The sequence below is a fragment of the Garra rufa genome, chromosome 1 (genome assembly GCF_049309525.1).
Source record: "Garra rufa chromosome 1, GarRuf1.0, whole genome shotgun sequence".
In the NCBI taxonomy this organism is placed as follows: Eukaryota; Metazoa; Chordata; class Actinopteri; order Cypriniformes; family Cyprinidae; genus Garra; species Garra rufa.
This window is the reverse complement of record NC_133361.1, coordinates 90,906,611-90,969,075: the sequence shown is the minus strand read 5'-3', so window position 1 is coordinate 90,969,075 and position 62,465 is coordinate 90,906,611. Positions and strand designations below refer to the sequence as shown.

The 62,465-nt window shown below is 41.1% G+C and overlaps 1 protein-coding gene across 1 annotated transcript; it reads left to right on the top strand.

Annotated features, from left to right (window-relative positions):
* The first annotated feature begins 3,659 nt into the window (after window positions 1-3,659).
* On the top strand, window positions 3,660-24,869 carry LOC141326096 (uncharacterized). Its single transcript, XM_073834797.1, has 4 exons — window positions 3,660-3,950; window positions 6,112-6,207; window positions 6,678-6,826; window positions 22,860-24,869. Exons 3-4 carry the CDS (start codon window positions 6,742-6,744, stop codon window positions 23,948-23,950), a joined length of 1,176 nt encoding a protein of 391 aa, XP_073690898.1. The 5' UTR covers window positions 3,660-3,950; window positions 6,112-6,207; window positions 6,678-6,741; the 3' UTR covers window positions 23,951-24,869.
* Window positions 24,870-62,465: the final 37,596 nt, after the last annotated feature.

Below are 62,465 nucleotides of genomic sequence, written 5' to 3'. Positions count from 1 at the left end.
CACTTTAATTTGGACACTCGTAACATCTATAAACATATTCATTTCTGTAGAGCTGGACATTTTAATAAGGATCAAATGATTTAGTTTAGCTTGAGAATGAAAACCAACCTGTTTGTTCCTCAGTGTCTTCTTGTTTGATGCGAACTGTTTCTTGTATCCAGAAATCTTCACTGTCCTCATCAACAAAAGCCATCTTGACAGCGTCGAGTCGATTTCAGCGAGTTCTCCAGAAGTTTTTCTGTTTTTGGCAGAAAGAAAAAGAAACACAAACTAAACCTCTGGGTGCGTTTTTAAATCGCTCCCTTTTTCAGTAGTCAGCACACTGGAGTCAGTCAGAGAAATATAGAGAGATAAAAACAAACTAGCACTCAAATGAATAGAAAACACCAAATATAGAATTAATATTTCTATGTATGTTTTATGTTTACATATTTGCACGTTATATTTGATTACACTTTGATAAAATCATTTGTTGTCCTTACACATGCTAGTTCTCATTTTGAGCAGCAGGTTTCATCAGGAGATTCATAACAGTGAATCATTTTGAGAATGAATTTAGTTGTATTTTACACCTCATGAGCCATGTTTTTCTTACAGGTTTCTTAAATTATACATACTTAATGACAGCCTTCAAATGCTCCCTTGAATTGAGAAGCAGCTCTCTTTCTCTATCACTACTTTACTTTGCCAATGGTAGAACTAGTGTTTATGATAAACTGATTCGCGATAGAGGAAGTGAAAGAGATGCACAAAATAACCTTCGTTTTTATCACTGGGTAAAACATATTAACGTTTTATTCGATAATGATTAATTACACAATTTTATATTAAATTGTCTAAATGAGTTGTGACGGCTTTAAACGACAAACGACTTTAAATGATCAAAAACAACAAACCTTTCTTCTGCTGGACTGCAGTCCGTCGTCTTCTTCTTTTAATTTTATGGTGGGTTGCGAACCAACTTCAGAGGTGCATAGCGCCACCTACTGTGATGGAGTGCGAAGAGAATGCTCTAACTTCTTCCATATCCAATAATATAACCCCCAATTCTTAATAAATTGAATGACTGCATTTATTTGTTTCCTTGAATTTGGACCCTCACCATCAATTTGTTACAGTGAATTCCTGGTAAGTCCAACAAAGAAACAACAGAAAACACCTCCTTATCAAAAAGTGTTTTTCATTCTAAATTATACTTCTTATTCCAAGAAAATATGTCCATATTCACATAAGCCAGAAATATGCTTTTCTACAATATACAAAAAATTATTTAACCCACAATGCCCCAACCTCAGTCTACATTTTAACTGAGTCTCTATGGGATGGACAAGTACAAAAACATTTGTTTGTAACTTTAGATTGAACAGAAACATGTGTCTATCCTTGATTTCCTTTTTTCATCCCTGGTGAAAAAACCAGCTAAAACCAGCCTAGGCTGGTTGGCTGGTTTTAGCTGGTCAACCAGCCTGGTTTTAGCTGGTCATAGCTGGTCGCCAGGCTGGTTTTAGAGGGGTTTTGGCCATTTTTCCAGCCTGGCCAGGCTGGTCTTAGCTGGTCAGGCTGGAAAACCACCAGCTAAAACCAGCTACTTCCAGCTTAAACCAGCTAATACCAGCCAACCAGCCTAGGCTGGTTTTAGCTGTTTTTTTTCAGCAGGGATCCTCTCTGCCATTCCTTTAGTAAACTTGATTATGACTTTTCAGCATCTTTAATTGGTAAAAACCATGTCAACATATTCAGCTGTTACTCCTCATCTTCACTTTTAACAGTGAACAGTTCAGATAATAAATACAAGATAGAAACTCAATCTCTAGAAGTGCATTCATTAAAAAGTATAATTGTGTCATATTAGTGTTATGATTTCAGTGAAGTTAAAGAAAATACCCGCAATATCCAGTTAGACCTGTAGTTAACTCTGAAGAGAAGATCAGGAGACTGAGTGAATCTTCATCAGATCTTGATTGAGCTGGTACTGTGTGACGCTGCAGTCATCCAGACTCACTAAAGCACTCAATCACTGTAGTTTTAGACAGATTTCAGGATCGTCATTAGAAGATAAAATATGCAAAGGATGTGAGCAGTTACAGGAAATGCCCAGATTTTCAGCGACTCTAATCCAATCAGCAGAACTATAGACTCATTATCACAGAGATCAGGGAAAGTCTCACCTTCAGCCTCTGCATTCATATTTAACTCAGATATTGATCAGAAACAAAGACACCAATTAAAGAAATGAGGCAGAAACATCAACAGCCAATAAAGACAAAAGATGACACTTACCATCATTTCACATTCATATTCACACACTTCTAAAGCTAAATATATTCATTTAAAAATTAAATGCCATGTATCTTTTCTGCTGAGTTTCTAATGCTTTTTTTTGCAAAACATTTTTTTTTTTTTTTTGCAGTATTTATTCCGTAGACACATCTGTTTTAAATAACTATCAGCCTAATTCTGTGGTGGAAAATTTCAGTCAGGTTTTAAGTCTATTCATAGCACTGAGTTTACAGAAGATTTGTCATTTTCAGTGTGGATCTGTTATTAATGACTTTTGTTTGTAAATACATTTGCAGCAACTGAAAACTAAGATCTTAATATGTAACTTTTTATATTGATATCATATTTTAGCACAGAGTATGCACATTTAAAAAAAAGATAATCTGTGGAAATGTAAATGATATGTCATTCACAATAAATAAACCTTTGTAGTGGTAAATAGAAACTGCGACACATTTATTTTTTTGTTCTCATTTGCCTCAATAGCAAAAGAAAAATAAAATCCCTGACAGTGTTTCAGTAACTTTCCGAAAGAGGAATAAATAAATTACTACACAAACAAACAAAATAACAAGATATTGATTGCAATAGTCAAAAGAGTGATCGACCATTTGTCATCACAGCCTCTTTGTAACAGTTACACAGCAGCATTAACTAGTTTTATGTGAATTTAATGAATAGGTATAAAAACATAAAACAAAGTGTTATAAATGTACACACAAATTGAGAATAATATTAATAGATTTGCGATGCTAGTCACTTTAGAAAAGCATCATCATATGAGTATGAAATTCTATTCTATATACAACATTTCTATGACATATTTGTGATTCTAGAGAGAAGTGCACCAATGGGACTTTTATTTTGCTCTGGTGATGTGACGTCATAAAGCTGCACCGAGCTCCTCATCTGTTGTGATTCACCTGAAGAAAGGTTTGTGGTTTTGAAGTTTTTAAACCAATGGACATCTATTAAAGCGTTTTTTACAAGCTATGTAAAATAAATCATCATTATGAAATATAACGTTGTAATGCTTTAGAGTTTCTGAAGACGTTAGCCTGTAGTAACAGAGAAGGTACGTTTCGCTCTCTATATCATGAATCAATCGTGTGATGATAAGAAGTGATGAGAGAAATTGAGAATCCGATTCATTTGAATCAAATCATTTGTGAAATGATTCAGTGATTCGATTCAGCGGCACGCGGACTACAAACGACAACAACAAACACAAACGAGTGAATCACAACCGAGAATGATTTCATGAAAGTGTAATATATTAGATATGATCTACAAATAATCGAATACTAAATATAAATCAAAATAGCCTGCCTAAATATGAACCTTCTGTGTAATTCGTATATATTTTGTAAATTGTTATAGGCTACTGATGTCTATTAACTCTCTGACTGTCTTACTAGTGCACTGAATACTGAACTAGGAGCTGATTGAGACGCATCCAGAGATTTAGTTTCCATTGATTTTTCTTTCTATTAATTATTCTCATCTTAAACAGGACAAAGTGTTCAAACACACAGAAAAACTCCTGGAGAATCAACAGAGATCCATGTCACACACTGTTATAAAGATGCCGTTTATTAAAGAGGAGAATGAAGACATGAAGATTGAAGAAACATTTAGAGTCAAACATGAAGATACTGAGGAACAAACAGGTTGGTTTTTATTCTCTAAGATGAATTCACTACAGAAATAGATATGAATTATCAGGGCTCTCAAGTTTTGGAAAAAGTTTGGAGTGAGATTTTATCTGTTAGGGTAGGAGCCACTCTAATATTTGCAGCAGCGGCCCCTCGGCCCCACGCAATTCTCTCCAGTTTTTGGTAAAAGTTCAACTATCTATTGTTCATAATTAACCAGCACAAAATAAAACATATAACAACTGGTAGATCTGATAAGTCAAATTCATAAAAATAAAATGTTTTAAATATTTCAAAAATATGCGTATCAAAAGTAAAAAAAAGAATTTGGCCCCAAACGAGCAAACTAAACATCAGTGCTCAATGCACATACTGTAAACATACAGGAGGATTGCAAAACTTGCTCATCGCATGTATGTCAATCTGTGTGTGTGTTTGTGAAAGAGAGAGGGTACATATTTCAGCTTACTAATGTCATTTTGTATTTCAAGTGTTTATTGCACACTTTGATGCCTTGATGACAGCGGTAGGGGCTTGAACTTAGCTAGAGTAATTAGTTACGTGTAACTGAATTATGTAATTTAATTAAAAATGACATTTAACTAATCTGTTACAGTTACTGAGAAATAACAAATATAGTTAAATTACAGTTACTTTTAAAAATGTTTACAATTACAAAGTGGGTTACATGTAAATATTTTGATTGATTTATTTCCCAAATCGCATTGACTGCTTTAAAATAGAGACACCAATGTTTCAGGAGTTAAACAGAGGTGCTAAAGATTTTGTGGTGGCTGTGCTTTAAAATTAAATTATTAAAATCTTAATTCAAGTGATGAAGGATTTTGTAAAATTGACAGTAATTACTGTAAGGTAAACCTGTCTGCTTAAAAAGTTTTTAAAAGTATTATCAGCTGAAAACATTCCTTAGAAATTTAGTAATCAAATGTAATGTTACATTACCTCTAAAGCAATTGAAATAGTTACATTACTTTTAAATTACATTTTAAATAGGGAAATTTAATCTTTAGCCTATTACAGCCCATTTCCAAAATAACCTTCCCAACAATGTTGATACATTTGTGTTTTGAAATATATAAAACAATTTATTTTATTTGGATGAATTTGTCCGTCTTTTTAGCAGATTTACCAATTGTCTTGTCTTTTCCTTAATTTCAGGCCCACAATTGGTTAAAGCTGTTGAAGAACTAATAATTTTGCACAAATTTAGCTATAATCCCCAACATCAGTTCTCACTATCTTTGATCACAGGCAAGTGATTTTAAAGTGATAGCGGGACAAGTTATCCCTTACTTTTCAGCGTGAGAAATACAAGGTTTGGCGTCAGAGCGTGTGAACTGGTTGAAATGCGTATATCTCACACTGAATGCGTGAGACTTGAGAGCACTGTCTTAAAATGTCATTGCCATTGCTTTGTCTCAGATGCATACCAGTAATGTGTTTTTTCCCTTGCATTTTATAAAAGCTGTTTAAATAGCCTAATTTAACTAAGGTCTAGTCCTGATTTAAGCTAAGCCCTGTCTGCGAATCAGGGTCTATATTTTTTGAAGTTACCACAAAGTTTTTTGTTGTTGGATTTTTAAAAAATAATAATTAGCTTTACCTGAATTCAATGTTATTTTCTTGTTCAAATAGTGTAGGGCAAAAATAAACACATTTGTATGTAAACTGAAGGATGTTTACTTTGAGTGGCTTATTGTTTTAAAACCATGTTAATTACAGTCATGCATGTTCTCTGATGGAAAAAAGTAAAAAGCATGATTGATTTGATAAATTTTCTATGTTAATTCAATGTTAAATAAGTGATTTAATTTAAGTTGAAGAAATGTTGATTTAATGACCATCTTGATCGATTTTTCATCATTGAAATAACATTTCAGGGTGCAAAACTGATGAAAAAACAATGTTACATTTCAACATTGATTCAATGATAATATGATTGATGCATTAGCATTGATTCAATGTTGATTCAGTGTTGGTCTGCTATCTGGGAAGGTATAAAAACAGTATAGTGTTATAAATTAAAAAAATACATTAACAAATAGAGATAAGTATTCCTAGATGTATGATGTTAATAACTTTAGACAAGCATCATCATATGGGTACGACATTCAATTCTTTAATCAACATTTCTATGATGTATTTGTGATTCTAGAGAGCAGTGCAGCATTGGACTTTTATTTTGCTCTGGTGATGTGACGTCATAAAGATGCGCTGAGCTCCACATCTGTTGTGAGTCGCCTGAAGAAAGGTTTGTGGTTTTAAAGTTTTTGAATCAATGCTAACTGTTACATTAGTGAAATAATTTACAAGCTATGTAAAATAAATAAATGCACAATTGTTAAATATAACGTTGAAATGCTTTATTTAGTGTTAGTTAAAGCGTTAGCCTTTAGTATCAGGGAATGTGCGTCTCATTTCGCTCTCTATTTCATGAATCAATCGTGTGATGAGAGAAACTGAGAATCCGAATCATTTGAATCAAATCATTTATGAAATGATTCAGTGATTCGATTCAGTGGCACGCGGACTACAAACGACAATAACAAACACAAACCGAGAATGATTTCATTAAAGTGTAATATATTAGATATGAACAAATAATCGAATACAAAATATAAATCAAAAGTAGCCTACCTAAATATGAACCTTCTGTGTAATTTGAATATATTTTATAAATTTTATATATTAAGTCTATTAACTCTCTGACTGTCCTACTAGTGCACTGACTACTGAAAAACTCCTGGAGAATCAACAGAGATCCATGTGACACACTATTATAAATATGGAGTTTATGAAAGAGGAGAGTGAAGACATGAAGATTGAAGAAACTTTCAGGGTCAAACATGAAGATACTGAGGAACAAACAGGTTGGTTTTTATTCTCAAAGCTGAAATTAAAGATATTAATGAATAATGTGTGTAGACATCATGCATTTGGTTCAGTTGTAACAATAATATGGAATTAGCCTAAACAATATATATATATATATATAATGAAATGTGAATAATCATATTTGGCTACTGCATGCTATCTACAAAAAATGACAAAAAGTCTGACAATAAAAATAAGCATGAACAAGTTACATTTAGTTGTAATTATGTGAGGTGTAAGATTGTAATGTATAAGTTGTACACTTATAAAAATATAAAAAAGGAGGGAATAAGGGGGGAAAATAGGAAAAAGGGAAAGAAGGAACAAAATATATAAAATAAATAAATAGATAAAGAGAACAAATTAAGAAAATAATTCAAATAATAGCAATATAATTAAGTAAATAAATTAATAATAAAAAAAATAAATGACTGTTCAGGAGCATCAGAGAGGAGCAGTACTCTTATAAAGTACTGTAAAGAAGGTTCTGTATTTTATCATGAGAACGGTATAAACCAGTGGTTCTCAAACTGATGGAGGGGTACGTGAACAAAATGCTGAGCTTTGGCATTTGTTTATTTCTACTCCAACTTAAAGTAACATTAAAATAAGTATTTCTGACAGGCAAAATGCCACTTTTAGTATAAAAACATACATTTGAGTAAACAACGTTAAGTTACCTCAATTTTTGAATGCCCACGGATTGTGCTGCTTTAGCAAATCATGCTCCTGTTCATTGTGTCTTTAAAGTAGATTTGAAGCACTTAATAGCATGAAGAACATATGTCTACAGACTGTACAGAGCGATTGATTTAAGAAACTCTTCGATACAGAAACATATGTTGTGACTTACTGTTGTTCGTCTTTAAAATATGAGCAAGAGTGCAATTTTCTCTGAATATTCAAATTTTTCAATTGTTTGTTTTATAAGTTAAACAAAAAGGTAATATTAAGTGAACATTTTACATTTTAAATGTAGCCTTTTACATTTTAAACACAACACTGTCAATATTGTCAGATTTTACAACAAAGCAATAATAGATCCAACGAAATCCACAACAGAACTGTGTGAGTCTCCTAGAAACGGCAGCATTTCATTAGTGAACGAATCTGCAGCTTTCAAATTTTCAATGATATTTTTATTTAGTCTGCATGTAATGCCTGATAAAGCTACCAGTCTCGGATGGAGCATTGTTCTCTTGATCTGAGAGCTAAGGACTTTTCTCCATGAGCTCTTTGCACAGTCATATCAGTTTATTTGGCCTTTCCCCCCTTCCCTGTTAGGCTGCTCCTGTCTCTTCACTCTAGAGCAATGTCAGTCCTCGCGCCCTCCTGCTCTGCATATGTTGTACGTATCTCTTTTCACGTACAGCAATTGTTCTGTTTGACCATGAAGTTCCCTGCTAATTGGACATCAGATATCCCGCCATGATTCTAGTTCGAAGTGAGTGTATATGTTCCATTCAAAGAGCATTAAAGAGTGCGAAACGTGAATTTAAATTTTATATTTATTTACAGAGGTATATGATGTCACATTTTACAGTTTTGTCTGTGTGAAGACGCTGCAGGCACCGGCACAGCGCAAATCCATGAATAAACGTTCCGAAGTGAAGTAAACTTTACCAGATTTCCCGTGGTCAGGGAGTAGAGAGCAATGAACACTGTGTAGGGATCATGTCAATCGGAACACAGTTCATGCACATAGCTCTCTTCTAACGAGCTGGTGATCTGAAGCAGGTGTGTTAACTAAGAGAAACATGTAAAATATAATAATAATAATAAAAAACTTGCAGGGGGGGGGGGACGGACGACAAACTCCGGTCCTGGAGAGCCAGCGTCCTGCAGAATTCAGCTCCAACCCTAATTAAATTTTACCTGCCTGTAGCTTTCTAGTAACCCTTAAGACGTTGATTATTTTTTTCAGGTGTGTTTGATTAGGGTTGAAGCAAAACTCTGTGGGGCCACAGGCTCTCCAGGGCAGATGTTCACCCCCTGCTCTGGAGGGTCTCCAATTAGCACACCGCTCCCAAGGAAAACATCTGGGTCCCCCTCTCATCTATGAGAATTAAGTCCTCTGCTCCATGGAACTTCGTGAGGCAACCATACCAGGTGTATTATTCTTCTGTATGCAAGCTTCTCCCTGGGGCTCCAATCATGTGACTGCCTTTATGGTTGTCAGTTGGCAGTGTCTCCCAACCTTAACTCAATTTATGTTATGTTATGTCATGTCAAGCTCTGGGGGCTGTTTCAAAAAGACTAAGAAGCTGGGATTAAAGTCCAAAACCTGACTTGAGATAAAATAACAAATCAGTCTGGGTTAAAGTGGTTCCATAAATGACCATTTAGGCCCAATCCCAATTCTATTTTCTACCCCTTCGCCTACCCTTCGCCCCTTCCCCTTGTCCCTTGAAACAAAGTGTAAAGGGGAAGGGCTCAAATATTTCCCCTAAGAAATGGGACACCACTACAACACTGTTATACGTCATCATAGGTTGTCGCTAGTTCCTAATGTTACGTCAGAGGACATGCGCAGATGTTTATCACTCATTCCAAGATGTCAAAATGTTGTCATGTTGCAAAAAGTACAAATGTACGGTGTACGCTACGCACCGTTCATTCACATGTGGCCGTAAGCAAAACAAACAACGCATTACCACATGCGTGGCAAATTGCTAATCAGCGTAGTGGTGCCTAGAGAAGTATATATGCTTCATTTGTGAATATCGTTTTGAACTTTCTATTTAAACGCATTCGTTTTCTGGATCCTTGGACTAAAATGTTTACAGGGGTTCACTGGTTTAAGAAATTTCTGATCGTAAAAATCAGCTTCTTTTTATTTGTAAGGTATCGTTTTTATTATTATGTACTGATTTAAATTACTGGTGCGGTGAGCGGGCACAGGTGCATTAGGCGCAATCATCAAATACATTTCAAAGCATCACTGCCATGATTTTGGCGAATGCAAGACACTGAATAATGCGCATCAGAGGGGATTAAAAAGTGGAAGTGTGTATACACCGTATACGTTACCTGCGTACACCATCCACTACACCACCGTTGTAAATTGCCGTGCCACTGGTCTTTCATGTTTCTAACATGCAGTCAAGTGTATATGACATAAAAATATCTTTTGTAATATCGTGCAATCAGTGCTATCTGCTAGCAAACTTTAGCGATTTTTTTGCAAACGTTTATTTACAAAACAACACCATAAACACAAACACAAGATTGAAGGTAATATACATATAATGAAACATTGTCATGAAAATCCTTATTAAAGGCAAAAATTACTTATATTTACGAGTCCGCTTGCTCGAGTGAGCAGCCATGTTGGAAATTTCTCTTAGCCCTTCGTTTGAAGTGAGGTCCTGAAAAATCTTCGTTTGGAGGGCTATCTGGCCCTTCCCCTTACCCCTACCCCTCCAACCAAAAGAGAAATGAGACACCCCTACCCCTTCACGTGAACGCGCCAAACGGAGGGGTAGGGCTAAGTGTAGGGGTAAGGGGTAGAATTGGGATTGAGCCTTAAGGTCACACAATCTCACTAATGTGATCCTGGTTCAGTCAGTGAAGGCAATTTGATGTGCACGCTTGTTCTTAAGCAGTCCTTAATGTTGATTATGGATCTATTTGTGTTGTTTTTGAGATGTTGTGTTTTCCTGAGGGCATATTCTTCATCTGTAAATGTTAGAAAGTCATGCAAACATATCAAGTTTACTGTAAGGAGTGGACGAGTTTTACAAAAGGAAACCAGCGATGCTGCATGATAAACAGACTGAGTAAAATATTGTAGTAGCTCAATAATTCTGGGAAAAGTAGACATTTTGCTAAAATATTTGTTGTTGGACATTAACTGTGACACATGTACAATTATAATCCTTAATGTAAGTGTATTTTTATAATAGCAGTAAATGGAAATAAAATGTAAGCTGACTAATACTGTAATGAAGCGAAGACGAGGCAAGACGAAGTGAGGATCTAAGTGCAGGAGTTTATTGAAAATCCAAAAAAAATATTAATCTGAAACAGAGAAAACCAGGACAGAAAGCAACCATTAGACATTTAACAACTGACAAGGCACAGAGGAAACACAAGGACTAGTTATACAAAGGGCTGAGGTAATGAGCTAATTGGTACGAGGGGTAACTAATGAGGGAGTAGGTGTGGTGAAGGAGCAACTGTGGTTTGACTTGGCTTTGAAGGAGCAGCTGTGACTTGGCTTGACTTTACTGGAGCAGCAGCGACTTCACGTTATTCAGGAGGTTCTGCTGTGTCTTGATATGACTCTGGAAGTGCTGTTGTGTCTTGACTCAGGAAGTGAAGCGGTGTCTTGTCTCAGGAAGTGAGGCTGTGTCTATACCTGACTCAGAAAGTGAGGCTGTGTCTAGACCTGACTCGGGAAGTGAGGCTGTGTCTAGACCTGACTCAGGAAGTGAGGCTTTGTCTTGACCTGACACAGGAAGTGAGGCTGTGTCTTGACCTGACACAGGAAGCGAGGCTGTGTCTTGACATGACTCAGGAAGTGAGGCTGTGTCTTGACCTGACTCAGGAAGTGAGGCTGTGTCTTGACCTGACTCAGGAAGTGAGGCTGTGTCTTTACCTGACTCAGGAAGTGAGGCTGAGTCTTGACCTGACTCAGGAGGTGAGGCTGTGTCTTGACCTGACTCAAGAGGTGAGGCTGTGTCTTGACCTGACTCAGGAAGTGCTGCTTAACTTAGGAACCTAAACCGTTACATGACTCAACTTAGCAGGAACAGCAGCTGTGACGTTACCTGATTTTGCAGGAACAGCAGCTGTGACGTGACGTGACTTGACTTTGCAGGAACAGCAGCTGTGACGTTACCTGATTTTGCAGGAACAGCAGCTGTGACGTGACGTGACTTGACTTTGCAGGAACAGCAGCTGTGACGTGACTTGACCTTTCAGGAACAGCAGCTGTGACGTGACTAGACTTTGCAGGAACAGCAGCTGTGACGTGTGACATTAGCGGGCGCTGGCTTGGCAGACGTGACGCTAGCGGGCGCTGGCTTGGCAGACGTGAAGCTAGCATAAAAGGATGGCTGTGTAAAAGGAACTCTTCCACATAACATTCGACAGGTCGGCCATTCTGAAATATGGCGCAAAGGGCCCTTAGAGGGTTGCACAAAACTCCTGCTAGATCCATTTTTTGGTCTGTTGTTCTGTAACAAAGCGAAGACGAGGCAAGATGAAGTGAGGATCTAAGTGCAGGAGTTTATTGAAAATCCAAAAAAACAACAACTAATAATCCGAAACAGAAAAAATCAGACCAGGACAGAGAGCAACCATTTCAGACATTTAACAACTGGCAAGGCACAGGGGAAACACAAGGACTATTTCTACAAAGGGCTAAGGTAATGAGCTAATAGGTAACCGGGCTAACTAATGAGGGAGTGGGTGTGGTTCAATGAATATCCATGACCAGGGGTGTCGCTGGGAATTCTGGGCCCCGTGCACTGACTCAGCTAAGCGGCCCCCCTAAAAAAAAAATTACGTTCTAACTAAAAATGGTTGTGTAACCCCCTCTCACTCTGGTCCTACTTGCACCCGCTCTGAGCGGGTCTCCGGCATGGGAGGCGGATGCACTAACAAGGAGGCTAAAGAGTGCAATCTCTAGCATCGGTCGCTAGTGTGTCTCTTGAGATCGGATTAGGGACTCTGCTTCCGGCTTTGCTACTGTTCGGACGCTTTTGCTTACTGCTCCGCGCTTTTCTCCCTGTTTATGAACTTTTCTCATATTTTTCTAAGATTTTAACTTCAGCATATCAACACAGTGCACAGTGAATCCCCAAATGTGACTGAACATGGATCGTATCAACCTGCTGCTAACATCGCTACAAACAGGCGTGCAAGTTCGAGCAGACAGTGCTCCATCTCCATTATCAGAAATATAAGTAGCAAAACTACAACTAGATGCTGCATTCCTCAAGCAACCATCTCTGATGTGAACAAGGAACTTCGGAATATTCTAATGAAACACAAGACTGCAAATCGAATCATCATCCATGTGGGAAAGAACGATATTCTGAAAGAGCAGTCAGAACTCCTAAAGAAGGATTTTGGTGAACTCATTGAAACACTTCGAAGACTTGAAATTCAGTCGTTCATCAGTGGACCACTCCCAGCAAGGGGAACTAACATGTTTTCACGGTTGCTTGGACTGAATACCTGGCTACAATGAACCTGCAGTCTAAAACAAGTCAACTTTATTGACAACTTCAACCTTTTCTGGGGCCATAGACAACTGTTCAAACTGGACGGCCTCCACCCAAACAAACTTGGTGCGAGAGTGCTAAAGGACAATATCTATTTTTCACTCCAGCATCCATCAGTGGAATGTGCCAGTCTACCCAACATGAATGGCACACACACACTTGGACAGTGTATGCGTGACGACAGGACATCTTATCAGCTTCAGAGTCATCATGTGGTCAACACAACCCACAAGGACACTGACAACGCCACACAGCCACAACAAGCACTGCTTATGGACACTTTCCTGCCCACTGAGCTCATCACAGACAGACTGTGACGTACTGTCACAGCTCCAAGACTCAGCACCGAAGGACGACTTTCTGGTAAACAGCCAGGGAAGCCAGGACAACAAAATTTTTCAGCCACTGGAAACATCAGAGCCAGAGCTCCATTCACCAGACTCATTATCCCTTTCTCCAGCATCTCCACTTCTAAGCTTCTCACAGAAAATGGAGGAACTGGTATATTCTGGAAGTTATCAACTAAAAAACGGCGGGCACCACAACCACCAAAACCTGTGGGTCCAGCTCGCCCTCCTCCTCCTGTGAGAGCTCTCTGGCTGCTGCCACAACGCCAGGGCCCAAACCCTCCTGCATCTGCTGTGAGTGAACCAAAAACAACTGATAACAGCTCTCAGTGATATGTGTCGGGTCCCCGCTATGATAACAGCAACACTCAGCAATGTTTACAGAACAAGCGGGAACCCAGTGTGCCTGTAGTTTTCCCTATTTCTGTTTTAATATGTGAAAGAAAGTTTAAGGCCATCCCAAGCCGTACGGTTGACCCATCTAATCTGAGGCCTATCCTGCATCAAACTAAGATTGCTCTAGAGACAAAAAGTAATACCATCAAGCTAGCATTTTTAAACATTCGCTCAGTAAAAAATAAATCACATCTGATCAATGATTTGATAACCACAAACAACCTGGATTTTATGTTTCTAAATGAAACATGGCTAGAAGACAGCTGCAGCGCAACAATCCTCAATGAAGCAGCCCCTCCTAACTTTACTTTCATGAGTGTCTGCAGAGCTGTTAGAAGAGGTGGTAGTGTAGCTGGTCTTTTTAAAGATGTCTATCAATGCAAGCAAGTGTCATTTGGTCAGTACATGTCTTTTCAATATCTAGGGGTTATGCTGAAAGGGGCTCCACTCATTCTATTTATCATTGTTTACAGGCCACCAAAATACTGTCCAGTCTTTGTTGATGAGTTCACAGAACTGCTATCAATGATTTGTTCAGAGTTTGACTGTTTTGCTATTGCAGGGGATTTTAATGTTCACATAGAAACTGCAGAAATCAAAACCACAAAAGAAATTATAACGGTTTTGAACACTTTTGACCTGATTCAGCATGTGCATGGTCCTACACACAATCGTGGACACACTCTTGATTTACTCATCAGTAAGGGTCTAAACATTTCATCCACTGTTATCAAGGATGTAGCACTTTCTGATCACTTCTGTGTTTTCTTTGATATTGATCACTGCTCCTAATGAATCTAGATCTGTCTCTGTCAGAAAGAGATGCATTAACGATAACATAGGGCTGGACAATATATCGAACGATATTGTGCGGCGCATTTAGTCAATGAAGCCGGTACTTTGATTAGTAGTAAATCTCCATCACGTGCGTTCCGCTCATTCAATAAATGCACAACTGAACAGATGAGTTTTGAGTCTGTATTTAAATGTGGCTAATGTATTAGCATATCTGATCTCTTCTGGAAGCTGATTCCAACTGCGGCCGCCCGCTAAAAGCGGATTCCCCTTTTAGCTTAAACTCTATAGGACACCAGGCGACCATGATCAGGTTTGGATACTATGATATGAGATCTAGCATACATGCTTTACATATTGACATGTTTTGGTGTTACCTATTGTGGCATTGTGGCATTAAACTGGGGTTAACTATTATTTCTTTGTTTTCCAACCTTGTGCCCAACAGCACTGAAAGAGGAGAGAGAAGATCTGAATGAAACTGAAGAGAAAGATCAGTTTGAGAATCTTCATGATTTCATAACTGGAGAAAAATCATTTTGTTCCTTACAGTCAGAAAATAATTCTAGACAAAAAAGAGCTCAAAAGACAAGAACTAGGAGTTTTTTCACTTGCTTACAGTGTGGAAAGAGTTTCAATGAACAAGGATTTAAAGTCCACAAGAAAATTCACACTGGAAAGAGGCGTTTATGGAAAGAGTTTCAGTACTAAAAGAAACCTTGAAAGTCACATGAGAATTCACACAGGAGATAATAGTCCCTTTTACAAGGCTTTATCGCCCTTATCTTACATCAACTTAACACCTGTTGTAAAGTAACTCAATTTCGAACATGGTATCTTCAATTGTTCATTTTTATTTATTTTTTTTCCCCACCATGGCAGCTCAAATGACGTATCCGTTCTCTTTTGTTCAGTTTATATGTCCATCGTCAAGGATATATCCACAAAGACATCTTACCAATGTTTCTAAACTTTATGATGGAATATTTCAGTTTCATTCGTTCATTCCGTCGGAGCTTGTGTTGTCTCTTTGAAATCCACGCAGTTTCTCCCGATTCTTAGCTCAATGTGCTTCCTTACTCTTCTTTGATATCGCAACGACTACTTCCCAGGATCTCTGTTCAGGGTTCATACACATTTTTACTAGTAAAATTCCATGACTTTTCCATGACTTTAAGTAAATATTCATGACTTAATGTTTCATGAAATGTATCAGGGCTCGAAATTAACTTTTTTACTTGGTAGCACTGGTGCTCCCAACTTCAAAAAATTAGGAGCATCCCAAAAAAATTAGGAGCACCCAATTTCTTTTTAGTTATGTGCCATTCTTCATGGCGGATTCTGATTAGCACACGTACATCTCAGAGATGTCTATTTGACGTCTGCATTTACATCTGCAAGACATCTACAAGACGTAGTTTGCTCATCTTCAATATGTCTATTGGACGTTTCCTATCAGATGTCAAATAGACCTCTATTAGATGTTTGTGATTCAGAATGTGTGTAAAACTGACATCTTACTGACATCTGCCAGACGTTTGTACACAGCAGATACTTTCCAGATCAAGAGATCTTTAACAGACATCTTGCAGATGTACGTGTGCTTTGTGCGTTGTACAGTATATTGACACGGAGGCGCCAGAATTGTATCTGACAGAATGTGCGCTGTAGCACGAAATATACTATATTTCTACAAAAGCAGATTGTGGAGACCTTTTAATTGTCCACAATAAAAAAAAATAGTCATACTTCACACCCCTAATTGCCATGCAGTTTGTGCAACGCCGGTACAGGGTTTGGTTGAGAGAAAGAAAAAAAACATCCAGTTCCAAGTTAAGCGGAGCGCAGTGTCAGTGACAGGGAGTGATTGACGGCTCAGGGCTCGCAAAGTGTTAAAATCTCTGGTAGCCCTTTGGGCAGGTACTCATCAGATTTTGGGAGCCCGAATAACTAGCCCAAATAAAAAATACCTTTTTTTTTTTAATTTAGAAAATCAGATAGTTTACATTTTAATCAAAAATGTTTATATAAAAAAAAAAGATATAAGATTATTTTATATATATATTACGTAATTGTTTAGATTTTTAAAAGGCATATTAACTTTTTTCACATTTACACCTCTATGTGTCTGCTGCATAAAAACATGGATTGATAATTGCAATAATTTGACCATAAAGAGCTGAAAAAAAAATTATTGGAAATAAAAAATTATTCTGTCACTAGGGGACGCTTTAGGAGCGCTGAAATATTATTTTCCCTAGTAACTGCTGTATACAACTCAGCATTAACGCTGTTTTGTCAGACAAGAAAGGAACATGCAACACGTTTCTGAAGACAGTCTGTTCCCTTCAGATACATTCATCTATAGACATCCGTGCAGCGTTTTGACTTTGAAACATGCAGTGCACATATTTATTCAATGACATCATTGCCTTTTTGAAGATTTATCCAACCCTATCGCGGTCGTCTTTCCGTCCCCAACTGTAAGACCTCTTAAAATTATAATCAAGACTTTTCTTTTACTATTTTAAATATTTATAACTTTTTATGGCCTTACATTTTATACAAAACTGCGAGTCACCGTTACCCCCCGTGACCGATCGTGCGCTCGTTAACTGAAATTTAAACAAAATTATCAGCAATATTCTAATATACAGAGATGGTGAAACAAATTTCCATGACTTTTCCAAAACTTTGTGGGTTAATTTAATTTTCCAAAACTTTTCCAGGCCTGGAAATTGCCATTTTAAAATTCCATGACTTTTCCAGGTTTTTCATGAACGTACGAACCCTGTCTGTTTCACTTTTCCAGAAGGCCCTATTCTGGCTGCCTCTTCGCTACTCAGGAGTCCCTTTTTTTTTTTTTTTAAATCTTTCGAAGCTTCCATTGGAGTGTTGTATATAACCGGTCCATTTTCCAGAAAGACTTTCAGTTTCGCTGGCGGTGGTGTTTGGAAATAAATACCTTTCACTTTCAGAATTTTCCTGATCGGTGCAAATGTCCTTCTTTTCTGTTGGATCTCAGGTGGATAGTCTTGGTCAAAGAAGATCCTTTTTCCATTCCAGTGCACTTCCTTCTTCCTCCATGCAGAACGAAGGACCAAGTCCTTCGTCCTATACTCCAGGAAAAATACAACTACCGATCTAGGGTATGCATCGGCGGGTGGTTTGGGCTTGAGTGCTCTGTGACATCGCTGAGAGACAGCTCCGTTTTGATAATCGATTCCACCAAACCCTGGCCGTTATTACCTTCGCTTCCTTTTGGGATTCCAAAAATCCGGATTATTATTTCTACGTGAGCGTGTTTCAAGATCTAGCAATCTCTCTTGTAAGTATTCTTGAATTTGGATGCTCTGGCCGAGTATCTCTTTGGACTCGGCTGCATTTTTTTCTCTAATTCTGCCACTCTTTGCTCCGCTTCATTGATCCTCTCTGCCGTGACGTTTAGGTCTGTGACAAGCCCGTTCAGTTTTTGATTGACGTCTTGCTTGAAACTGCTCAGCTCCTCTTTCACATCTTTTGTAAAAGAATCTTGGAAGGCCGTTAGTTCAGCCTTGTTATCCACCCTGAACGCTTTAATGTCTGGAGGTTGCATGTACCTTTGACTCTAGTATGAGGAAGCTTTTATGACCAAAGTCATTAAATATCAACCACTCTTAAATAATATTTCAGAGATAGGTTATCGATGTCGTCTGTTTGTTTTCATATTTGGCAGCTTGGGACATGTACACAGGCTGGTTGTAAAAGGGCTTCAACAACTTAGGATGCCCAAAAAGAGGGCTAAACGGCTAGCAAAATATTGTGCCTTGTCTGCTATTATAGGCAGTTGCCAGATAGGAGACGGTGTTATTTATACCCATAACAATAGGGGATATGCTTAATGTTGTAAAGATATGATATATGCCATTGTTCCACAATTTTTTTTACATGTTTTTAACTGCATCTGCGTCAGGAAGGGTATCCGGTGTAAAACTTGCCAAATTGGCTGTGTGGATCACTCCGCTGTGGCGACCCCTGATTAGAAGGGAGTAAGCCGAGAGAGAAAGAAGTGTAACCTTCCACTTTTATTATTGGCTAAAATCTCTTAATAAAGTCAGATAGAATTTTTGTTTGATGAATTTTCATCTTGTCCTCTTTTCAATTTTTCCTCGTCTTTCTCTAAATTTGTTGAATTTTATCACCTAGAAGACAAAAATGGCAATAATTGAGGTCCATGGCAATGGCAACTTTATTTATATAGCACTATTTCTTACAGCCAGAGTTGACCAATGTGCTTTACAATAAAAACTAAAAACAGCAGAGGCACAATAATGATAAATACATAAAAAAGGTTATAAAACCACAAGAAAAATAAAACACATTTAACAAAAACATAGGACAAAGATATAAAGTGCTTCAACCAGAATTAAATGCCTTATCGAACAGATAGGTTTTTAGTTTAGACTTAAAAATAGCCACAGAAGAGGCCATTCTAATAAAAATCGGAAGACCATTCCAGAGTCTTGGGGCAATAGAGGCAAAAGCGCGATCGCCCCTGCACTTCAGCTTTGTCTTTGGAATGGACAAAAGTCTCTGGTTAGAGGACCGGAGGGATATGGTTACACTGTGCTCAGCGAGTAATTCTGAAATATATGGTGGAGCAATACCATGAAGTGATTTATAGACTATGAGTAAAATTTTAAAATCTACTCTGTAACGCACAGGGAGCCAGTGTAGGGACAGTAGAACTGGAGTAATATGATCCCGTTTATGAACCCCTGTCAAAAGTCTAGCTGCAGCATTCTGAACCAGTTGTAATCGGGATAAAGCTGTTTGACTAATCCCAACATAAAGTGAGTTACAGTAATCTAATCTTGTAGTAATGAAAGCATGAATTACCTTCTCAAAGTTTTTAAATGAAAGAAAGGACTTTACTTTAGTTAGAAGACGCAGCTGAAAAAAGGATGATTTGACCACAGAATTTATCTGTCTATCAAACCTCAGATGTTCATCAAACACCACACCCAAATTTTTTACATATTGTTTAAAACATGGGGATAACCCACCAAGGTTTGGATTTGGAACATTTAAAGAATCTGAGGGTTTAAAAACAATAATTTCAGTTTTGTCCTCATTAAAGTTCAGACAATTTAGTGACAACCAAGCCTTTACATCTGTTAAACAAGCAAGGATAGTATTTAATCCATCTGAATGCCGGTTTATTGGCAGATAGACTTGCGTATCATTAGCGTATGAATGGAAAGACAGCCCATATTTTCTAAAAATGGAACCAAGAGGAAGCATATATGTGAAAATCTGGAATCTGAGGGTGCAAAAAAATCGAAATACTGAGAAAATCACCTTTAAAGTTCTCCAAATTAAGTTCTTAACAATGCATATTTCTAATCAAAAATTAAATTTTGAAATATTTATAGTAGGAATTTTACAAAAAATCATCTTGGAACATGATCTTTACTTAATTTACTAATGATTTTTGGCATAAAAGAAAAATCAATAATTTTAACCCATACAATGTATTTTTGGCTATTGCTACAAATATACCCCAGCGACTTAAGACTGGTTTTGTGGTCCAGGGTCACATATAAAGAAAAAAGAATAGGAGCCAAAATGGATCCTTGAGGAACCCCACAAGGTAACATAGCACTTCTAGAAGAAGACTCTCCTTTCTTCACTGAGAAAGTTCTATTAGTAAGATAGGATTTAAACCACTCCAATGCACTGCCTGTAATACCTACATAACATTCCAATCGATCAAGAAGGACAGCATGGTCAATAGTGTCAAAAGCGGCAGTAAGATCTAAAAGCACAAGAACTGCGTAGTTGCCTGAATCACATGTTAAAAGAATATCATTAAAAACCTTCAATAAAGCAGTCTCTGTAGAATGATATTTTCTGAATCCAGACTGAAAAACTTCAAAAAGCATCTTGTCCGCTAAAAAGGTTTGCAATTGTTCAAAAACAGTTTTCTCCATAATCTTTGTAAGGAACGACAAGTTGGAGATGGGCCTATAATTTGATAAAATGGTGGGATCCATGCCCTGTTTTTTAAGCAGTGGACGAACTTTTGCATGTTTTAGCAAATCAGGTACAGTTCCAGTTTCTAAACAACGATTTATCAGACACAAAAGATGTGGACCCACCACATCCAATACTTGTTTAAGAAAATACGGGGGAACCACATCTGTTGAAGAGCCAGATGGCTTAAGATGTTCCACTAATTCTATAAGATACGATTCAGTAATGGGAGTAAAATTACTTAAAACAGCAGTACAACTAATGGGAATCGTAGGGTCAGACAGAACAGTATTTACCCCCATTCGTAAAGCATTTCTATTGTTTACAAAAAACTTGAGAAAATCATCACATGATAGTGAAGACACTTCAGTATAAGAGCAAGGAGAAGGACTAATAGTAGCATTGATAATGTTAAAAAGTATTTTTGGTTTATGGCAGTTCTTATTTATAATTTCAGTGAAATACCTTGATTTTGCTGTTTTTACAGCTTTCTGATAGCGGAATAACGAGTCTCTAAACATTTGCAAGGAAACCTGGAGTCTATCCTTTTTCCATTTTCGCTCACATCTTCTACAGATTTGCCTAAGTCATCTAACTAAGATCTCAATTTATGATGAAGTGTCTTTAGGGGTGCCACTTAATCTAAAACATTGTCCACAGGTGGAATTAAACCGAAAAAGAAGCTCTTCAGCACTTATATCACAGTTTAAAACATCCATTTGTAAAGACACCTCACTAAAAGATGAGGAAAAAGCTTCCCTCGTACTTGGAGTAATAAGCCGAGACCGGCGAGCAGAACAAATCGGCTTAAATACATAAGACATAGATAAAAACGTAAACATAACAGTCTTATTATCAGAGAAACCATTTTCACACACCTCTAAATCACAAAGAGAAAACCCATAAGTTAACACTAAATCTAGTGTATGACCATGCTGATGAGTAGGTACATTGACCTGACGAGTTAAATCAAAAGCTTTTAAAAGATTAAGAAATTCCTTTGCTAGAGAATCAGCAGCACAACAAACGTGAACATTGAAATCTCCTAAAATTAGGAGTTGCTCATATTTCGGTATAACATCCCCCAAAAAGTCTGCAAAGTCCATTAAAATGTCCTTATTATATTTTGGGGGTCGATAGATCAGTGCAACCAAAAAAGGCTCACACAGCTTCACTACAAACAGCTGCAATTCAAAACTATTATAATTTTTTGACACAACGGGACGACAAGAAAACATCTTTATATATGGAGGCCAAACCTCGACCTTGCACTGTTAAACGTGGAGAATTAAAGAACAAGCAGTTTGAGGGAAGCAATTCAGAAAAGGAACTTAAATCCCCAGTAGTGAGCCAAGTTTCAGTCAGAAAGAGAAAGTCCAATTTACTAGCAGAGAAATAATCATTGATGATAAAAGTTTTATTTCCTACTGATCTGACGTTGATCAAAGCCATCCTAAGCTGAACCGGGTGATCAGAAGAAACCGGAGATTGATTTGCCCGAGGTAACGGGCGAAGGTGGTCCGTACACACTCCTCCACGACCAGGCCGAGGTGAGCGGAGTATAGGGAGAGGTGCCGATGAGATGGGAAATACAGGAGTAATCCATCCGTACACTGGTTCCAGCGAGCGCCAACGGATAAAGCGATTCCCGTCCAAACCTTCCACGTGGATCCCCAGTTGAAATTGAGACTCCCGATGGAGTCGCTGGGCAAGCTTTAGCCTAACCGCTAGGCCACCCCCGTCTTCTGCATCGGCCAGTGGCGTAGATAGCCAGGTATCGACATCAATAGGGGAGGAGGGGCATACTGAGAACGGATCACCGCTTGATTCAGTAGCTTAATTGAGATTTCTTCCAGATTTGAAAGAGTCAGTCGATCATAGGTTAAAACTGATGAAGCACATTGCGTTAAACATAACATAAAAAGATTAAAACAGACAAATGCAGAGACAGACGGCAAGCCACCCACAACGGCGCCATCTTTGCCATCAAGATAGAATACAACAAACAAGGGTCAGTCTATATATAGATCAGTCTATATATAGATTTCCTAGATTATCTTTTTTTCTTTTTTCTTTTTTTTTTTTTGTATAACAGCCAGCTTAAACTCTGGCCAGGATCAGGTTTGGACACCCTGTTATAGGATCTAACATACATGCATTACATATCTACATATTTTGATGTTAATTGCTTTGTGGCATTAAACTGGGGTTAACTTTTTTTTCTCTTTGTTTTTCCACCTTAGGCCTTACAGCGCTGAAAGAGGAGAGAGAAGTACTGAATGAAACTGAAGAGAAAGATCAGTTTGAGAATCTTCATGATTTCATAACTGGAGAATATTCTGAAAAGACTTGTGAACAAAAAAGAGCTCAAAAGACAGAAACCAGGAGTTATTTCACGTGCTTTAAATGTGGAAAAAGTTTCCATCAACAAGAAGACCTTAAAGTCCACACTGGAGAGAAGCCTTTCATCTGCAAACAGTGTGGGAAAAGTTTCAAAAGAAAGCTAAAACTTAGCTTGCCAACCTGCCAACAGTGTGGAAAGAGTTTTAACCGACGAGGAAACCTTGACAGGCACATGAAGATTCACAATAGAGGGATAGAGGGAGTCAATCAAAGTGGAAGCCTTGACGTCCACCAGAATATTCACACAACAGAGAGCCTTTTTACCTGCCAACAGTGTGGAAAGAGTTTCAGTCAAAAAGCAAGCCTTAATAGGCACATGAATGTTCACACTGGAGAGAAACCTTACACATGCAAACAGTGTGGAAAGAGTTTCAGTCAAAAAGCAAGCCTTAATATGCACATGAGAGTTCACACTGGAGAGAAACCTTACACATGCAAACAGTGTGGAAAGAGTTTCAGTCAAAAAGCAAGCCTTGAAATGCACATGAGAGTTCACACTGGAGAGAAACCTTACACATGCAAACAATGTGGAAAGAGTTTCAGTCAAAAAGCAAGCCTTGAAATGCACATGAATGTTCACACTGGAGAGAAGCCTCACACATGCAAACAATGTGGAAAGCGATTCAATCAAAAAGCAAGCCTTGAAATGCACATGAGAGTTCACACTGGAGAGAAGCCTTACACATGCTGTCAGTGTGGAAAGAGTTTTGGTACAAAAGGAAGCATTGACAAGCACATGAATGTTCACATTGTAGAGAAGCCTCACTCATGCGAACAGTGTGGAAAGAGATTTAGTCTACAAGGAAACCTTGTTAGGCACATAAAAAAAATTCACAATAGAGAGAAGTCTAAAGATCCCCTCAGTGTGGAAAGTGTTTCAACTAAAATGTATAAAACAGACAATTCCGGTTCTTTATTTCTGATTGGTTGAGCCACATTTGAAGCTTAACATTTGAAGACATAAATACATTTATTAGAATTTAATTTTATCTTTTCATCTTTTTTATCTTTTTTTTATCTACTTTTTTCCCTGGTATCTATGTTTAACAAATATTTTATGTTTAGTTTTATGTTTTACCTTGATGTACATTGTTCATTGTTGCATAACCTACATTAGTGCAAAAAATCGTGAGGAACTAATATGACTGATGAAACAAAAGACATTAACAAGTTTGATTTAGATTTTTTTCATTTCAAGAGTATTTTAATTTTGTCTTACTTTCATAAGTACAATTGAATTACATTGAATTAGTTTTTTTTTTTTTTATATTAGATTACAATCATTACAGGCTTTCACCAATTTAGTTCATTAACCATATGAATTATTGAGGAATGGTGTGGGCAATGAAACTAACACTGGCCAATATAGTGTTGAAGGTTTCATGGCTATATTTGCGCAGCCTGGTGGCTAATCTTCACTGGTTGAGTGTGAAGATTGACTGTTCATCCAATGGTTCAAACATTGTAACCAGAAGGTGGTGCGATGTATCAGGAAGATAATGCACCAATACACACCACAAGATTGGTGAAAGAGTGGTTTGATAAACATAAAAGTAATATTTTTCATCAAAATGCTGTATAGGCAGCAAAAGGAGGCCCAACGCCATACTAATTGTGGTATAAAACCAGGTGTTTGAGTTTCATTGTCCAACCCCTGTACATTCACTGTTGAACTCCTGAAGGCTGAGCCTTAAACTATTTTTTATTTTAATTTTATTTTTTTTATTATTACATTAATTTAAATAATAGTCTGTCTAAATATTTATTTTGACTGGCTGGAAGGTAAGCAATAAAATGCAAATGAAATGAAAATAGCTGTCATTTTTATTCTTTCATTCAAATATTGAGCTGCAAACATCAATAACTGCTGTTAACTTTTAAAGACTCGCAAAAACCATGGTATAATCAAGAAAATCAATGGTTAGCCATTAGGGCTGTGAATCTTTGGGTAGACAGCGAATCGTTTCGATTCACGATTCAGAGGTTTTTGATTCGATTCAAAAACGATTTTTGCAAATCAGAACGATTCAATTCGATTCGATTAACAATGAAATTTGATTCGATTCGATTATTAATGATTCGATTCTGTAAATTTTTGTATACATCGGTATCTGAGCAAATAAAATAATTTTTTGGGAAATTCATGACCATTCAATAGATTTAATAACTTGATTCAGGACTTCAGTTCAATAGCTTAACTTCTTAGGACTCAAAATACATTAAGGCAAGTAAACCCAGAAAAACAATACTACTTCTACATATTCAATGCACCATGAGTGCTTTTATTGTAAACATTGCACACATTTCCTGAACATTTAGGAAATACAGCAAAGTGTGTACATACAGCAAAGAAAGTGTGTACATACAGCAAAGAAAGTGTGTACATACAGCAAAGAAAGTGTGTAAATACAGCATCTACTTGAGATTTTTTTTCAAAAATATTAATTGATCAACACAATCTGGCCGTAAACTGCTTCTCCGAGAAGACACTATGTCTCCTGCAGTGCTGAAAACTCTCTCTGAGGCCACACTGGTAGCAGGAATGCAAAGACAACTTCTTGCCAGATTTGCAAGGATTGGTAGCTCTGTCTCATGGGACTTCCACCAGTCCAGTGCATTTTCAGTCAGTGGCAGAGGAACCATGGATCTGTATTTGAGTACCTCATCTCTGCTGACCACGCTAGCGGACCTTGATAGTGGACAGGTCTCTGGCACCTGCTGAAAGATGTTGCCGAAGAGCAAATCCATAGCTTTCAATTTTTTTGCAGGACGCATCTCATCTGAAAAAGAAAATTAATGAGATTGATGGAAACATGATGAAAAAGTTGTTTGTTTGCATCTCATTTCTTGTCCTTAAACACATTATGAATTACAAATGCATCCCAAACTTTTATACTACATTATGCATACCCTTTAAATTTAAACAGATTACTTATTATTAACAAGTTATTAAAATAAATACCTTCTTCAGCTGTGTCTGGTGGTTTCTCTTCAACTGCATCCTCCTGCTGTTCCACTTGAATCTGTAACAAAATAAAATATAAATACGAACACCATTCAAGTCAATTTCACTAAAACAAGCCAAGTACTATTTGGGACCATCATATTACAATCTTATAATCCTTAATACAGTCGAGTTAGTAAGCCAGCATTTGGTTCATGAAAATAAGGGAAGTTGCAAACATACACTGTTTGTGGCATCAACAGTAAGTTTAGTGAAGACAAATTCTCTTTCTTCGTTTTCTAGAAAGGGTAGCCCTTTGAAGCGGGGGTCCAATGCAGATGCTAGCAACAAAAAAATAATAATAAAATACTATTAGTTGTTACCAAGTCAAAATGAAAACTTTGAACAATGTTGTGCTATTAAAAGTTTTAATATAAGCAACAATTTGGTCTTAATAATAAATAATTCAAAGATTGTTGTGCATTTGCAATACTTTTGCTTTTGACAATAAGAGAGACATCTTACCTTTAAGCAGAATGTCGCGGGAGGTGGTATACCGGGATGAAAAGTCCGTTGTCATCGCTGATTTCATTTCTCGAGTCATGTCTGTATCGTCCTCGCAGGGCTCGAGATGTTTGAGTAGTTTAGCCTGGAGAGGCGCAATCACAGACACGGTTGGTTGTTCTTCTTCACACATCATAGTAGTAGCGATCTTAATGGGTGCCATCACTTTCACAATATCCTTAGCATTACTGATGTCCGTTTCTGTGAGAGTGTGTACTTCTGTTCCCCTCCGCAAATCCTTTGACATAAGCGTTGCCAAGATTGCAGTTTGTTGTTCTAAGAAACGCTCAAGCATTTCCACAGAACTATTCCACCTAGTGCAAACGTCCTGTTTAAGTTTGTGTACCGGCAAGCCGAGAATTTGCTGTTTCTCTTTTAACGTGCATGTAGCAGTTGAACTTCGGTGGAAAAAAGAGACAATACGTCTTACTTTGCCCAACAATCGCTCTGCACTGCTAACTTTCATGGCCTTTTGGGACACCAGGTTCAGAGTGTGTGCAAAGCAAGTGATGTGGGGGGTAAATCCAGCAACTTTACCAGCAACAATCATATTGCGGGCGTTATCAGTAACAAGAGCAGGACTCTTGTCTGCAATTGTCCACTCGGAACAGGCATCGCGCAGCAATTCTCCAATGTTTTTGCCTGTGTGCGCTTCGTTTAGAGTCCTTGTCTGTAGAACAAAACTCTGCATTTGCCAGTTCATGGAAATCAGATGTGCGGTAATAGTCACATAAGACTCTGTCGAACACGACGTCCAAGAATCAGTCGTGAGGGCAACACGGACAGATTGAGAAAGCTTGAGCTGTAGCTCCTCTTTCGTAGACCGATACAATTCCGGGATGCATTTTCACTGAAAAACAGACGGCTGGGTATTTTGTATCTTGGTTCTAAAGTGTTTATCATTTCTCGGAAACCAGTGTTTTCCACCACGCTATATGGGCGCATATCCTTGCAAATAAATCTTGCAATAGATGCAGTTATTGCTTTAGCACGATGGGTGTTATCGGGAAGACTCTGAAGTTGACCAAATAGGTTAGGAGGAGTAGCACTTCTCACGTCTGACCCTGAAATACTAGCTGCTTTAGGTGCAGGTATTTCTATATTAATGGCATGACGTCTGCGGAGATGGTTGCTAAGGTTCGTTGTATTTCCAAAGTATTTTAACTCAGATTTACAGTGTCTGCAAACTGCAACGGACTTGTCAATCTTTCCATTTACTTTGTGAAAACCGAAGTAATCCCAAACCTTTGATGTCATGTTGCCTGGTGCCTTGCAAATTTCTCCTTCTTCGTTGCCCTCCATTGTGCACTGCTGCGTTTATTCAGATGACATCAAACAGGCAGATTAGTGACGTAATCCACTGCGCCACTGCAGTGAGGGCGCACTTTACATCGCAGACGCAACTAATTTAAGATTTATATTTATTTATTTTTAATTATCCATCGTATATTCGTTATATAATCGCGATTCATTCGATTTTAAAATATTAAATCGATTATTAACTGAAACAAACGATTCACGATTCAAAAATCCATGTTTCAAGATCGATGCATATGCATCGGCAGGATTTGTAATCGATGCATCGAGAAAATGAATGAATCGTTACACCCCTATTAGCCATGCAAAGGGGTCACTGGATGCAAAGTTCACGTTTACATGTTTGAACATAAATGTGTGTTGGCAGTGTGTGTACACAACCACCCCGTAATGACAAAAAATCCACCCAGTGGTTTTAAATTAATTTATTCAAATCAAAACAGACTCACGAGAGTATTTACACCGGAGTGTGAGCGTTTTATTACAACAACTAAAAATTTGTAGCATGTAGCAAAATCAGAAATTCAGGGACTTCGAATGGTGAGCAGTACACAGAGACAATCAATTGTGAAAATACAGGGTATTTAATAAATGGATCTGCAGTGAACATATAACTAAACTAATCAAAACACATATATGCATAATGAAAGTGAATAAGGAAAGAGAGAGAGAAGAAGAAGAAGAATGGTAGTATGTAGTATCAAATAACCACAACCTAATGAGAATCATCAAAGAATCAATTCACCTTAAAAATGGGCTCAACTGAAACGCATCTAAAATATCAATAAATAGATAAAAGTAAATAGATACTTGCATTGGCTTTGTTGCTGAACAAGAGTCCTGATGCGGTAAACAACCCACGTTTGGGTGGACTGGCCAATCCAAAGCTTGGATTTTTGAGCGGAACAAGTTTCTTTGTTTCCACTTTATGGCCAATTTGCATGTTTATGGCTGGTCTGTGAAATTGTTTCAATTTTACCCCAAAATACAGTGTAAAGAATATGATGCATCTTCTGATCACATAGCATACATAATTGTTTAGAAAATGAAGAGCAGATCATTTTGGTACCAAGAACGAAGCGTCTAGAAGATATTAAACCAAAGATACATTCATACACAGGAATAAAAGCATTCAAAGGGTTAACTAATACAGATAACGTCTAGGTTACGAAGGTAACCCTCGTTCCCCGAAGGAGGGAACGGAGACGTTACATTGGGGATCTCGCTTGAGAGACCGATCACCTCTGAGCCTTATTAAAAAGGCCAATTGAAAATTGGCGAGTGGACGTGCGCGCCGGCCACGCCCCCGTACATACGGGTATATAAGATGGCTGCGCGTACCACTCAGTCAGGCTTTTGCTGAAGAGCCGGGAGAGCCCGGCGTCAGCGCGACGCCAGGGGCATGGCAGGGGAATGTAACGTCTCCGTTCCCTCCTTCGGGGAACGAGGGTTACCTTCGTAACCTAGACGTTACCCCTTCAGTCGAATCACTTCGACGTTACATTGGGAACAAACCCATGGAAAAGGCCACGACCCTGACGCCGCGTTACGCAACAGCTTCACGTGCTGACAAGTATACGTGCCGGCAGGCGAAGTGTAACGTAACCTTCCCAACGCCCTGGGGCCCAATAAGGGGGCCCCTCCAGGGATGCCAGTTGTACTGAAGCATGGGTTGGGGGGGCGGAGCACATGAAATTTTACATGTGGAAATGAGAATAATTCAATATATCCATAAAAAGTTTTTAGGGATATACGAGGGAAACAGCGGTCTCCTCCGCTGGAATAATAAAAAACTAAGCCACAACCTGCGGGGCAAAGGAAACCCAGGCATGATCACAGTGCAGGACTACTCCGCGCCTAGCCCTGACTAAGGGGCAGGAGGACCCAGGGTTCGACGGAGGGAACATTCTGGGAAATAGCGCACGGATCCACGTGGGAATGGCGCAGCAAGCCGACACCAGCCGGTCTTCCCGCTCACCTGAGAGTCCCTAAGTTAGGACACAGGAGAACGGCCTCTACGCAAGGTTGGAGAACCAAGAGAAGGTAGGGTGTCGCCCAGCCCGCAGCTTCCGATTTTTACATCTGCTGGTGAGGTGCCATGAACCAAGGATCACGGCTGTCCCTGGGTATAACAGGGAGAGGCATCTACCACCATTTAGCCAACCTCAGTTCGGGGAGCATTCCCTTTCTGCGAATCCCGAGGCAGATGAAGCTGCTGGTGCAGCTGAAGTGCCGAGTGATTCAGTCTCGACGGGGTCTCGACGGTAACGTGGAGAATGCCGGGCCCGAATTCTCGACACACTTTGCTGGCAGAGAAGCTTGTAGGCCCTCTTGATGGGAGCCAGGGCAGTCAGGAGCGCTGTCTTAATGACAGGAACTTTAGCTCGACTGAGGCCCGTGGCTCCAACGGAGCGACCCGCGGCCCTGAAAGGCGACGGGGAGGCCCACGAGGTATGAGGTGCGTGCTAAGCACCTCTGAGGAACCTGAGCTTGTCGGTAACTTACCCTCTTAAAGGAAGCCGGGGCAGTCAGGAGTGCTGTCTTAATGACAGAAATTCTAGCTCGACTGAGGCCCGAGGCTCCTGAGGAGCACCCCGCGGCCCCGAAGGGCGACGGGGGGGTCCCAGAGGGTATGAGGCGTTACTTGACAGAGAAAACTTGTAGGTCTCCTGCCCTTTTAACGGGAGCCAGGGCGGTCAGGAGCGCTGTCTTGATGACAGGAATGCTAGCTCGACTGAGGCCAATGGCTTAATTGGAGCGTCCCGCGGCTCTGAAGGCGACGGAAAGGCCCCAAGAGGGTGTGGGGTGCGTTCTGGGCACCTCTGGGAAACCTCACGGCCAGTGAATGCTTACCTACTTAGCTCCATCTACTGCATGTGATACGCGGCGAAGCAGCGGCATATACTTAGAGAGTGAGGGGACAGTCTGCGCTCAACTCTCCTGCAGGAAGGGAAGCATACTGCAACCGTGTAACTCTGTGGAAAGCCAGCAAATAGACCTCATCTCAGTGCGAGCCTGCCTAGTCAAGGGAGCTCGGTACTGAGTGATAATTGTATCACGGCCTGCGAAGGCTGGAGAGGTCTGGGTGTCATCCCGTGCCCTACAGGGAGGGACTGCCGCGAGGGAACGGTTACTAGACCTGAGTCTGGGTGGGCCATTCTTGTAGCGCAACCAACAGACTTACTCCTCGTCCTCCCTGGACTTGCACATAGTCTGTGCAAGGAGGCTCGCTGGGGAAGGGCGTACTTGGGCCCCGGAGGTCAGCTGAGTGCCAGCGCTACTCTGAAAGAGGCAGCTGGTAATGAGAGCAATCGGGGGCGAGCGGATGTGGCTGGCCTACCGATATGCTCCAAACTAGCTGCGTCACGGGGTGGAGTCGCCATCCTGCAGGTGGTGGACTGCCGTGAGAGCCGATAGGCTGCACGGTTGAGTTTACCTGCTTCAAGTGAATGGCAAGTAGCAAAATCTGCCACGTACTCCCTGGGAGCAGATGGAGAGGCTGTAAGCCTCTGTCGTACATGGCAACCCAACCCGTGGTAAGCCACGGGCTGGCTTGTCGGCCAAACTGCGGGAAAACGCCAGTCCGGAGTGGGCCGAGATGCCATGCCCATCATGGGACTCGATCGTGCTGAAGCGGTCTCACATGAACAAGCTTAGCGGCTCTTAGCGGCTAGAGCTGTCATGTGCCCCAGGAGCCTCAGTTTGAGAGAACCGCTGTGTTGTGCCTGATTGACTCAGGAACTACAGCACTGACTGCGCGCTCTTGGTAGTAAGGCGGGCTGTCTTGAGGACCGAGTCGGGCTCCCGACCGAGGAAACGAATTTCCTCGGTTGGCCTGAAGGACCAGATGGCAGGGGTGCCGAGGCACCAGGTCCCTATGTTCGCACAACGGAATTCACGAGTGGGCTGGTAAAAGCACCAGTCGAAGAGACGGTTGAAGACACGAATACCTGTCTGCCGAAGAGGGGACAGGGGAGCTCCCATGGCCTAAGAAGGCAGGAAGGAGAGGGACTAGCCAAATGGAAGCACCTCGCGCTGAGCGCTCGATCCCCGGGGCAGACCGCCGAAGGGGTGTGCGCCGGGGAAGATCGAGACGCGACAGCGGGTGCCCTTCAGGCAGATGGCTGCAACCCAGCCCTGGAGACGGAAACATACTTGTATGTGCGTTGTCGTGAGCATGTGTGCCGACAGCCTAAGAAGGGATCGGAACAGAGCTCCATCCAGGGCGGATGTTAACCCACCACTCTAACTGGACACGTGAAGTCAGGACTCTTATCAAACCCCGACCTCGTCCCGGCTGGAGAGACAGGCTGGATCGCGTCCTTCGCCAGTAGGAACGCGACCTCCGCAGGCAGAACAGAGGCACGCCTGTTTCCGAATAAAGAATGTAAGGGGTACCTGTGAGTCTGGGCGGACGCCTGGAGCCGGGCCGTACCGTCCGTATCAACCAGTGTAGTGGTATCAAGGGAACGTTGACCGGCGTGACCGTGGTGGGGCAGCCTGGGGAAAGACAGGGAAGGAGACAAAACCCAGAAGGATAAACGTCCTGGAGAAGTGTCTAACTGCACTAAGCAGTGCTTACCTACTTCCCTGGTTCCCGCGCTGGCGACATCCGGTCCCGAGTCTGGTTCCGAGGAGTGGAAGTGCTGCTCAGGAAGGAAACTCGGGGCCGGGGCCCCAGAGGTGAGAAGGCTGGGTCTTTCTGTGATTTCAAATGACCGGCTAAGTCCCGCTTCTAGCGGGAGTGCCAACAGAGTAGCTCTCTCCACCTCCGGGGGTGCTCGCATCAGGGACGCTTCGAAGCTCGCCTGCGAGGGTCTTCCGTCGCAGGACCCTGAGAGGCGAGCGGCGTCCCTCTCCCACGGGCGGCTCGACGTCGGCTGCGAGCCTGGATCGTGTGGCTCAGCAGGGGACGGAGCTGCGGGGGGACGCCCTCGGCGACGGGCAGGCGGAGGCGGGGGCCCAGGCGGCGGAACGGTAACTTCGCGGCGGGGCAGGATATGTTGGACGGCCTCCGTCTGCCTCTGGACCGTTGGAGCGCCAGAGGAGACGCCCAGCCCGAACAACGGGGAGGCGTACTGCTCTGGCATCTCGACGGGGTATGCTGATGGGCGGAGGATCGCAGGCTTTTGGGGGCCGGCGATACGTTCGACGCCGCTGAGCAAAAACCCTTCACGGTGTCGCCGAATAGGCCGCTCTGGGGAATGGGAGAGTCGAGAAAGCGAACTTTGTCGGCCTCTGCCATCCAGGCCAGAGCCAGCCATAGGTGGCGTTCCTGGACCACGCAGGTGGACATCACCTGACCAAGGGGACACGCTGCGACCTAGTGGCCCGAAGGGCGAAGTCAGTGGCGGCGCGGAGTTCTTCAAGTACCCCCTGGTCAGGACCACTCTCGTGCAGGCCTTAAGGTGCCTGCACCTGGCACTTTTGCAGTGTTGCCATGGCCTGCAGGGCGGGGCAGCGTGTCGGGGGGCGCAGAAAAGGCCCAGCCGATGAGGGCGGAAGAAATTTCACATGCCCTAAAAGGGAGACGCGGAGGGCCCCACCAGGCGGCCGCGCCCGCGGGCAAAGGTGCACCGCGATGGCGCGCCCGACCTGGGGGACCGCCACGTACCCCTAGGCTGCCCCGTCATGGAGAGTGGCGAGGGGAGAGGAGCTGGAGTGCGCTTCAAATGAATAGGGCGCCATCGATTTTGTCAGCTCCTCATGCACATCCGGTCAGAACGGGACCGGGGGGGAGCGCGGCGCTGCCGCCGGTGCCCCCCCCCAGGAACCAATCGTCCAGCCTAGAAGGATCGGCCGGAGGCCCCTGAGGAACCCTCCAACCGATCCCCCCTGGCTGCCCGGAGAAGCATAGCCGACAGTTAGCCATCAACCTCCGGGGGGGCAGCGACCACGAGTGGGCGCCACGCCGCGGGAAGAGATGTGTCACCGTCTGACTCTCCCTCTGATGCTGTGACAGACATCTCATCCTCTGCAGGAGCACCGAAGGAGACGCTCAGCCCGCCAGGCGGGGAAGCGTCTGCTGCGGAAACTCAACGGGACCGCGCTGAGATAGAGAGGTCCGCAGGGCTTTTTGAGCCGGCGGAACGCTGTCTATCGTAATTTGAATGTCCCCCCCCGCGCCCCACCGCGGTGGCCGAAGAGCATAGGCGGCTCAACGGCTGACCACGGGAGGGAGGCGGGGGGAGCCAGCTCGCGAACGAGCGGCGGGACTTCAGCATGGTCATGGTCATGCTTTCACCGCATGAACCATTCATGATCACCACCCCAGCGTGCTCAAAGCCTAAACACGTGAGGCAGCGCTCATGTCCGTTCGCTGAGGAGAGGAAACTACCACATCCAGAAACGCACGGCCGAAAAGACATCCTGAAAAGAACGTCTAAAACAGCCGCTAGAAATTGCTCTTTTGTGATCCCGGTTTGCCCAGGGAGGCGCCGCGGGGCAATGCACTCACCGGGGCTGCTCGCTGGAATGCAAAAAGGCTTTATATGGCCGTGAAAACGGCCGCCCGCGGGACTGCGCTGGCAGCTGCCAAACAATGCTCTTTCTGTGAAACACTCTTTTAGTTATGGCAGCGCAGCAGCAGGAGGGAGCATGAACTCTGAAGAACTCTTCTCGGCTGTTTAGAGGCTCGACACATCGGCTCTGAAAGCAAAAGTCTGACTGAGTGGTGCGCGCAGCCATCTTATATACCCGTATGTACGGGGGCGTGGCCGGCGCGCACGTCCACTCGCCAATTTTCAATTGGCCTTTTTAATAAGGCTCAGAGGTGATCGGTCTCTCAAGCGAGATCCCCAATGTAACGTCGAAGTGATTCGACTGAAGGGGTAACTAGGTAACTAGGCAAATATGATAGGGAAACATATAAACAACACATGCATATACCAGATACATTTGTGACAGATTAATTATAGGCTAAATAATGAAAAAGTCTTTGTGTATGTGTGTTTGTGTATTCTAAGGTATTTTGTTGCCAGGCGTCTCGTGCCTGGCAGAGTGGGTGATGGTCTCCTCGTTGGAATCCCTTTGAAGTCCAAAGGGGAGACATGAGTTGATCTGTTTAGCATCTACGTGGTAGTGAGGAGAGAACCATGGGCCATTTAACACCCATATAAATGTAGAGGGCCGAGCTATCTCTTTAATTTATGTGCAAATGTCAAAAGGCTAAGAGGGTCTCTAAGGCATACAGCCTAACTGTTATCACTGATATTAGGCAGACGCTATATTACACTGATTATTATCAGGGTTCCCACATGTCCTGGAAAACACATGGAAAATTAGAGAAAATGGAAAATGTCCTGGAAAGTAATTATTCAAAAAGGAATTGTGATATCCTTTAGCCAAGCCTGAAACAAATAATGCTAGAAATAGAAAATGTTCCAACTGCCATAAATCACAACTGTCCAGTTTCTGCTCCAAATGCATGATTAGCGATCAGATGAAGACGAATGCTGGAAGAGAAAATACTGGCAAAGCAAGCTCACTGACATATTGATCGATACAATATAATTCCATATATATATGGATATATATGAACAATATTTTAAAAAGCCTCAGAATTACTGCCAAGAACGCCCACAACAGATGTCTATACAAACTTCTGAAAAATCAATTTGTCAAATCTATGAAACCTTTTTAGAGAAAAAAATGGAAAAATAAATTAATGTTCACCTTTTAATTGTATTTAGCCATTATACAAACAAGAACTTCCGGCCTCACCTTATTAATACTAATATATTAACTAAATTACAGTATAGCATAGGCTGTTTATTGTTATAGATTGAAAGAATAAAAAGTGGTCAGAGTTGCTACAGAAAACATGCAAAAACAGAAGATCAACAATAAAAACATGCTGCTGAACACAGCCCAGACAGCAAGCCACCATTGAATAAACATAGTTTTTCCATCTGAATCATCATTATGGTTGATGTTGAAATTTCAATGCAAAATAAATGTTGAATCACCATTACCATATCGATGAAAACCCGATGTTATTAATGTTGATGGCAACAATATTGGAACAACATTGATCTATAGTTATCTTTATGATTGATTAAGCATTGATATTTGGTTTATCAGGCCATCGCTGAATGTGTTGAAAAGTCATTTATTTATAGTTGATCGGGAAACAACGCTGTTGTTGAAGAGTCATCGGCATATAGTTGACCGGGAAATATGATTGAAAATGCATCGTTATATAGTTGATCGGGAAATTTGATTGAAAATCCATCGATTTTTGGTTGACCGGGAGATCAACACCAACGTACTGCACCGGACACAGCTCATTTCTGGACCTTGGCACAAGCGTACAGGTAAGCTTGCTTAATGTTCGATATGAATGAATTGTACCAAATCTAATACTGTTAGGTTTATCGTTATGATCGTTAATGTAGTAACCGACGCAGTGCTGCAGTCGCCGAAATTGATTTTTGTTTTACCAATGTGTCAAAATCTGCCAAAAGTACTTTGTGGTTCTCTTCTAGGTTATAAAGTTAGCAAAACCTCATTGGTCCAGTCTATTTTTGTGACAGCTAGCTCAAAATACATGTCTGTACCCACTGCTAGTGTCGTGAAATCTATTAACACAGCACCGCTATTTCTGACCGCCGGAGAACACCTGAACCAACGCTAGCATAGTGCTCTATCTATCTAGCTAGCTAGCTACCGCTACCCACAGCAGTGACCGCGGCAGCCCCACATAGAGCCCTGCACGGGCCTCAAATCTAGGCCCGAGCCCTAGCCAGACCTATGTCCGACAGCTCATCAGAATTATCAGCCCGAGTCCGACCTGAGCCCGTTTTTTTTTTTTTTTTTCACAGCGGCAGCCTGCCCTATTTGCAGCCATTAAAATGTTTCTATTCTTTTCATTTTTTTATTAAGTTAATTTAGACAAATGTTTGGAGCATTAAAAAAAAAAAATTACGCCAAGCAAGCAGACCCAACAGCGAATAAAATATGTTTGATCAATTTAGCCTCTCAAATCAGCGATAAAACTTTACTTGGCTACAATAAAATCCATATATTAAAACACTTCAAGCATATCACACAGACAGTTAGTTGAATGTTTATTTTAACCACAGTGAGTATTTTTTTTTTTAAATACTGAGGCAGGCTCAGGCTGCTCGCAAACGAAATGAGCAATAGCTAATCTAAACAAATTAAATTAAATAAATCAAAAACAAACATGGCCATTCTTTTTTTAACAGTAAGGTTAGTTTCCAACAGTTAAACGAAAATAATTGTCCAATCAAACGAAAAGTTAGAACAGTCTCTTGGAGCATCGTGGAGAAAAAGAATAGCATCCACAATGTTTTAACCCAGTCCTCTCTTCTATCACTCTGCAATTTTCCTCTTAAAATTCTCCATTATTTGCACATGAGGTGAATCGTTGGTTGCGCTGACAGGAAACCTTCTGTGTGTGTGTGTGTGTGTGTGTGTGTGTGTGTGTGTGTGTGTGCGTGCGTGCGTGCGTGAGACTGTCATGTCAATCATATGTCAGTGTAATTATAAGATTATGAAAGTTATGAGGTTATTAAATGTCTTTCTGTTTGTTTTTCTATCGTCGACATCAACTTTTCATATATTTTTTTAATTAATGTCTAAAAATATAAAAAGAAGGATAACCCAAAAAAGGCCCGAGGCCTGTGAACTATGACGTGAAAATTGTCCCGAAGCCCGGTGTTCTGAAATTTTCGGTGCCTGGGATTTTTTGTGACACTTGGCGGAGCTAACATGAATATTCATGAGTGTCCTGTTTCATGTTATAGCGTCACTAACATTTTTAGTGCTCCTTGGACCATAAACTGTTTTCGTTAAATACATTTAATTTCAGTCGAACTAATTTAAAAAAATTTTTATTCCTTTTATTTTTTATTCCTTTAGATTGTTGATTTCATTTGTAGATTGTGTGCTGTAAATTTGATTTAATATAATTTATTATTATTTAATTTAAAGACATGTTCTAATTAATAAGCCAACAGGCATTTATAGGACAGAGTTTTAGTGCCACGTAAAAAAATCTAAGATTACGAGATTAAGGTCGTAATATTTCGAGAATAAAGACCAGAATGAAGTCGAAATGCTACGAGAATAAAGTCGAAATATTACGATAATAAACCCGGAATATTACAAGAATAAATTCGAAATATTTCGAGGATTGAAATCGTAGAAATTAAAGTTATAATATATTGAGAGTATAGCCTATTTTGCGCATGTAAAGGCCTGGATAAATGCCTCCGAGCGGCCGCGTCATTTTACTGGGATGAGGAAGAGCCAATTTTACTGACTAGCAAAAAAAAACTTCATATAAAAAATTTATGATATTTATTAACAGACTGAACAGGACCAACTTTTTATTCAGCTCATAAACCCAATGGACATTACTTGGTGGAGCGATAGCTCTCTTATTTGACAATTTTTAATAGGCTACACTACAAATATATACACTACAGTTTTCAGCCAAAATATCTAACAATTTTTAATTCAAGAAGGATATTCTAGTAAAAAAATTGTTTTGTTTTTAGAAAGAACAAGTCGAAATTAAGTGAGTTATAATCTGCCATTGGGGTAAGCAAATAAACAAGACACAAAAAAAGAACTTTTTTTGCAGTGTATGTGGGATTATTAGCAGAAATAATACCTTGTGTCGTACTCACGGGAACAGTATGCTGGGAAATAATATTTAATGTATTCGATTGCATTCGTTGTTTGTAATATAAAACATTTCTAAATTAGAAAGATGAGACTTTATATTAGAAATTCTAATATAAAGTCTCATCTTTCAAAATCTTGGAAAATTCTTATCAAAATTCTTTGTGAAAATTCCTTCACCTGCTCCGCAAAAATGTCTGGCGTCCAATCTTTTATTCCCCACAATTAAATAATTGTTTGACTTTATTCTTAATGTCAAAATATATTTTGACATTATTATCGTAATATTTCATGTTTATTCTCATAATATTTCGACTATATTATCGACATATTAATCTCGTAAACTTCGTAATAGATTTATTTTACGTGGCACTAAAACGCAATCGTAAAAAACGCTGTGATATATTTAAGTCATTTTTGCTTGTGCTGATGTTTTACTTTTAGAGTCTGTAAAACTACTGATAACTGGTATAAAATGCATCTTTAAGGGGCAAAAAAAGTTTCCACTGTGATATTTCTGTCTTTCCTTATTTTTGGCTTAGTTGGTAGCATACATAACTTCAACCAGACTTTAATATTAAATTAATGGTTCTATTTCTCTTTTTCATGAATTCATTAATGGTGAAGTCAGAATCTATGCTTTTATTTCACAATGTTCTACAGTTCTACAGTACAAGCTTACGTTACTTCAAAGTAACTTCACATACATATATATATATAAAATTGTATGAAATACCAATTTTTTAAAGTGCAAATTAATATAGCCCATGCCACATTGTAGTTAATTTTCCTCTGTGAATAAAGTAAAAACCAGCAAGTAAAATATCTTAAATTTATTTAACAGCTGAAACAGCAATAATAAGCAATGTTGTACATGATCACAAATCAAACTTTATTATGCCAAATCAAATGCATAAGTATATTCTGTACAACTCAAATCAAACCATTTAAAACACACTCAAATGTAAAACCGAAGTAGGGTAAATGACAAAAAGACGAGAGATGTTGGCTTAATTAACCTATGATGTATATTCTAAAGATAAACTGGATTTCTTATGTAATGTCTGTGCACAATAAATATTTTTATATATATATATATATATATTAGCTCGAAACTGAAATGAAATTACGTCTTTTTTTTAACCAGGAGCACTAATATTTGAGTGCAACTTTAAGACGAAACAGATGAACGGGAAACTCATGAATATTCATGTTAGCTCCGCTCAGTGTCACAGAAAATCTCAGACACAGAATATTTCAGAACACCGGCCCTAGGGGCGTAAAAAAGTCGAAGCTCGTCGGGCTCAGGCTGAAATGCAGGGCTTTAGCCTTTATATGATATATATGTTTAGCCCCACATACTTCATTTAGAAACAATTAAAATGCATCGTTAATTTTAAAGACATAGCCTTATTATTAGCCTGTTTTTGCGGTTTTAATTTATTAACAAATGATTGTTGCGACGGAAGCGAATCAATCAAAACTAACTTTAGCTGGAATATAACTTTATTAAAGAACCGCTATAAAGCCCAAACAATCTGTTATCTTAAATTATACGTTTATCTCTGTGAAGCTGCTTTGGAACAATCTACATTGCTAAAAACGCTATATAAATGAAGATGACTTGCGGTGAGATTTAAGCAGAAATTAATGTGCAATTTAGTCAGTAGGTATTTAGTGCAATGGTAACTCTATTCAATACATTTACTATTTAATTAGTTATAAGTATCCAGTTATTTATATTTAATTTGTTGAGTTAACAATTAGTTCTGATTTAATAAAATAATAAACATGATTTTTTTTAGAGTCACTTGGCCTCATTAATTGTCCTTATGAAAGAGGTCACTGCAAGCTAATCCTTTTTGCCTCCCTTTAATTCGAATACATCCATGAACATATTGGGCAGTTTTGAAAAGTGCTTTGAATGTAGTGCTTTGAATGTAGCCTCAACAAAAATGTGTTTCTGCCCAGAAATATAAAATGATTTACCTAACTATGAGATGGCAAGATGAGAGAGGGGGTAAAATCTTTGCGTGGCAGGTGGAGCTGCCACTCAACCAGTCACGGATATATGTTCCATTCAGACATTATAGCACATGTGACAGAAAATTACGTGATGTGACGTGATATAGGTATCTTGTAGTGAACGGAGTCCATTATTCATGAATAAAAATTGTTCAGTCCTTAGAAAAACCTTTGCAAGCCCAGTTTAAAAGAACATGTTATCATCTGTTTTGTGGGGAAATAATCAGGGCAGTGGATGATTCTGAATTGAATTGCTGTTTACTGACATTGTGATTTACTTTTTGTCCTTTTTTCAGATCATTAATCCACATCGTTTTTCAAGTAAGCAAGTCTTTAGTATAATAAGCCTCATCTGAGAATCTTAAAATATCTGTTTCTGATTCTGCACACCACATGCACTCACAATGGCATCACGCTGGTCAAAGAGGCGCAAATGTAGGTCAATGCTTAAAGGTCACAGAGTCAGAGATACTACAGCAATTTGAGGAGACCTTTAATAATACAAATATGCAAGGCAAGACTGACACAGTATCAGAACATGTAGAGTGCCCAAGGGAAGTAGTGGAACCAATTGTTTCAACCTCTAGTCACTCAGTTGTAGAGGAGCTACCAGTTATAGCAAGTGCAGTATGGAGTACCTCAAGGCTCAGTGCTAGGGCCATTACTTTTTACGCTTTACATGTTACCCTTGGGAGATATCATCAGGAAACATGGTGTTAGCTTTCATTGTTACGCTGATGATACTCAGCTCTATATTTCTTCGCAGCCCGGCAAAACATATCCATTCGAAAAACTAACAGAATGCATAGCTGATATTAAAAACTGGATGGCGAATAACTTCTTACTGTTAAATTCTGAAAAAACAGAGGTATTAATTATTGGACCTAAAACCTCCACAAGTAATGACCTAAAACACAGTCTAATACTAGATGGCTGCTCTGTAAATTCGTCATCATCAGTTAGGAACCTAGGCGTCCTATTCGATAGCAATCTCTCCTTTGAAAGCCACATTTCTAGCATCTGCAAAACCGCATTTTTCCATCTTAAAAATATATCGAAATTACGACCTATGCTATCAATGTCAAATGCTGAAACATTAATTCATGCGTTCATGACCTCAAGGATAGATTATTGTAATGCTTTATTGGGTGGTTGTTCTGCACGCTTAATAAACAAACTCCAGCTGGTCCAAAATGCAGCAGCTAGAGTTCTTACTAGAACTAGAAAGTATGACCATATTAGCCCGGTTCTGTCAGCACTGCATTGGCTCCCTATTAAACATCGTATAGATTTTAAAATCTTGCTAATTACTTATAAAGCCCTCAATGGTTTAGCTCCTCAGTACTTGAACGAGCTCCTATCGTATTATAGTCCTTCACGTCCGCTGCGTTCTCAAAATTCTGGCAATTTGATAATACCTAGAATATCAAAATCAACTGCCGGCGGCAGATCATTTTCTTATCTAGCGCCTAAACTCTGGAACAATCTACCTAACACTGTTCGGGAGGCAGACACACTCTGTCAGTTTAAATCTAGATTAAAGACACATCTCTTTAACCTGGCTTACACATAAAATCATTAACACATTTCTATAATTCAAATCCGTTAAAGGATTGTTAGGCTGCATTAATTAGGTCAACCGGAACCGAAAACACCTCCCATAACACCTGATGCACTCGTTGCATCGTAAAAAGAATGGCATCTACGCTAATATTAGTCTGTTTCATTCTTATTCCGAGGTCACCGTAGCCACCAGATCCAGCCTGTATCCGGATCAGATGGTCACTCCAGTCCCCCGGATCCAGTCCGTACCCAGCTTAGATCGTGGATCACCACCTAGAGATGACTTCAATAGCTGTGGATGTCAACCAGATGAGCTCCAAGGCGGATCATCAATAAAGACCTCGCCAACCTTGACGGCCATCGGCACTACACCACAGGATCCTGATGAGTTCTCTACAATCAGACATTGGTACAAACTGTTGTTTGGTCTGGCCAGAGGAGAACTGGTCCCCCGACTGAGCCTGGTTTCTCCCAAGGTTTTTTCTCCATCTCTGTCACCTGTCAGTGTTTCCCCTAGGTTTCCAGTGTTGGGGGGGGGGGGGCTTAGGGGGTTGGGTGCCGGTAGCCAACGTTACTTTTTTTTTTCCCGGTACTTTACCCTACTTTGTGAAATAACGAAAACATTATTATAGACTTATTCAGTGGAAAAATAAGTCCAAAACTCTCTATTTTAACATTTTGAACAATAGGGCTCTACCAACTTTTGCTTCTTTTTTTTTTTTAATTCTTGTGTGTATTATTTTTTTCTCATAATCAAATTAAAAGTATAAACATTTATTTATTTTTAATCAAATGAAAAATAAACCCTTTTAATTTTTGGCAAACAAACAGAGGTTTACTGTTAAAATCAATAAATAATAATAATTTAACATTTAAATAATAATTGTAGTATTTTTTCTACAATTAAGTGGTTAATCTTGTTATATTTATTTTTATCATATATATTGTTTCATGTCAATTATTTAAATAGGAATATATAAACAACTACATTATACTGTACAAAAGTAATACAAGACTAATGTTCTGTTACATGTTACTTTTATTTTGACAGGTTGCCTTGAAGTTTCTGTGTGTGTACAGCATGTTATGATGCTAGTTTTCTCAAATGAAACGGTAAAAGTGACACTCACAGCAGCTTTGGATATTGAGTTTATCTGTTCATGCGAGATGCAAATGCCCAAAATTAGCGGGAGCGTCACGTGTGCTTCAGTATATGCGTGTAGTAAAAGCGCGTCTCCACCATTCATATACAGAGGCAAACGGAGCATGCAGGATTCATATTGAAACGGTCTTTTTGCATTTCAGTTTTCACAGACACTAGTCCATATCGCGATTTGAATGAAGTAACAGACCAACTTTTGATTTATTAATCCAAAAATCGACGAATTTACGTGGCATTTCGCGCTATAGTAGATTCGGTTTTTATGAATGGAGTCCGCGATCCCGTCTGTGTTTTCGCAGATGAGACATTGTAAACACGCGATCATGTAAAGACAGAAATGACATGCCTTCGTGTAAATAAGATAAATAACACAAGGCAATTTAGTTTGTTTAATAAAAGAACAATGTATAGCCCTGTTCTATAGGAAAGATAACCTTAATGACTTCTATTGTGATCTGACGCTATATCAAAAATAAAATGAACTTGACATTCAAGGGGGGCGGGGGGTGCCGTTGGGGGGGCGGGGCGCCCCCCTAAGATAATGGTAGGGGAAACACTGCCTGTGGAGTTTTGGTTCCTTGCCGCTGTCGCCTCTGGCTTGCTTAGTTGGGGACATTTTCCAGCGATATCGTATACTATTTGAACTGAACTGACGATGATATCACTGAATTCATTGATGAACTGCCTTTAACTGAAAATTGATTGTTACAATAATGCGTTACTTACACACTATTGTGCTGTTTAAATACTGTGCAGTTGCTTTGACACAATCTGTATTGTAAAAGGCGCTATATAAATAAAGGTGACTTGACTTGACTTGACTTATAGAGGAGCTACCAGTTATAGAGGAGCTACCAGTTATAGAGGAGCTACCAGTTATAGGGAACTATGAGCCAAGTTCAGAATTCAGTGAGACCCATGAGTCAATAGACACAACTCATATCGATTCAGATGATACTGAAACTCCAACTACAGAGTTTTTGATGACTGGTCTGAGATTTTGGGCCTCTACATTTTCAGTCTCTCTGGTGGCATTAACTGCACTTTTGAGCATTTTGCGCGTGTTTCATCCAGAATTGCCTAAAGATGCTCGGACAGTTCTGAGGACGCAAGGTCAAATAATAACTAAGAAGATGGAGGGTGGGGAATACTATCACTTTGGCCTAATCAATGGGTTAATGTCGAGGCTTAAATCTTTGACTCTCCCTGCCAACTTGAACACACTTAAGTTGCAGTTCAATATAGATGGGTTACCACTATTCAGAAGCAGTAGACTTCAGTTCTGGCCAATTCTTGCAATGGTAGATGTTGATTACACCAGATCTCCCTTCCTTGTTGGCCTGTTCTGTGGCCTTAGCAAGCCTAAAAGTGCCTTGGAATTCTTGGGCCCATTTATTGAGGACCTTAAGGCCATTCTGGAGAGGGGTTTAATTTATAATGGGCAGCAGCTAATGGCAAAAATGTGCTCGTTCATTTGCGATGCCCCTGCACGAGCCTTTATTAAAAACATCAAGGGTCACAATGGTTACTCAGGTTGCGATAAATGCATTCAAGTGGGTGAATGGCAGGGCAAAATGACATTTCCTGATGTCAATGCTAAATTAAGAGCCGATACAGACTTCGCCTCCATGATCGATGAGGACCACCACTTGAGTCGAACGCCATCTCCCCTATTTAGTGTAGTGAAAATGGTGACAATGTTCCCATTGGACTACATGCATTTATGTTGTCTTGGGGTAACCAGAAAAATGCTGTATATATGGATGAGGGGCAAATGTCTTGCAACTGGGTTGGGCAGTAAAACAATTTGGGAGATTTCTTTGAAGTTGAAGGCATTGACACCTTACACTCCAACTGAGTTCAGTCGCAAACCCAGGGAACTCGCAGAAATTGATAGGTGGAAAGCAACAGAGCTCCGGTATTTTATGCTATACGTTGGCCCTGTAGTGCTGAGAGATACGATTCCTTTGGAGATGTTTAACAACTTTATGCTGTTTTCTGCTGCTATGCATCTCCTTTTGTCTCCTGGGACATCAGAGAAAATGGTGGACTGTGCTCACGAATTGCTAATTTCATTTGTGAGTCACTTTGGGCAGCTGTATGGCAGAAGTGAAATAACTTACAATGTCCACCAGCTGACACACCTGGCAGCAGAATATCATCTCTATGGTTCCTTAGATAACATTGCTGCCTTTCCTTATGAGAACTATTTGGCCCAACTGAAACATTTACTGCGCAAACCTCATTTGCCTTTACAGCAAATAGTTAAAAGGCTTTCTGAAAGAGACCCTCAGACACCCCAAATCAACAAAGGCAATAAATTCATGCACCTCCATCATGATGGTCCATTGGTGCCTCATTTGGGACATGGGGATCAGTATAGAAAGGTTGTGACTAAAGATTTCACCTTATCATGTAGGTTTGGGGATAATTGCATTAAGATAGTTGAGGACATCGCTCTTGTTGACAACATAATCAAAGTAGCTGAGGAAACATATGTGATCTTCCGAAAATTTACAAAGAAGGAATCATATGTCCAATACCCCTTCGAATCAGCCATCATTGGCTGTTACAAAGTGTGGGACTTAAGCAGCAGTGTTGGTGTTGTAAAGCTCCAAATAATAAAAAACAAATATGTACTTTTCCCCGATAAAAAAGAGTTCATAGCCATTCCCCTCATACATACAAAGTAAATCATTTTTGTACAAATCAGTTCATAAAAATCAGTTCAGTTCATAAAATCAGTTCATAAAATCAGTTCAGTTCATAAAAATCAGTTCAGTTCATAAAAACAGTCCATAAAAATCAGTTCAGTTCATAAAAATCAGTCCATAAAAATCAGTTCATGTGTTAATAACCAACCATTATCTTTACAATAAAAATAGTATGAAGCAGTGGTGCCTTGTAAAGTTCCAAAGTGGTGGAACAGAAGTTGTACCACACATATGGCTTCAGGGGGAGAAAGTTTTCTGGCCTCCATACCCTCTAAAAGAGTCTGGCAAGGTTCGTGCTGCCATCAGGAGGAGGGATGAACCAAAAGAAAATTGGCAGATTTATGAGCCTGTCAGGGTCCTCATAAGCCGAGGTGGGTATTGTTAAATCGGGTTGACATTTTATCATAGCCCTTTGTATCAGTATCTCATAACAACTCTGTGTCTGCAGATACCTTTGAGGAAGCAGAGAGGAGCCTGGAGAGGTATTTGAAGCAGCAATGCGACACCACTGATATCCAGTCAGAGGAGGAGAGCCAGCAGCCTCAGAAAAGGAGAAAGAAGTAATAATTTCCAAATTCACAGTGCGAAGTTGCTGAATTGAATGTGCACATTGCCATCCTCAGAAATATGTTTACTGTAACATCAGAATAGTTGACATTTTGAATATTTCAGTAACTACAGATGAAAAAATTTAAATAATGCAGTGTATTTATAGTTTGTCCATGTTCACTTCTAGACCAAACCTAATCTACAAGAATTCGGATGACTCTGATGAAGATCAACCTCGGAGTAAATATCCCCAAGCTCCAAAAATTTTGTTCCCAGGTACAGTATAGTAGATGTTACGGTAATGTTCCCTGTGTTTGTTCGTTCTCCTCCCACTTTGGACTTTGTGTCACGATTAGTTTAGTGTCTTGATCTTAATAAATGAAAAAGTTATAGTGTGCACATCCCACCTTCTGGCTGTCAGCAACACAGCCGGACCGTCAGGTTCCATCACCACGCCCACTCGTTCCCAATCACCAGCCTACTGATCACCTGCACCTGCCGCTCCTCATCAGTCCCCTCTACAAATACACAGCACTCTCACTCACAAACTGTCAGATCTACTCGATAGACACTGGACTCTAACCCTCACGCCAAATCTTACCAAACCTACCTGCCTGTCATTCTGTTTCTCATCAAGTTAAGTTTATCCTGCTTTCTGTTTGTTTTGCCTTTTTTCATAATGATGTTATTTGGATTCTGAATGTTTACCTTTCTGTTTTGAGTTTATCATTAAAGACATATTAAGTTCACCTTACCTCTCTCTCTCTCCTTACCCCGAGCCTGACAGAAGATCTGACCTAGAAAAGATCCTCAGATACTTCACCATGTCAACTCGCCCCACTTCCGATCCTCTCCTCTCCATCTTCCAGCCTGCACCGAGCACTTCCCCGTTTGCCTCTGGAAGTCCCATGGCCTTGCCTGCTTGCTACTCGGGCGAGGCGGACAAATGCAACGGCTTCCTACTCCAGTGTACTCTCCACTTTGAGATGCAGCCCCAGCGATTTGCTACGGAGCGTTCGAAGACGGCGTTCATCACCAGCTTGCTGTCGGGCAGAGCGCTGGACTGGGCTGATGCACTATGGCAAGCGGATAATCCCTTAATCGGCAATCTATCTGCATTTACCAAACACTTCAAGGAAGTTTTTGGGCGATCGACCGGATCATTATCAGTCTCGGATGAACTGCTGCGCCTGCGTCAAGGCTCTTCTTCGGCTGGTGAGTACACTCTCCGGTTCCGTACTCTAGCGACCCTCAGTGGCTGGAATGAACCAGCGCTCTGCTCCATCTTCCGTCAAGGGCTCAATGCTAACATCAGACAGCAGCTGGTGATCTTCGATGACTCCATCGGTCTTGAAATGCTCCTTCAGAAGACCAACCAGATCGCCCAACGCTTGCTTGCATGTGCTCCTAACGTCATTTCACCTCCAGCCGCCTCGCCCGCTTCCGGATATTCTCCTCCAGCACCAGAACCCATGCAAACGGACTCATACCATCTGTCTGCTGCGGAGAGATACCGCCGCGTGTTCCAGGGGCTCTGTCTTTACTGTGGAGGAGAAAACCATACCATCACTTCCTGTCCCATCAAACCACCACGTTCGCTTGTGAGTATCTCTAACATATCCCCAGACGTTTCACAAATGAGAAAACTTCCAGTCACTCTACTGATCAAAGACTCTGCTTTCACAGTCCAAGCCCTTATTGACTCTGGTGCCTCGGGGAACTTCATCTCCCTCAACACGCTAAAATCCTTCAACCAGCCTGCCTTACCTCAGTCTCCCCATTACCTGATCAACACCATCAGAGGTGAGCCCCTGGGACCCGGCCGAGTCAAACAACGATCACCTGTCTTCAACCTTCAAATCGGCAACTTCCACGTGGAGAAGATTTCTTTTCTGGTGCTGGAGGGCGCTACTGTGGACATCGTCCTGGGACGCCCTTGGCTTATCCAACACTCTCCGTTGATGGACTGGAAGAGATGTGACGTCCTCCAGTGGAGTCCGAAGTGCCACGAATCCTGCCTTCAACACTTACCTGTTCCCAACCTCTCTATCCAGTCCACCCTCGTCGAGAGTCCCGACTCCGCCAAGGACATCTTCATCCCGGAGGACTACAGGGCATTCCAGGACGTCTTTAGCAAGCAGGCCGCCACCAAATTGCCACCTCATAGGCCATGGGACTGCGCCATTGACTTGCTGCCTGGAGCTAAACTCCCTAGGGGTAAAGTATACCCTTTGTCCATCCCGGAGCAGAAGGCCATGGAGGAGTACATCAAGGAGGCTCTCCAACAGGGTTTTATTGTACCATCCACCTCGCCAGCCGCCTCCAGTTTCTTCTTTGTGGGCAAGAAGGACGGAGGCCTGCGACCTTGTATCGACTACCGTGTCCTCAACTCCCAGACGGTCAAGTTCCCGTATCCCCTGCCGTTGGTCCCAGCTGCCCTCGAGGAACTGCGCGGAGCTCGCATCTTCTCCAAGCTGGACTTGCGTAGCGCGTACAACCTCGTTCGCATACGCCCTGGGGACGAGTGGAAGACCGCCTTCATCACCCCTACCGGCCACTACCATTACCGGGTTATGCCCTATGGCCTGGTCAACGCGCCCTCGGTCTTCCAGGGCTTCATGAACGAGGTGTTCCGAGAGTTCCTCCACCGATTCGTCATAGTCTACATAGATGACATCCTCATCTACTCTCGGAACCTGGCCGACCATCGCCACCACGTTACGCAGGTCCTTACGAAGCTGAGAAACCACCATCTGTACCTCAAGGCGGAGAAGTGCGAGTTCCACCAAACCACCATCCAGTTCCTCGGCTACGTCATCGGTCCAGCTGGGATCAGCATGGACATGGACAAGGTCGCAGCCATCAGGGCCTGGCCCACTCCCTCAACTGTTAAGGAACTCCAACGCTTCCTCGGATTTGCCAACTTTTACCGCCGTTTCATCCACCGCTTCAGTCTTCATTCTGCCAGCCTCACCAACCTCCTTAAAGGAAAACCCAAAACCCTTACCTGGACTCCTGCCGCCACCCACGCCTTCACCACCCTCAAATCCGCCTTCAGTACGGCTCCGGCCCTCGTCCTTCCAAACCCTGCCAAACCATTCATCGTGGAAGTCGACGCATCCACCACCGGGGCTGGAGCCGTACTCTCTCAGTACTCCGGAGAGCCTCCCAAACTCCATCCATGTGCCTTCTTTTCCCGGAAGTTTTCCCCAGCGGAACAAAACTACGACATTGGCAATCGGGAACTCCTGGCCATTAAGTTAGCTCTGGAGGAATGGAGGCACTGGCTGGAGGGTGCCAACCATCCCTTCACCGTCATTACTGACCACCGTAACCTGGAGTACATCCGGGAGGCCAAACGGCTGAACCCTCGCCAGGCTCGGTGGGCCTTGTTCTTCTCCCGGTTCTCCTTCACCATCACCTATCGTCCAGGCCACAAGAACATTAAGGCGGATGCCTTATCCCGCATTCACCAACCGGACCCCCAGTCAACCTCTGATCCCATCCTTCCTCCAGAGCTTGTCCTCAACCCAATCCTGTGGAGCCTCGACCAACAACTCCAGGATGCCACATCCTGAGAGCCAGTTCCGCTGGGAGATCCAGAAGGGAAACAGTACGTCCCTTCCACCCTGCGCTCCTCCCTTCTGGACTCCATCCACTCCTCTCCGGGCTCTGGACACCCAGGCAGCAAGCGGACCCTCTCACTCCTCCGCTCCCGGTTCTGGTGGCCAGGAATGGCCCGTGAGGTAGCCCGTCATGTCCGTGCCTGCTCAGTCTGTGCCATCACCAACACACCTCGACAGCTACCACAAGGAAAACTCCAGCCTCTACCCATACCTGCCCGGCCCTGGTCCCACATCGGGGTCGACTTTGTTACCGACCTGCCACCATCCAATAATTTCACCTGCATTCTAGTGATAGTCGACAGATTCTCTAAATCATGCCGGTTTGTTCCCCTCAAGGGACTACCCACAGCCATGGAGACCGCCGAAACCCTCTTCCAGTCTGTCTTCCGTTATTTCGGCCTCCCTGAGGATATCGTGTCGGACCGGGGCCCACAGTTCATCTCCCGGGTATGGCATGCTTTCTTCAAACTACTCCAGGTCTCCATCAGCCTTTCCTCAGGCTACCACCCTCAAACCAACGGCCAGACTGAGCGGAAGATACAAGAACTCGGACGCTTCCTCCGGGCCTATTGCTCTTCCGACCAGCACAACTGGAGCCGTTACCTGCCCTGGGCTGAGTATGCCCAAAACTCTCTGAGACAATCTACCACCGGCCTTACCCCTTTCCAATGTGTGCTGGGCTATCAGCCCCCTCTATTTCCCTGGTCGGAAGAGCTCTCCAACATCCCAGCCGTCGACTACTGGTTCCGGGAAAGTGAGAGGGTCTGGGATTCGGCCCACGTCCATCTACAGCAGGCAGTCCGGAGACATAAGACCTTCGCGGATGTCCGACGTCGTCCAGCTCCCACCTACCAACCTGGAGAGCTAGTATGGCTCTCCACGAAGGACATCCGCCTCCGACTGCCCTGTAAGAAGCTCAGTCCTCGCTACATCGGGCCGTTTCCCATCCAGAGGCAAATCAATCCTGTCACCTACCTGCTCCAGCTCCCTGCACACTACCGCATTCACCCCACATTTCATGTCTCCCTCCTTACACCTGCCACTAACCCTCCTCTCCATTCCTCCACAGAACCTGACGGTGCCGAGGTGCCTCCTCCTCCGGAGGTCCAGGAGGACCCTTCCATCTACTCTGTCCGGGAGATTCTGGACTCTCGGCGGCGAGGGGGTCAACTGGAATACCTCGTGGACTGGGAGGGGTATGGTCCTGAGGAGCGGTCCTGGGTTCCCCGTAATGACATCCTTGACCCTTCTCTACTCACCGACTTCCATCAGCAACACCCGGACCGTCCCGCTCCCAGACCTCGCGGCCGCCCTCGCCGTCACTCCCGGGCATCGGGAGCTGCCCGTGGAGGAGGGGGTACTGTCAGCAACACAGCCGGACCGTCAGGTTCCATCACCACGCCCACTCGTTCCCAATCACCAGCCTACTGATCACCTGCACCTGCCGCTCCTCATCAGTCCCCTCTACAAATACACAGCACTCTCACTCACAAACTGTCAGATCTACTCGATAGACACTGGACTCTAACCCTCACGCCAAATCTTACCAAACCTGCCTGCCTGTCATTCTGTTTCTCATCAAGTTAAGTTTATCCTGCTTTCTGTTTGTTTTGCCTTTTTTCATAATGATGTTATTTGGATTCTGAATGTTTACCTTTCTGTTTTGAGTTTATCATTAAAGACATATTAAGTTCACCTTACCTCTCTCTCTCTCCTTACCCCGAGCCTGACACTGGCAGGTGCAGGACAAATTAACTCCAGTGAAGAAAAATATAATGAAGATTTTGCCTGAAGACCCAGCAGGGTCAAAACGTTGCATTCATTAAACATGGGAGTCTAAATCAGTGTTGCAGACATTATATTTTTCTTCACTGGAGTTAGTTTGTCCTGCACCTGCCAGAAGGTGGGATGTGCACACTATAATTTTTTAATTTATTAAGATTAAGACACTAAACTAAAACATGACACAAAGTCCAACATGAGAGTCTAAATCAGTGTTGTGGACATTATATTATTCTTCATTGATCTTAATAAATCCCACTGGTTGGGTGATTTTTAAAGGTGTTATTTATTAGGAGTTTGGGTCCATTGTGGGTTTTTGTTTGCCCCTAAAGGGCTGTCTAAGGGTGGGGTGTAACATAGGCCACAGTGTGGTTTGTGTAACAAAGTAAGCAGAGAAGTGAATTCAGCATAATAACCTGTAACATCTTTTATACCCCCCCCCCCCCTTGTCATACACACCAACAGGCTCCAGGCCCTCTGCATTCTCCCTCTCCATCCTCCCAACTCCAACCACTGGTCCCAGTGAATTACCAGATGCTTTCCACTCTGCAGTCTCCCTCTCCATCCTCCCAACTCCAACCTCTAGCCCCAGTAAATTTCCAGACCACTTTTAACAACCCAACCAGCTACCAAACCCTGCCCGCCCCAGCCAGCTGCCAGTCTCCGCTGCCCTACCCCAACAGCCAACCCATTACCTTCTCTGCTGAAGATTTTCAGTTGCCAGTGGCTTCTGCCGTTACTCCCCGGTGTGCACCCAATTTCTCTCCAGAAGGTATGTTTTAGAAAAGAGAGTTTCATGTTATTCCAAATACCTATAGCCAGTCTTATAGATAAAAAAATGTTTCTTCCATATTTGTCACAGACTCAAGAGACTCCGCCAGGCAGCTTTTAAAAGGCAAGTGCAAAACTGTTGTGCCTTGGGATTATTATAGGATTCCATTTATATATGAACGGAATAGCCTTGTGCATTAAAACACTAAAACTAAATATTGTGGTTGGTGCTGGGTTGAATCCCCTACCTATAGCATTTAACATCCCTCGTGTATATTTGAAATTGGGTTGACCATTTGAAGAGTTTGGTTTCAAAATGCTATATCCACCATTTTCATTAATTTTCATAAATAATTTTACATTTTGTTTCGCAAGTAATTTCAGTAGAACTGCAATTGGGTATTGTTATTTATCTTTACTCAATCAAAACAACAAAACAGCAATTTGATTGACATTACCTGAACTACAGAATTAAATAACATGACTTTTTAATGTTTTTTTAAAAATGGAGATATAGCGTTTTGTAACCAAACTCTTCGTTTCTTTATTTTACGCTTTTTTACATTACAAAATAAAGGAATGCAAAGTTTTGCACTCAACCCAAAACTATTTGTTATTTGTGTCAATAGATGTAACCTTGCAGAAACTGCTCACCACTGTCACAGAGTTGACGAAGGAGGTGAGGGACCTGCGGCAGGACTTCCGAGAGTTCCGCAAGTCCTGTAGGTGTGGTCAAAGTTCTGGGGTGGTGGGCTTGACTGAAGAGCCACAGCAACTGCCTCTGCACAGCATGGAGGAGCTGGAGAACGCAGAGGTGATACTCCAGTCCCAGGAGGCTAGAAAAGCAATGGTAATTATTTAATGATTAAATAGTGGTAAAATCATTCTTCTGATTGACCTTCATTGATCTGCCCAATTTTGTTAAACTGTTTAACAAATCTGTTAAACTATCTGTGTTTAAGCTCATCCCAGACGAGAATAGAAACAAATGTCACTTTAAAATGTCCCAGTCAACAATGTCTGATATTTTAGCACATCTTTATCAATCTCAGTTAAATTCAGACTTGACAATTGACAAACCTATTAACATTAAATCATCTTTGAAAAAGAGATTTTTTTAAATTGTTTACTTTTTAAACTGAAAATAGTAACTTTTTTATATTTTGATAGGTGGCCCGCTTCACAGTTATTGGGGGGACCACCCTGGAGATCAGGGTCCGGCGCATGCTGGCATACAGCATGACCAATGAGCTGGCCTCAGGCCTAAACTGGGCAGGCAAGAAGAATAAGGATGTGGGCAAACAGAAGCTTAAGTATGAATGCAGTATGAATGCAGTGCTTTCAGTAAAACAGTATGCCCTCAATTGAGTAAATTAACTCAAGCTTCACGCTTCTGTCCCATCCTATTCAATTTACTACCAATTGGACTATGTAACATAATTTTTTTTTATTAATTTAGCTTATTATTTTTCCCATTTTGTCTATATTTGACAAGTAGCCTAGTTTGACTGAACACCGATGTGCATTGAACCTTGAAACTAAATAAGGAATAAGTAAAGCTTGCTCCTATTCGGCCAATTCGCTAGTAGTTCGTCTATAGTCTGTAAAAGAGTTCGTCTGAAGAAAGGGCTAACCTGAGGCCGAATCACATCTGGCAGGCGGATGTCTACCTCAGCTAGGCTATTTCTCTAAATTGTGTAACACTAGACACATTAGGCCTTCAGAAGAAATTAAAAGATTTTTCTCCCTCTGGTGAGAAGGGAGAAGCACTTCACACAAATGTGAGCCTTAGCCTACTGCATGTCAAAAAACTGTAGCCTAGGCTACGTGTTTGTCAAATAATTTCATCCTAAGATAGGCTATTTGACACTTTAAAAACGGCTACATTCACCAAGACGTTGCCTTTGACTTACCAGTTAATGTTTCCAGATGTGAAGTTTGTTGTGGTGTCCCTGCTGCCACAAATTACCTCAGTGACTCTTCAGACCAGAGTGGAAAAATATCGGACCAGCATCGAGCACGCACGTGACTGTTAAATTTCTCGCTAATTTCGCTGTTAAACCTGTAATGTGATTCAGGCCGTTTCTCAATACCAAGTACGCAAAGTTCGGACTTACGTCCTTTGTAGTTCGGACTTGGAAGTTTGACTTGGGAGTACGAACTCGTGAGGATGCAAGTCCTGTAATTCTGCAAATGGAACAGCAGTGCACTTTATAACGTCAGTCAGCTCGCCTTTTCTACTCTGGTTATCTTCACTGTATGTATTTACAATAAGACGAAATATGATATCAACCACCTCTGCCTCTTATCGTTTTCATTTAAACATATTAATAGCTGCAAAAACCTAGTTCAGGGAAGGTACAGCATTACAGTGAAACTAAATATTATATCAGACAGCATTGTCTCTTTTCCGTTTTATTCAACGTTAAACATATCAATAGCGACAAAAACGTGGTTCATGCAACGTGTTACAAAACAATTACAATTAAAGGAAGTGATATCAAACACCACTGCCTTTTTGTTTACTTCAAAATATAAACCACAACTCTCTTTTCGTACTCATTAAAAATGATTAAAGCTTTATGTGCACTGACTGTGTATAATACATCTTTGCTCTATGTAGCCTATAATAAAATGAAACATGACAAGTACAACTCTGCCTTTTTTATTAAATGTCAGTTTTAATGAACAATATTAGCCATTATAAAAGTAGAAGTATAAAGTATAAGAGACTTATGTTATCAGAAATAAAGACAAATCATTGACTAAATCACAGTAGCATACTTTTACTTGTATTCTAGACGCCTTGACTCAGCGTCATACAACGGCGAACAACTACGACTTCACTCAAGCCGTACAGAAGTGGCTGCGCTACGCCCCAGACCGAGCTGGAGGAGCTGGAAGACAGACGCAGCAGGAGTCAGCACTTTAAAAGAAAAAATAAATAAATAAAACAATAAAAAATGTTTAATTTTTAAAGAATGCGTCGTGTGTCATTTGTGCTAGTCTAGGTTATAGCCTAAAGGTATAGTTTCTATTTTCTATATTTTGCTAGCCCATCCTGGCTGTCGATAAAGCAGGATTATAGTCTATTAATAATGTTTTTAATATTATATTAAAATTACAGACCTTCAGATTAAACCTGTGGTATACTAAAACACCATTGAAGTTTTGTTGATATGCTGGGATTTCAACATTGTTTCAATATCCATTGTAATCGAAATACCATTGAAATTCTGTTGGTCTCTAGGTATGATTTAAACGTTGTTTCAATGATAATAGAGGGTGCAACATGATGAAGAATCAACATCAGAGTTCGACGTTGATTCAATAGTTTTACCGTTGACAGCGGGATGTTGATTTAACATTGTTTCAATTACTATTTGCTATCTGGGTTATGTCTGTGAGGCACGTAATCACTGAGATTTAGGTTGTTTTATTTATGTGTCTGTGAAAAGATATAACAGAGACAGTGAAGGCAGAGTGCGTGCCCTGTCTGTTTTCTTATTTTCATAAAAGCACAGTGTATACAAATAAAAATATACCCTCTACAGTTTCGAATGATATATTGGTTGTATTTTTTACGATCATAACTGACAGAGAATTTTACATTCTTTTCGGCGTTATTACAAAAACGTGCCTCAAAACGCGCCAGCGCGTTTTTCGACCAAAGTTGAAACATCCTGTCATCATGAGACATTTAGATGCAGTGAAATGAAACATACTTTATAATGTTTCACTTGCAGTAGTCAGGAAATACAGTTGGCAAAAAGTCTTAACTGGTAAAATGTGTGCACATTCTGTCACAGTAACAACTTACAAATATAAAAGAAAAAAACTTACTTGTGTAAATATCTCCTCTGCTGGTTCACGCCATGTCTCATTTAATGTTCATCTTCTGAAGTAAGTTTTATTCCTGACAGCCCGTCTTCTTCCAGAAAGGACTAACTTGAAAGAAAAGAAACTGCTTTCTCCTTTGTTTACTGTGATGTGGGCTTCTACTTTTGGCGCGGCGCCCTCACATGGACGATTTGAATATGAAAAGATAGAATAGCTCTTGGGCGTGATCTAATTAAAACTAATGAAGCAGACAGGAAAGACTGGACATCGTGTTGGTTTCATACGGATACATTTGAAAGTATAGATATCAAGCTTTCTCTAAATATATTGCTCATGTCTCTGTGTTGTGTATTGGCTGAGCTATAGTCTATTTTAATGACGCGTTTCTGAATGAAGATCACGGAGATCAACGCGGCAGACAGCACACCCTTTTTGTTTTCTTTATTTTGTAAAATCACAATATTTTTTTGGTTTTGTGAGTATATACAAATAAAAGTAGACCCTTTACAGATTCGATTGATGTACTGCTTTTATCTGTACAATCAGAAATGACCGAGTAATTGAAGTTCCTTTTGGGAAACTGCCCAAAAGGAATACACGTTTTTCGACCCCAGGGGGTTAAAGGACGCCTTCTGGAGCTGGATTGTTGGTGCTGGGCTACCTCAGTCAAGGGTAGTGAAGGTGCGGACAGGTGTGGTGACGCCGGTGCTGAAGAAGCGCTGTCACTACTGGCAGGGGAAGAGGGTGTGTTGGGTCCCCCACCAGTTCTTTCCCGGTCTCTCCGGACTGCTGCGCCTGTCGCTTTGGAAATGCTGGCAAAGTCGTGCCTTTTTTTAGGGATCACTTCCCACTGTCTCGATGGGCAGGAACCAGACGCTGCCAATTTCATGGCTATGCTTTCCCAGATTTCCCCGTTGTGGAAACTAGCAAATAATACACCAACTTGTCCAGCAGTATAGACATTTCGGAAGCGGTGTAGCTGGGCGATCTCTTTTTGCAGTCTTTTTCTCCGACATAGTAAATGTCGGTATGTCTCTCATGTTTGCGCTTGAGGATTGAGGATTGAGGAAATCATCCAATTACACAAATGAGCGATTTACGCCGATAATGTGCATGTACGTATTTCAATGAGCCCCATAAATGCAGTTTGTAGTATTTTTAAAATGCTTCTTTATAAAGAACATTGAAGTGAATTTTACAGGAGACTCATCTCATTTTAACTTGGCCCAGCCAGGGATGCCAATTATGTAGTGAGTTCTGCTTTCGCCCACTAGGAAGGTGAAATAGTGTAGTGATGGGTACTCATATCACCGATGACGTTATGATTTTTGGATCACATGTCACTTAATGTGTGGTTATGAGTACATCACATTAGAAAGATTGGTGGGATATCTAACTTGTAGAACCTCTCACTGTATTGTCAACACAAGGAAGACACAAGTGTAATTAAATATATTTTATTAACAAAAGATAGACAAGAGTAATCAACAACTACTAAAAGAATACCATAAATGTAAAATTAATAAAGTGCATAAGATGCAAATGATTCAGTTGGGTGTTGCTATGTCAGAGCTATGTTATCCTATGGAAAGATAAACTGTTGCTACTCTGAAACAAATAAGGAGAAGTACCTTATTATGTATCAAACAAATAAATGAGCTATTATTTGTTATCAACTGCAATCAGCTATACAATATCAAATGTAAATGAGAAAAATCATATACTGATAGTACACAACAATGCCAAGGTCTCTGGAAGAGGTTTGGAAGTGATATTTACGTTCTCTGTGGTTGATTGAGCAGTCCGGTCGCGGTGAATTCTTCCACTGGTTGTGCTGGGAGCAGTCAGTGGGAAAAGGAGCAGTTATCCATTTCGACAGCCTTGAATGTGAAGCGCTGTAGGATGCTGATCTCATGGAGCACCAAAGGGTCCTAAGATCTGGAACACGCAGATGTGGCCCTGGTGTAGGTGCTGAAGGCCCTTAGCTTGGAACACGCAAGCGAAGTTACCTGAAGTGAAGGTCTGCTCGCTGGTGCTTAACCTTGTTGGGAATGTCTGTTTGTCTTCTGCCTCTCTGGGCTAGAGACTCAGAACTTGGTCACCTGCTTTGTCTCCCTCTGATGGAGACTCAGGACATGCTGCATCTGTTGTTGTCTCTCTGGACGAAGACTCTGAACGTGGAAAATATCTCTTTCCTCACAGGCAGAACGTGGTTGTATCTGCTGCTGCCTCAAAGCTGGAGACTCGAAGCGTGGAGCGTCTGTTTATGTCCGTCTGGACAGCAGGCTCAGAAATTTGTAGTATCTGCTATTGTCTCACCCTTGCGGGCCTCAGACTCAGAATGGAGGTATCTGTTAGCGTCTCAACGGATGGGTGAAAATGTGTTCCTCTGCCGAAGACTCAGAACTTTGTGTAGCTGTCTAGTCTTTCCCCTATGGGACTCAGACTCAGTACTTTGTTAGTGCTCTGTTAGTGTCTCACCCTGCCGGGCCTCAGACTCAGAACTTTGTTGCTCTGTTAGTGTCTCTTCCCCTACAGGACTCAGACTCAGAAAGAAGTTTGATCTGTTACTGTCCCCTGGACGTGCCAGAGACTCATAATGGAGGTGTAGCTGTTATTGTCTCACCCTTGCAGGTCAGACTCAGTACAAGGAATGTCTTTTGGAGAGGTACCTTTATACCTTTCCGATGACGAGGAGATTGCGGTTTGTTGCTTCTCCACTTCCATGCTGTGATTGGCTGGTTCCATCAGAGCGGGGGGGACATGGGGTAGCCCACCCTTCTTACCTCTTGTGGAAGTCATTTGCATAGTCCAAACACAAAGTTAGAAAAGTGTCAATAATGTTTTACTGGTGAATTTCTCACATTCCAAAACACAATCAGAAAACATTTGGTCATGTAATGAACACATTAAGTCCAAACATGAGTGGAAAAGATTGAACTGTCATGCAGGCATTCATTTGTCCATTGACACCTGAGTTTTTGTAAGATGTTCATTCACATTTAAGAATACTTATTTCTCTAAATAAGTATAATATGTGTGTGTTATTGTTAGCATCAGTTCAAGGTTTGAAAACGTAGTTATGAATGGATTTGGACGGATATTTGTGATATCTCTTTGTTTCACCCATTGCTGATGCGTCTGGAGATCCTAAGGAATTTTTATGGCTGTCACAGGACCAAACCTCAGGAAACAGTCTCAAGGTGGGTGAAGGGCAGAAACTGCGTCTTGACCAATAGGAAGTTCTGTCCTTCCTGGGTTTTGTACCAAAGGTCTCTTGTCCTCTATGAGGTGTCTGGCAGTTGTCCTGGCATCCTTATCTGATGGCGTTGGACAGTTGGCTTATGTTAGTCCACCAAGATCCAATCAAAATGTAGCAAACCTTTGTCCACTATTGTGGTCAGGAAGGGGCCCTTGCCATAAACTGGGGCCCTGGAATGCGTGTTCCACTACAACATTGTTTTCTCAATACTTTGCCTATACCGCTGTGAAGGAAAGAGCGCACAATCGATCATCAAGGCATCAATATCAACCTATTCAGCACCTCCACCCTGGACAGCACCTGCTAAGGTTGCATTTAAAAAGGTTTACCTAAAGCAACATCTTAAGGTATAGTTAGATGAACACATGTAGGAAAGGTATACCTGTAGTTAAGGTGTACCTTTTGAGTCTTCGTAGCGCACTAAGAGACAACATTATCGGAGAACGCAGCCCAACAAGACTGCAAAATGTAAGGACATTGTCAGTGTTGCCAACTAATTGAGGGATTAAACATTTAAAAATCTGTTTTAGATCAGCTGATTCTACATTGCAACATATCATCACATGAAAAACTAAAATGAAATGCATAGTAATTAACATTTATGGTAAACAGGGGTGTTCGATTATTGTCATAAAAAGGTTGTATCTAAGTAAAAAAAAAACTTTGTTTATTTAGATAACAAATGCAGAGACAATTGGTCAAGCAAGAGAGGCAATTATTCAGGCTTCTGAGACGCTTACAGTTCTGGGGACAATGCGTTACATTACATGGATGAGAGGGACAGTCTTGTAACCAACTCCATACAACAGTACGTTGAAGGATGTGTACAGACTGCATTTCAAGAGTAAGTGATTTGTATAATGAGAGAAAAGAGTATTGATATCTCCTTACATTTAAAAAATTTAATAGGATGTTTTATTCTACAGATTGGTGGAAGGGCTGAACACACTCAAACTGTCTGAGGCCATCCAAGCACATCCAGCACAGTTCAAAGAACTGATTTTGGAAAACACACAGCAGCTAAATGCTGCAGATTTGATCAATTTATTTCAGCCTGTGCTATCCACAGTTGGGAGCAGCCGGCACAGAGAGGAAAGCAGGGTGCTGGGCTACTTGAGAAATATTGAAGGTACTGTAATATTGATGTTGAAGGTACTGTAATTCTAGCAGGTCTGAATATTTTGGGGTCACTTATACGCAAGTTAAGTAACTGCAAAATTCAGATCATATTGTTACCAATTCCAAACCACATCAATCTTAACAACCATTATTCATTTTGTATTTAATAATTTATAAGTGATACATAATTGTCTAGAAAGGCTATAAGTGAAAAAGGCCTAAAATTCAGGTGTAATTAGACAGAAAATAATTAAATGCTCATGCAAAGGATGCAATACTAATGCGATACTAGTATTTGCAAAGATAAGACATGATCATTGGACACCAAAATGCTCATTAAGTCAGCAGGTCAGGAAAAAAAGATGGAGAATATAAGACATGTTAAGTGCAAAAGAATTAAAGGGATAGTTCATTGAATTCATTGATTCATTGAATTGGCTCCATAACTCTCTCCTCTCCACCTGTAGCTGGTGTGTGGTGAGCGCACCGGCGCCGTTGTACTGTGGCTGCCGACGCATCATCCAAGTGGATGCTGCACACTGGTGATGGTTGAGAAGAGATCCCCCATATGATTGTAAAGCGCTCTGGGTGTACGGCAATACACAATGAAAGCGCTGTTTAAATGCATCAATCATTCATCAATTCAGTTCACTTAAAAAATGAAAATCTGCTTACCCTCAGGGCATCCAAGATGTAGGTGACTTTGTTTCTTCAGTAGAACACAAACAAAGATTTTTAACCCAAACCGTTGCAGTTTGTTAGTCATATAATGGCAGTGAATGGGCACCAAATCTTTGAAAGCAAAAAAAACAAAACATGCACAGACAAATCCAAATTACAGCCTGCTGCTTGTGACGATACATTGATGTCTTGAGACACGAAATGATCAGTTTTTGTGAGAAACTGAACAGTATTTATATGATTTTTATTACCTTTGATACACAGCAATATCCACCTGTCCTAAGTGCAAGCTCATCATCCAGCACGTTACATGTGTACGCGCTCTGGCGTAGTATATGCAAACACCGGAAGCGATCTGCCGCATGTATATGACACTCATTGTTTACACAGTGCACAGAGATTGTGGGTATAGTGGCTTTTCAAAATTGCAATTACTTGCGCTTATCCTGATTGTTCAAACTGATCTAAAACTAAAAGATTATGACAATTAACACTGGCGTGGCCACCGCATTGTTCAGCTCATAAGCTCTGCCATTTCTGTTTCAGATAAGAAACATAAAAAGGCACGCGAAACGAAAGTGAAACTAACACGAACTTTTCACAAACGCAGAACAGCTTTATTCGGGAGCCAATGTTGATTTTGCAGTACCGTTACTGCTGCGAGATCCAGTGAGGAGCATTTGAAAATGCCACACAATGAATAAGGTTGCTGCGAAATCTAGTGTGAATCTTTCAAATTCTGGCCAAAATTCTCTGTTATAAACAGGGCTGATGTACGTCAGAAAACCAGATTAGTAATACTAACTATATAAAAATATTACTGTCAAATGTATGTCATATAATAAAAATACTCTAGTTCACTGTATTTATCAGT

Bases quoted from the DNA above. Each gene is read 5' to 3' on its own strand.
- LOC141326096 (XM_073834797.1), top strand. From the start codon at position 6,742: ATGGAGTTTATGAAAGAGGAGAGTGAAGACATGAAGATTGAAGAAACT. The intron at 6,827-22,859 runs GTTGGTTTTTAT...TTTCCACCTTAG, and splicing joins AGATACTGAGGAACAAACAG to GCCTTACAGCGCTGAAAGAG.